The 72089-nt window shown below is 39.7% G+C and overlaps 1 protein-coding gene and 2 pseudogenes across 2 annotated transcripts in view; all 3 read right to left on the bottom strand.

Annotated features, from left to right (window-relative positions):
* Smarca5-ps (SWI/SNF related, matrix associated, actin depenent ragulator of chromatin, subfamily a, member 5, pseudogene) overlaps positions 1–1297 on the bottom strand; it is a 3752-nt pseudogene extending 2455 nt beyond the window's left edge. The window contains exon 1 of the transcript NR_002888.2: positions 1–1297. This exon is cut by the window's left edge and continues 2455 nt beyond it. The product of NR_002888.2 is annotated as an SWI/SNF related, matrix associated, actin depenent ragulator of chromatin, subfamily a, member 5, pseudogene (transcript).
* A 7782-nt stretch (positions 1298–9079) lies between these two features.
* Gm13223 (predicted gene 13223) lies at positions 9080–9876 on the bottom strand (annotated as a pseudogene).
* Positions 14258–53275, bottom strand: Gm42346 (predicted gene, 42346). Its single transcript, XM_030253952.1, has 3 exons — positions 53227–53275; positions 31693–31761; positions 14258–16040 (listed from the first exon to the last, which is right to left on the bottom strand). Exon 3 carries the CDS (start codon positions 16018–16020, stop codon positions 15361–15363), a length of 660 nt encoding a protein of 219 aa, XP_030109812.1. The 5' UTR covers positions 16021–16040; positions 31693–31761; positions 53227–53275; the 3' UTR covers positions 14258–15360.
* Positions 53276–72089: the final 18814 nt, after the last annotated feature.

Raw genomic sequence — 72089 nt, 5'->3', positions numbered from 1 at the left:
GATTTTTACTTCTTTTTTTGGAGGCAAACTCTTTTCAACATCAGCTTTAATTCGACGAAGGAGGAATGGACACAAAACCATATGAAGCCTCTCAACTAGCTTTTGATCCCCAAGGCAATTATTTGTATCAAACCAGGAATCAAAGTCATCAGCTGAATCAAAGTCATACATCTGGTAACAAAAAGTTTAGAAGTGACCAGAGCTCATGCAGGTTGTTCTGAAGAGGCGTCCCTGTTAGCAACAGCCGATTTGTAGTCTTGAATTCTCTATTTCTGACAACTTAGATTTTTTCATTTTTTATCCTGTGAGCTTCATCTATAACTAAGTATCTCCAGTTGAATTTTTTGAACACAGACTTTCTCTTTAATAAGCATTTCATAAGATGTGACACACACATCCCACTCTCCTGGTAATAAAACATCCCTGACAAATGCAGCTCTTTGCTCTTTATCTCCTATCAAGCAAACAGACCTAAGTGTTGGTATCCATCTCTTGAATTCACTCATCCAGTTGTGCAATGTAGACTTGGGAACCAAAACCATATGAGGACCAGGAATATTTCTATAGTGTTTCCTGTATCCAAGAAGAGAAATTGTTTGAAGTGTCTTTCCCAAACCCATTTCATCTGCAAGGATCCCATTGATGCCATTCTCATACAGAGAGATGAGCCAATTCAATCCTCACACCTGATAATCTCTCAGTTTACCCCATTTTACATATGATGGAGAATCTTCAAATTTAGTACAAACATTAGTTGCTTTGGAACTTTCTGTTAATAGCTCTTCATCCTCCTCTTGCTCTGTTCTATGGTGTCGGTAATCTCCAACTGAAAGCAAATTCTGTTTTTCATCCTTTTTTACCCGTGGGCGCCCTGGTTTCATCTTCAAGGGTGAGGTTGGAGTCTTCTGAGCAGCAGGCTGAATGAAATGAGCGAACAGCTCTGTCGGCTTTAATAAATACTCAAATCTATTTCCTTGGTCAGTTTGCATTTTTTCTTCATATATAGGATCTGGTTCTTGGATTTCTTTTTGCTTTCCAGGTGATCCATTATCAAATACTTCCTCCATCTCGGTGTCCGCGGGGCCGGGGCACGAGTCCGCAGCCCTCGGGGCCGCCTTTGTTGCCGCTGCTGCTCCCGCCGGGCGCCGAGGGCTTGGAAGGCGCGCTCTTGGGAGGCGGGAGCGGCGGAGGCTCCACCGCGGACGACATGTTCCGGCTGCGTCACCCGCCGCGGCCATGGGCAGGCGCGGCGCCGAGAGAAGCGGCTTGGGCCTGCGGGACACTGGCGTCCGGGCCGCCAGAGGAGCGAGACGCGCCCGGAAGCTCTCACGCGCGAGGGCTCCGCCACCGACCCGAGCCGGCCCAGCCGCGCCGCTCGCCTCCCTATCCTCTTCCGCGGAACTCTACTCCACTGGCGTTTACCTCACGGCGGGAGTCACGTCGACGGGAGTGGGCGGGGCCAGTGGGGTCACGGAGGTCAGGGAAGGCGGGCTGACTCTGAGGAGGCGGAGGGCCGAGGGAAAGGGAAAGGAAAATGGAAGGTTCTCAGAGGCCTCCCGGCGCCTTCTCATCTCCCGGAGTGGATTCTTTTCTCCAGCCAATCAGGACAGCTACCTACGCCACCCGCTCTCAACTATCGCGAGATCGCTCGTTCCCCCTTAGAAGGCCAGCTCGCGAGGGCGCGTGCGCATGCTCCTCCTTGGCCCCGCCTCCTCCAGGCCTCTAGCGGGCTGTGGAGCCGAGTGGGCGGGGCCTCGAGGAAGCTCATCAGCGGTGCTTTGTGCCTCCTCTCCTCCGTGTAAAGCGAGCTGGGTCTTCAGCGCTCCCTTAACGGCTGGGCTCGCTGTCTCCCGCTGCGCTAGGGGTCCCTCTTGGGAACAGCACGACTATTAGGCAAGGAGCAAAGGCCTGGGCTGGCCTTCGTCGTCCTGCCGCCTTCGCTCACGGGCGTGACATTAAGTGACGTTGGACTTCTGAGAGGAAAAATCACCTCAGAATTAAAAAGTCTGCGTGTTCGCTCCTTCAGTTGGCTTCGTTTAGAGAGTTCAGCGTTTGTCAAGTTCAAGTTAAGGCAGAAGACGCGCTGCCCTGTTAGAATGGCAGCAGATGAAGGCAGATAAATGATGGCAAGTTTTCGCATGAAACAGCAACTTCTCAAATTCTTGAGGGAAAAGGTCCTACCAAAACAAAGTTGTTGAACTTGGGGATTTTTCAATTATATTGTCTTGGTATTGATCTTTCAATTTTGTTACCTTTATGCATCTCTGATCTGATCTCTTAATTGTTTCTATCCCTAATGTTTCCCAGTCATGAGAAATTTCATTCCTTTGATCAGCTACTTTCATACATGTGTCTGTTTAGAGCAACATCTCCTGTAGCTCAGCCTTTCATCAAGCTCTATAATTAAGAATTGCTGTCATAGGTTTTACTGTTGTGAACAGAAAGGTGACCAAGGCAACTCTTATAAGGACAAAAGAGCATTTCAATAGGGATGGCTAACAGGTTCAGAGGTTCAGTCCATTATCATCAATATGGGGACATGGCAGGATCTAGGAAGCCTCTCACACCCCAGGTCTATAAGACTTTCTAGAGGTTTCTCTCCAATCTCCAAATTCTACTGCTCCATATTTCCATTCATTCTTCTGGCCCTCTGGGCTCTCTCTTGTCTCCCACCCATAACTCATCCTGCTCCCCTTTTTCCCTCCCTCTCACTTTTCTCACCTAAGTCCCTCCCTCCCTCTACCTCCATTGATAACTTAGGCAGAGAAGAAATAAAAGAACTAGTTCATTTTTTTAAAAAATAACTTTTGAGATTACAATTAAATCATTTCAATCTCTTCAGCCATCCCTAATGTTGAATATTAAACCCTGGAACAAAAGACAACGTGCCTATTTAACAAATCAAGTCAGTCCTTGGTTCCAGGTTCTCCAAACAGTCCTCTATCCCTACCTGCTACAGTGCAATGCCGTCCTTTCCAGACCCCTAGCACAGAGGTTGGGCAAATGTCCTCCCAGCTGCTTTTCTTCATGTAATGCATCCATTTTGCTCCCTGGTCTTTTTTACTGATCATTTACCCTCCTGGCCTCTGGGTCTGGCTTTCCTGCTCCCTCTCCTCATGAGGCTCATGGTTCTGTCCATTGTAGACTGTTCCTGTGTCCGGCTATTCTCTTTCTTTTGATGATAAGACACATTCTACTTCACCATATTTAGGAGAAGCCATATCCTTTCCTTTTTATGTCATTTCTTTTTTTCATAGGTTTACTGTTTATTTAAAGTTAAATGTTACAGAGTTCTTACACTGTCGGAACCATGCCTGAGAACCCAAAGATAGAAATTGTGCAATGGCAGCCTATCCACCCAGTGTATTAAAACTTGATTCATATGCATTTTTATAATTTCACAATCTTAAAAAATAACAAAAGCTGGGTGTTGTGGTGCACACCTTTAATCCTAGCACTCGGGAGGCAGAGGCAAGGGGATTTCTGAGTTCGAGGCCAGCCTGGTCTACAAAGTGAGTTCCAGGACAGCCAGGGCTACACAGAGAAACCCTGTCTCAAAAACCCGAAAAAAACAAAAACAAAAACAAACAAACAACAACAACAAAAAAACAACAAGACTTGGAATTTACATCTGCTGCAGGTCTTCAGCGTTCCAGTACAGTATGCCATTAAACAAACCTCATCATATTTCTGTTCACAACTTAAACCATAACCCCAAACAGAATGTGTGTTTGTGTGTCATGCTTGGGTAAAGCATACTTTAAGGGACGTTTGTGGCTCAAGGTGTGAGATTATTTGTTAAGGTTTCTGGTGTCCAAATGAAGTCTTCAGTTTAACTAAGAATCTCAAGTCTCTAGTCACCCCACCTCCTCCTGGCTAGTTCAGATCATGCCAACATTATTGCCCAGAAGTGGCATACAGTCTGGTAGGAGATACAGGCCTCCACCTCCTGCTTCCTACACTGCTGCCCTAAATCCAATAAACAGGCTCCTAAGCTGGGAAAACATTCATTTCCTGTTCCACTCCTGTCAGTAGTGAGCAAGTCTGAACTGTGTTTGGCAAAGGGATTCATTTACATAGAGAAACCCAGGCACTACTATTGTATCACATAGTCATATGCCAACATAGTGTATGTGTACTGAACTATATGTAGTGACAGAGTAGGTAACCGACAGGCTAGTTCATTAGGTAGAAAGAAATTTAGCAGTAACATCTTCTAAGAGCCAAGTACTACTAGATAGTTACATTGAAATTACAAACAACAGAAATGCTACACTTCTGGCTATTCCCCTGCATCTCCAAGTTATTACCAAAAATATTCCAAAGGTGAATGTCAAGAGCTGGCTAAACAATGAATGAACCTACAGAATACCCCATAACCTTCACATTTGGGGCACAAACAAGGATTTATCAGACACCATGCCATATTCATGCGCAACTTGGGTGTTTTGCTCCTGTTGCTTTGAACTGTTAAAAGCCAGGTCAGTGAAAACCTCTCCTCCTGAGCAGACACAACACTCTGTCCACAGCAGTGAGCAGTGGCCACACTCAGTCCACAGCAGTGAGCAGACACCATACTCTGTCCACAGCAGTTCAATTAGACCTGATTAGGAGGCTTGAGCAGCAACTGGAGTGCAGCAGATTTGCTGTCCTTCATATGTATCAAAAGCTATCTGGTTCTACCTAAGGATTGGCAAATTCATAGGGCATTTCACAATTCCAATGATTCTTTCAGACTATTTCTCTACACAATATGCCCTTAAAGAACTTACTCCAAGTCAAAGCAAGGCCTCAAAGTGGAATCGAACAAGCACTATCTGAATGAAAAATTATTCAAAGAAATAAGACTATCCCCCATTTGGTGGAACCGAGTTTGGCTGAATTAAATCCACAGTTACCTCATACAACTAAAAACTTAAATTATAAATCATAAGCCCCACACAGATGATTCAAACATATCCTGAACTTTTGTCCCCGCTGGCAAGAACACACTCAGGACAACCTGAGTCTTCTGCGGCAAAGCTTTTATTGCTTACTTATCAGGAGGGAAGACCCCGAACCGGGAAAATGGCGCTGCTTATATAGCCTGCAGCGTGATGTTTCAGCACCTGATGTGGTTTGACAGCTCCTGATTCATTGCTCGCCCATCATCCCATTACTATGCCGCGAGATGGGCAGTGACTAGGCGTGAGTTTACTCTTGCACTTGCGCATAAGGCTTATTTACTAGTTAGGCGCAGTGGAAGCCAGCGCCATCTTATAATGGCGATTGCTCATGGCATGCACTCGATTGCTCGCGGCATGGCTCTCCACATCTCCCTCTTTTTATTTTATTAAAATTTGAGGCTGGTCTAGGCCTCTGCAGTCATGTCCATCTGCTGTGGCTCCTGTCTTAGGTCATTCCTCCAATGTCACAGCCTTTCCTGTCATAGGGTAACCCTATCACCACTGGGTCCCGTGTCTTAGGTTGGTCTGTGCATGAGGAAAGTTGCCCGTCTCTACATACTGCAGTACTGTGTGACAGTAACTGCTAAATTACCTAGGGCGAACTCTATAAAAGAGGCCAGCCAAAAAATGAATTAGTAAACCTCAGCGAGGTGTAAGTGCTGATCAATGAGTCTCTTACATCCCAGTGCAATGTATCCACAAATCCGTGGGACGCAATAGCAGAGAATTCAGATGCCATTTAGGTCTGAAGCATGGACAGCCAAATTTCAGGGGAGGCCCCTTGTTCAATGGCTGCAAGTGCTTGAGCGATAACGCCCTTGTCACGGTTTTGTTACGTTCTGAGCTTACAAACCAACCAGAGCATAAACACAAGTCCACAGCAATTGGCAGCAGCAAATAAAACCACCCCCACCCATTCCTTAAAATAAGAAAAAGCAGATGAAATCCAGGAGGAGAGACCCTCTGTCAATGACAGGTCCACTCGTGTCGAGTTGATCCTGAGAACAGCCGCTCTCAGGGCCTCAAGGGTCTCATCGAATCTTTCAGACCAATTTCCTGCAAGATACAAAGAAATCTGCCTAGACAGATTAGCAAACATGTAAATATTGATTTTTCCCAAAGGAGGAAATATGCGTGACATCCATTTGCCAGCTCAAAGAACGGGATCTAATAGTGGAGCAGGACTGATAACCTAGCTCTTGTAAAGAGTGTGATGACTGAGTTACGGGCCAGGTTTTTGGCCACCAGTGAGAAGAAATAATACTTTTGTCTGCTCCTATATCTAAAATTCCCTTAAATTGTTTCCCTTCTATAACTAACTCCAAGGATGGCCTGGAATCTAAAGGCATTATTAAGTAAGCAGAATCATTTCCAGTAGAACCAATCCCTCTGGCAGCTCGAGGAATACCAGAGGAAGGAAAACAGGCATGTAGGCTTGGCAAAATTATTAGTTGAGTTATTCTGTCCCCTTGTGATATAGAAAAGACACCTTGAGGACAAGAACAGAGAACCTGAAGTTCCCCTTTATAATCCTGATCTACAACTCCAGGGTGGACAATAAGACCTTGTAGGTTGCAAGAGCCTGCCTCGTATATCTCTAATTGAACGACAGTCCTTAGCCCAATGATATCCGTTTCCACATTTAGTACACAGTCCTGGTGCTGTCTTTTTTATAGGGGCTCTGCAGTCCTTTTTTAAATGTCCTGGTTTGCCACAATTAAAGCAAAGTTTGAGCTCAGTTGAATCTGAGCGCCTCTTCCCCTGCAGAATGGCTGCTGCCAATCCAGCATTAGTAAGTGGCCCTCCAAGCTCACGGCAAACCTTTAACCAGTCCTGTAACCCCTTGCTCTTTCTAGGTGTAATAGCTGATCTGCATTCCTGCGTAGCTTGTTCATAAATCAATTGTTCAATTACAGGCATAGCTGCTTCTGGATCACCAAATATCCTCCCTGCTGCCTCCGTCATTCTGGCAACAAAGTCTGAGAAGGACTCCTGTACACCTTGAGTAATCTTGGTCAAATGCCCACTTGCCTCTCCCTTCTTAGAGAGTGCCTTCCATGCCTTAACAGCGGCAGCTGAGATCTGGACGTACGCTCCCCAATGATAATCTGTTTGGTTAGCAGCATGCTGTCCCTGACCTGTAAGCAATTCAAACGTCCACGTTCTTTGGTCCCCTTCCATGGTGGCATTGGCCCTTGCCTGTGTCTGGCAGGAGTCCTGCCACAAGGCTTTCCACTCAAGATACATTCCCATACTGGGGGCTGCAGCTTTTGCTACAGTCTGCCAATCACCAGGAGTCATAGCGTGATTCGCAAGCCTTTCGACTTGTGCTATAGTTAAATTAGCGCTGACTCGATAATTGCGAACTGCTTCTGCGAGCTCCTGAATCTGTATATACTCTACCGGAGCATGAACATGCCCTCCCTCAGCTCCTTCAAAAACTGGGAACGCTTGCTGCACTATTCTCTGTTCATCTTTTGGAATGAATGAATCTGATTGATGTCTCTGCACATAAGGCTCTGAATGATACCTGTGCACATAAGATTCTGAATGGTACCTCTGCACATAGGGCTGAGGTGCACTAGGACCCTGAAGCTGACAGTCCGGAGGCCGAGCAGCAAGCTGGCTTTCGCCAGCCGCTTTTTGCCTTTTTCTGGACTGAGTAGCTCGCTTTTTATCTTGCTGGTACCTTTCTCCCTTATAACGAACTGCTTCCTCCTCCAAGTCCATTTCTTCAGAGGAGCTAAGTCCTTCATCTGATTCTGAGCTACTAAGAGCTAGCTGCTTAAACTCATCTAGTGGCAGGTATAAGTTTTTTCTCCTAGAAACCTCCGCTGATTGATCTTTTTTCTTTTCTTTTTCCTTCTCCTTCCTTCCAATCTCTCTCCAGGTATTCTTCCCTGACATTAACTTTTCCTCGGGTTCCAGACCCGTGGAAAGGCCTGTATGCTTAATTGGTGCACCATGTTTCCTCTTTGCTCCTACTCTCTCTCCCCGCTTTACCTCTGATAGACTGTCTTGAATTTCGTCCAGAATTCTCTGCCCTGCCTTAACCACTTGTTGACATGTGAAAAGGAACAAAAAGGCTTCTAACACTGCAGAAAGTTTAAGGCCAGACATACCTCGTAAGCTGTAATTTGTCCCGCAGTTCTGGTTCCGCCTCGTGAACGAGGGATCTCCCTTGCGCCGGTGTGATGGTAGTTCCTGGGTTTCTCGGCGCCACTCATCCCGAGCTTTTGTCCCCGCTGGCAAGAACACACTCAGGACAACCGCAATCTTCTGCGGCAAAGCTTTTATTGCTTACTTATCAGGAGGGAAGACCCCGAACCGGGAAAATGGCGCTGCTTATATAGCCTGCAGCGTGATATTTCAGCACCTGATGTGGCTTGACAGCTCCTGATTCATTGCTTGCCCATCATCCCATTACTATGCCGCGAGATGGGCAGTGACTAGGCGTGAGTTTACTCTTGCACTTGCGCATAAGGCTTATTTACTAGTTAGGCACAGTGGAAGCCAGCGCCATCTTATAATGGCGATTGCTCACAGCACACACTCGATTGATCGCTGCACGGCTCTGCACACAAACACATCATTTCAGACAGCAGCTTGATCCAGGGAGTCTAACATAGCCACAGCCTACAGAGTATGCCTTAGGATGGGGCACAGAACAGGTTAATTAAGGTCACTTACCACTTCATCTTTTACAGCAGATCAGAACCCAGATGGCTGACTTCTGAAGGCTTTCTGACAGGAATCCTGTAGAGTTGGTTTCAAGGTTCACACAGATACTAGTAGCTGTAACCTTATATAGAAGATGTGATCCACATGAAATTCACAACTAAGGACAGCAATTCTGAGGTTGTCAACCTTGTGAAGGCTCAGTATCTGAACGTAAAGATGTTTGAATGACCACTGGCTGCAGGTTTGGCTTTATACGCAGAGCAACTATGGAAACACTGTTGAATCTAATTCACAAATACTTAAGACAATGAAACACCCCTAAATCCAACACACATCAAGATCAGTCGTGACTCTTGAACTTCCATAGTGCAACAGGGACAGTCACTGTACTTGAGGTCTTCAGTCAGTCACTGTAGATCCATAAATCAAAACGATGAATGGCTGTTCTTGGTGGTTAGCTGTGGTCTAGTTACCTTGGAAGGCTTAGCAAAGAACATTCCTTATCTGTACTGTGTGTGGCTGTACTTCTGATTTTCAAGCACAGCATACTGGTTGTCTAGCTGAAGTTTAAGGGCCAGGTTTTTGAAATGTCCTCCCTATCTCTATTTTTGTGTCTTACTACTTCAAAGCTCTTCTCCATTTCTTTATCCTTCCGGCTCTCTACATGCTTGGCAGTGGACTGCAGGGATGGGACCTGTGTGTCACTGTGTATTTCCGGTGGTCCTTGTGGTGCTTTCCTTCTTGTGGTTAGCCTTGCCCCAGGAGGCCTAAATACACCACTGGGCATTGCTGGCTCCGGGGTTTCTGTAACTGTCACTGGAGCAAGAAAGCGCCTGTACCAGAAGGGTTTTATTCCAGGGACCTGAAGATTTTTCTGCTCCATTGCCACCTCCACCTTCTTCCCAATTATCTCCTGGATCTTCTCTCTTCTCATTATCATCTTCCTCCTTTTCACTTATTTGCATTGCCTGAACTCTTAATCCGCTGTAATTAACCTCTCTTTGCTCAAATTCTTTCCACTCATTTTCATCCTTTTTTATAGCCTTGCCGGCAGGGCCCATTCTCCTACTGTCTCCTGACCTAGCACCAGAGCCCGAGCTCCCGCCATTGCCCGGCTTGGAGCCCGCCGACGTGCTGCTCCCGTCCATGTTGCTCACCGAATTGGCCGCCCGACTGCTTCGTTCCTTCTTCTTCTTGTCCCTCTTGGCGAAGAAGTTTTCCAGGCTCCGATCCTCGGTCTCAGCCATGGTCAATATTTAGTACAACAACATTAGAGATGATTCACAATTTCCCCAATCCATTATCTGTCATTATATAGATGACATTCTATTTGCTAATTCAGATTTAAATATCATGGAAATAATGTTTGATGAAAAAAAAACCCAAAAACCAAAAAACAACAACAACAACAACAAAGCAACTTGCCTTGCTGAAGATTGCAAATCACCCCTGAAAAAGCTATAACGAGTGGCTTCTATTAATTGTTTATTACCTAAAATAAGTCTGCAACAGGATAGGTCACAAAAGGTGCAAATCAGGAAAGACCATTTGAGGACTCTCAATGATTTTCAGAAATTATTGGGAGATACTACCTGGCTGTGGCCTACAATTGGCTTGGCCAATCAAGTGCTAAGCAATTTATTTCAAACCTTACAAGGTGATAAAATATAAATAGCCTAGGAAATTACCAGCCAAGACTGAGAAGGACTTAGCTCTGGAAGAAAGGTAAATGCAGGATACACAACTAGTTCATATTGTTCCAAAATGGCCTACATCTTAGTTATCTTACCTTGTACTCTCCCATACAGGAATTCTCATGCAGATGGAAGATTAGATATTAGAATGGATATTTTTAGCCCATAAACAGGGTAAGAAATTAAAAGCCTACATGGAGATGGTCTCTGAATTGTTATTAAAAAAAGAGAGACTTCAAAAATTAGTTGGAATGGATCCAGCTGAAATCGTGGTACCATTTATTAATGCAGAGATTGACTCACTATAGATACAACATGAACTTTGGTAAAAAGCACGCAGTAATTTCTTGGAGTTATTAACAACAGATACCCTAAAATCAAGTGGCTTCAGTTCATAAAATGGACTACTTGGATTTTCCCTCATACACTAAAGGGAATTCCAATATCTGGAGCCACTACATTTTACACTGAGGCTAAAATTCAGGAAAGGCAGAAGATTTAAGTAAGGTGGCTGACAGTCCCTAGAAATCAGTTCAAAAATCTTAATTATGTGCAATATAGTCATGGTGTTCTCAGATTTTCAAGTGTCTTAACATAGTAACTGACTCTCAATATACAGAAACGTTTGTTTTACACATAGAGCCTGTTGATCTTATTTAGGATGATTCTGAACTGACTTCACTATTTATTCAACTACAACAAATAAGAGTAATTGACTACATATAACACATATAAGATCCCATACAGATTTGCCAGGCTCTCTGGCACAGAGTAATAAAGAAATTGACCATTAATTGATAGGAAGTGTACTAAAGGCTTTGGAATTACATAAAAAAAATTCCATATTAATACCAAAGGTTTAAAGAAAGAATTCTCTAACACAAAAAAAGTCTGTCAATTGTCCCCATGTCTCTTTGATATAGTATTAGAAGTTCTAGCTCAAGCAATAAGGCAACTAAGAGAATCTAAGGGAATACCATTTGGAAAGAAAAAAATAGTGATTTACCTATTTTCATATGATATGATAGTATATATATGTGAGCCAAAAAAATTTTACTAAATTTTTACTAATCTAAAGACAGCTAAAATTTTTTTAAATTGATAAATATTGCTTAAAATTCAATGAAAACTCCAGTGATCCTTATGGGACTAATTTTTAAACCTCCCAGTGGATGCATAATCTCCAATGGCAAAGATCTTGACTAGCACAGTGATTAAATAGCAGCGTTAAAAAACATGGATGAATGCGAATTGTATGAGCTTTGAACCTGCCACCAGAGAAATATAACCATGTTTCCAACAAACAATCCCATTCTCTCAAAAATTATTATGTAAGTATTCTGGCAACAATAAGATGAATTAAAAAAATCAGGATAAGTCACATTTACATAGTCAGCAATTTAATTACACAGTTATGAAATGCACAATAGAATTTGAAGATCAGTGTTCTTATGAGCAGCAGAGTAAGGGGTTTCAATCATGGTCCACTGCCTGTCCATCCACTAGCCTTGTAGTTACTGTGACCTTGGAGTTTCCAAGTCTTCTTGTTTGCAGTTCCTGCCACTGCTCTGGTGACTGAAAATTTCCACAAGGCTTAACTTGGGGACAATACTGTGAGTCCCCAGGCAGTGTTCTCTAGTCCTAGTTCCAAACCATGCAGCTCCAGACTCCTACTGGCAAGGATGGGCTGTTGATCCCACTCTCTTCCTTCAGGCCCTCAGTTCCTCTTCAGAGTTCTCCTGTAACAAAACCAATTACAACCAAGGAATAACACTTTCCACCTACTCCATGTGTATCCAATCCCCACGCTGTCCCATCAGTTGCCCTGCAGCTGAGAATTGTCCTTTCCCTGCAAGGTACTGACATAGACCTAGTGGGTTCCTTAAAATCTAGCCACTTGAAGTTCTTCTAGAAATGCCCATCAGGCTCCTATAGTGTGGCTCTTATTATTTATCTTACGATGCTCTTCCACAAACAGTTAATGTTCCAAATCCAGTGAGCTTCAGTCTCCATGTTCTTCAAACATGGTATGGTTAATTATCCTGAGCCAAGGACTTGCATCTTTATCAATATACACATGCTGTCTTCCACATAACTCAAACAGTGATTTTACCTGGACATATTTTGTCAACCATCACCATATGCTTGTTGTACCATAGACAAGAAGTGTGTGTATAAATAGTTATAGAATGAAGACAATCATTGTGTGAGGGGTACAAGGTAAGATGTGTCTTCATTGTGTACTTCTAGAAATTTTTCCATGAACCTGGAAGTCACTTCAGATTTGGGTAATGACCTCTAAGTCATTAAGCACTGAGTCCTAAATCTACTGAACATGTGCAATGAGAATCAAGAGGGACTGTCCAGCTGATTGCAATTTCCAGACTGGTAAGAGCTACTCAAGCCACCTAATTTTCATTTGCCTGGTGTGTGAGTTTCAACATCCCTGTTGAAGCAATCTGCAGAAAATACCTATGATCATTTGAAATCAAGGGCCAATATTGCTTCCACTCCTACTTAGATTCTACCAATGAGGAGGTCCTGTTTCATCAAATTCCAATATTGAGACCAGTGAAATGTTATCATTCATTAATTTCACACAAGTTGAACAATTTCCTTGTTTTTTTTTTTGAAACTCAAGGAAAATATATGGAGTGATATGGATTTGTTCATTGTACCATTCAATTTTTTTCTTAGATCCTAATTTACTGAAACTTCCTGAATTTAAGATAAATTCCTAAATTCTGCTCCTCAGCATTTTGGCTAAGATTAAGTGAAGAAAAGAATGGAAATCCAATTCATTCCTTACGGTAGAGTGTAGTATTAAGGCACAACAGGACCAGTCACCACAATGTTTTGTAATATATCTAAATGGGCAGCATTTTTGAGACTTATAGGACTTTTGTTCAATACATGGGTATTAATGACTTCAGAACCATGAAGAGACACAGCAAAGTCTAGATAGCTATCCCTGAAATCTATGAAGCCATACTTTCATGTATTTTTCTATCTTTTTCTCTCATACTTCTTGAATTCAAGAGAGAGCAGACTTATTGCTGATGCTCTGAAAGTGTCTACATATTTCCTTTTTTGAGCCTTTTTATCTTAACCTAGTAATACTAGCCTGGAACACTGAATTGAATCTTCCCTATTTTAGTTAACACAAATCAACATATCTAATACAGTGTTTCTAATTTTTTAATGCTAAACACTGACATAGAATTCAAATTATTCTTTGGTGGGCAGACTACCCAACAGTTCAATGAATGATTTCTCAGTTCTAAAACAATAAGAAATATGTGCTTTCCTACGCTTTTAAGCAACCACTGTGAAAAGGTCTTTACACCACAAAGGGATTGTTATCAATCAGTTGAAAAATAACTACTATTAACTTTATGATACAGCCTTGCAAAAATATTCCTGACTTCCACGTATGTTTTCTGTGAGGCATATCCTGGGAAGATGCAACATATATTCATCTGAGTATCCCAAGTGCAAGTTGAAAACAACCAAAGCAAACTTGTAGAAATTTCAGCTTTATTGGAGTTAGTTACAGGACAATAGGAAAGGACTTGTTGACCAGATCACAAGAGACTCATAGTCATTTGTTATCCTATAATGTGAAACAAGCATTTGAGAAGAATTATGATTACTGGATACTCGAAGCATACTTCACATCTGTAAGCATACTTATAGGATAAAGAATATGCTGACTGGGTGGCTCAGTTTGCCAGATACTCTTTTAAGTATAATTTTTCTGAATTGGGTCATTTGAATTAAATATACAGAGTGTTACCAGTTTTATTAGATATTTTGAGGGTTTTATTAAAGACCTTAAATAGTTCCCTTTTGAAATGGATTACTTCTGTCTCAATGAAAGTGTTACACAATACTCTCTTCTGACTTCCCAACTTGTCTTCATCTTGTAATATTTGAGGGTGAACAAGTAAAAGGGTATCATGAAAAGCTTTCTACATTTCCACATGTTCAGAGTTTCTCACAGCATAAATAGTTGACATTACCTAAGATTTGAACATTGCATGAAAATTTTCACAAGATTTTCATAATCATACTAATTCTCTAGTGTGGAGCCTCAAGTGTTGCCAGGACACTGTGAATAAAACATATGCCACATTTTCCCCAACAGAAATACTTTCCCTTAAAAAGTTCTTAGATGTTTTCTCTGACCTGAAATGAAGTCAAGAATATTTCTTCATATAATGCATGTGTTAAGTTTCTAGCCTGTAAGTATTAACTGTTACATTCTAGGATTCATACCTTCAATATATTTGAAAAGTTTCTTCTTTCACTTTATAAAGATCCTCTACTGTATGAAATAACTGATGATTTCTCAGCCTCACATTGTATTGTATTTGTAAGGTTTGTAACTATTTGTAAGGTTTCTTTCTCTACTGTATGAATTCTCTGATGAATTCTTAGATTGTCTTTGTTAGTAAACCATTTCTCACATTCACTGCATTTGTAAGGTTTCTCTCCTGAATGAAATTTCTGATGAATACTAAGATGGGATTTTCGGGTAAAGAATTTGTCACATTCACTACATTTGTAAGGTTTCTCTCCTGTATGAATTCTCTGATGCATACTAAGATTGGATTGTCTGGTACAGCATTTGTCACATTCACTACATTTGTAAGGTTTCTCTCCTTTATGAATTCCCTGATGAATACTAAGATGGGATTTTTGGGGAGAGCACTTGTCACATTCATGACATTTGTAAGGTTTCTCTTCTGTGTGAAGTCTCTGATGAATTCTCAGATTGCTTTTGTTAGTAAAGCATTTCTCATATTCACTGCATTTGTAAGGCTTCTCTCCTGTATGAATTTTCTGATGAATACTAAGCTTGGCTTGGTAGGTAAAGCATTTGTCACACTGACTATATTTGTAAGATTTTTCTCCTGTATGAACTTTCTGATGAATACTAAGATTGGATTTTTCGGGTAAAGCATTTGTCACATTGACTACATTTGTAAGGTTTCTATCCATTATTAATTCTCTGATGAATTCTCAGATTGTCTTTGTTAGTATTTCTCACATTCACTGCATTTGTAAGGTTTCTCTCCTGTATGAAATTTCTGATGAATACTAAGATGGGATTTTCGGGTAAAGAATTTGTCACATTCACTACATTTGTAAGGTTTCTCTCCTGTATGAATTCTCTGATGCCTTCTCAGATTGCCTTTTTCAGTAAAGCAATTGTCACATTCACTGCATTTGTAAGGTTTCTCTCCTGTATGAATTCTCTGATGAGATCTCAAATTAAATTTTTGGGTAAAGCATTTGTCACATTCACTGCATTTGTAAGGTTTCTCTCCTGTATGAATTCTCTGATGAATTCTCAGAGTGCCTTTTCTAGTAAAGCATTTGTCACATTCACTGCATTTGTAAGGTTTCTCTCCTGTATGAATTCTCTGATGCCTTCTCAGACTGCCTTTTTCAGTAAAGCATTTGTCACATCCACTGCATTTGTAAGGTTTCTCTCCTGCATGAATTTTCTGATGAATATTAAGATGAGATTTTTGGGAAAAGCATTTGTCACATTCAGTACATTTGTGAGGTGTATAATGGGGGGATTCTAGAAACACATTGCTAGGCTTGTTACATTTAGAAGACTTCTCTTGAATATTCATGTGTTCAAGAACAATGTACTGGCTGTCTTGATCCATGACCTTCCCATACATTCCATATATGCAATGATTTCCTGAAAAAAAAAAAACGGGTGGGGGGCAATTAGAGGTGACATGATTTACTTATATAAGGAGTAAGGGATTCAATAATCAGTGATCTCATGGATTTGTACTCTCAAAAGAGGTTTTTTTTCCTTTTTTTTGAATCATTACATGTATCCTCAGAAGAACCTCAAATATGATTTATATCAAATGACTGGAAATGATAAAAGCCTGCCAACTTTTATTTTCAAATTTGACATCATACCCACCTCAAATATAATGACCCAAAATTGCTCCTCTCTTAAAGAAAAAGAGGGACAAAGAATGGAAAAGAGGCTGAAGGTAAGGCCATTCAGAGACTGGACCAAAGAGATGCAGAACCTGTACCAACCATTGGACTGAGCAAGGGGACTAAAATGAAGGAGTTAAGGTAAGGACTGAAGAAGCTGAAGGGCTTTGCAACTGTGTAGGAGGAACAACAATATCAAACAACAAGACCACACAAGGCTCCCAAGGGTCAAATCACCAAATAAAGAGTTCACATAGAAGTACAAATGTCTGCAGCTTTATATATAGCAGAGGATTGCCTTATATGGCATCAACAGGAGGAGAGTCCCTTGGTACCATGAAGGCTCAATATCCCAGCATAGGAGAATCCTAGGGATATGAGGTGGGAGTAGGTGGATTGGTGGGAGGGGAGTCATCATAAAAGCTGGGGCGAGGGGTGGGATATCGAGTTTCCAGACAGGGAATGGAGAAGGGGCATAATATTTGACATGTAAATAAATAAAATGACCAATAAAACAGAAAATTGTACTCTGCATAAGTTGGGACAAATAATGATCCATCTGTAGTGAATTTTCAGAAAGTAGAATTCTAAACAATATATCTCTAATTTTATGGTTACAGTTTGATTCAGAGTGACACTGAATCAGGTATAAATTTGGTCAGGTATAAATTTATGATATAACCATTAGTGTCAGGGAAACCACTAAATAGGTTTGTTTCAACATCCAAAATGCTAGGATAAAGATCACGTTGTCCTAGATCTAAACACAGAGATCAAATGTCAAAAAGTTAAATAAAAAAAAAAATATTGGCCAAACCAACAGCTCTATATCCACTTGAAACCTTGTATATTTTTAGATTCATAAATAAGGGAACATTTTAAAGCAATAGTAAGATTTTAAAATTGCAACTATTGTATGTATAGAAATATAATTTCTTCTTCTGGATATTTAAATTTTTACTTGAACTTTTTTATCTTGACTGAAGCTTGATAAGTGATAAGGAGTGATCTCAGAGAATATAGCACTAGTTACTTTTCCAAAGAAAGCAGAGAAATGTAAAGGAAACACAATGAAAAAGTTATGATTTTAACTAGAATTTCCCTCATTCAAGGGTCTCTGGATATCTCAGAGCATTTACATAAACACATAGTAGGAAAACTCAGAGAGAGATACAGGAATTCAACAGTAAGTTCATTCTTACGCACAAACAACAGATTGTTGTAATTCTCCAACATCACATCCATGTACAATGTCCTCTGAGCAAAACTGAGACATTCCCATTCCTCAAGTGAGAAGTCCAAGGCCTTGAAGGTTAACAGACGCGGGAATGGAAAACTACCTACTTGATACTGGAAAAAAAAATGCTTTTTTAATTTAAAAAAGAAGTAATCAAGATATCCTTTCTTGCTGGGCGTGGTGGCGAACGCCTTTATTCCCAGCACTTGGGAGACAGAGGCAGGCGGATTTCTGAGTTCAAGGCCAGACTGGTCTACAGAGTGAGTTCCAAGACAGTCAAGGCTACACAGAGAAACACTGTCTTGAAAAAAAAAAGAAAAAAAAAAAAAAAAGAAAGGACATTCATTTATGTTTGTAAATTGATGGTTTATGTACAGCACCATAGTTATCCTCTCTAGAAAATTTTTACTAATATTGTTCATGTGATGAAATACAAAGGTTAAGAAAACAGGACTGAAACCAAAAAGAGAGGAAAATAACAATTTCTATATTGAAAATTTACCACAGGGACAGTATCTCTCTTGAGACAAATAGATTTCAGGTGTCAACAGTGATTACTGTGTGATATGAGCCATGAAAAAAGAGTTGTGAGAATACTGAAATCTATATCAGCTCACAATCACAATAATGGTAAAAGAAAGACATTTTCCTTCCATCATTTGTGACCCTAGGGAGCTAATAATATATTTACTATTAGTATTTAAGACAGTGGATTTCATGTAATTTTAGCTTCTACAAATTCTACTCTTTCATATCTTCTTTAGTGATGTGAATTTATACTTATTTCTATATCCTCATTCACAAGCTTGTGTTTTAGAAACCTGAGCATCCCTGAAATGCAATTTATATGGCAGAAGAGACCTTACTTCACACTAACATAAAAGGACAGAACTTATTCAGCATAGAAACTATCCATCAATATGTTCTTTGAGCATCATTCCAATAGATCCTTTTTGAGACATGCAGGTAGCTAGTCCAAGGGAATTATATGTCCTCACAATATAAAATCAAGTTAAAATATAAAGATGTTATATACATGAAAGACCAAAACATTAAATTTTCATTATTACAGAAGAAAATAAAGATCATAGAAAATAAGTTCTTTAGATAACATTCCATATATGGAGAATAAAACTTTTGGATGATTTGAATTAAAAGTTTTTTTTTTTTTAAAAAAAAGAAATGTGGAAAGGACACTGACCTGTGGCATGTTTAGCAGAGACACACATTCTTTTTGTTGAACTTCTCCCAGGTTTTATGTGAAGAACAAAGATTGAATTCTTCTTGAAATTTCACATCAAGAATTGACTATTCGGTCCCTTCTGTTTGGAGCCAGCACTGACTCACCTTGGGCGCGAGTCTGAGGACACCACCAAGGTCCCCACAGGACTCTCCACAGGATCGTAGGACCTCTGGTGAGTGGAACACAACTTCTGCCAGGAGGCAGGTTCGAACACCAGATATCTGGGCAACGTCCCTGGAAGAGGAGAGCTTGCCTGCAGAGAGTACTCTGACCACTGAAACTCAGGAGAAAGCTAGTCTCGCAGGTCTGCTGATAGAGGCTAACATAATCAATCACCTGAGGAACAAGCTCTAACCAGAGACAACTATAACAACTAACTCCTACAAAAAAAAAATCAAAAAACAAAAAACAAGCTGGTCGTGGTGGTGCACGCCTTTAATCCCAGCACTCGGGAGGCAGAGGCAGGTGGATTTCTGAGTTCGAGGCCAGCCTGGTCTACAAAGTGAGCTCCAGGACAGCCAGAGCTATACAGAGAAACCCTGTCTCGAAAAAACAAAACAAAACAAAACAAAACAACAACAAAAAAACCTAACTCCAGAGATTACCAGATGGCAAAAGGCAAACATAAGAATCTTACTAACAGAAACCAAGGCCACTCACCATCATCAGAACACAGCACTCCCACCCCACCCAGTCCTGGGCACCCCAACACACCTGAAAAGATAGACCTGGATTTAACTTATATGATGGTAGAGGACATCAAGAAGGACTTTAATAACTCACTTAAAGAAATAAAGGAGAACACTGCTAAACAGGTAGAAGACCTTAAAGAGAAAGCACAAAAATTCCTTAAAGAATTGCAGGAAAACACGCCCAAACAGTTGATGGAATTGAATAAAACCATCCAAGACCTAAAAAGGGAAGTAGACACAATAAGGAAAACCCAAAGTAGGGCAACACTGGAGATAGAAACCCTAGGAAAGAAATCTGGAACCATAGATGCGAGCATTAGCAAAAGAATAGAAGAGATGGAAGAGAGAATCTCAGGTGCAGAAGATTCCATAGAGAACATCGGCACAAAAATCAAAGAAAATACAAAATGCAAAAAGATCCTAACTCAAAACATCCAGGAAATCCAGGACACAATGAGAAGACCAAACCTACGGATAATAGGAGTAGATGAGAATGAAGATTTTCAACTTAAAGGGTCAGTAAATATCTTCAACAAAATTATAGAAGAAAACTTCCCAAACCTAAAGAAAGACATGCCCATGAACATACAAGAAGCCTACAGAACTCCAAATAGACTGAACCAGAAAAGAAATTCCTCCTGACATATAATAATCAGAACAACAAATGCACTAAATAAAGATAGAATATTAAAAGCAGTAAGGGGAAAAGGTCAAATAACATATAAAGGCAGGCCTATCAGAATTACACCAGACTTTTCACCAGACTATGAAAGCCAGAAGATCCTGGACAGATGTTATACAGACACTAAAAGAACACAAATGCCAGCCCAGGCTACTATAACCAGCCACACTCTCAATTACCATAGATGGAGAAACCAAAGTATTTCACGGCAAAACCAAATTCACACATTATCTTTCCACAAATCCAGCCCTTCAAAGGAAGATAATAGAAAAAAACCAATACAAGGACAGAAACCACGACCTAGAAAAAGCAAGAAAGTAATCCTTCAACAAACCGAAAAGAAGACAGCCACAATAACAGAATGCCAACTCTAACAACAAAAATAATAGGAAGCAACAATTACTTTTCCTTAATATCTCTTAATATCAATGGACTCAATTCCCCAATAAAAAGACATGGACTAACAGACTGGCTACACAAACAGGACCCAACATTTTGCTGCTTACAGGAAACCCATCTCAGGGAAAAAGACAGACACTACCTCAGAGTGAAAGGCTGGAAAACAATTTTCCAAGCAAATGGTCTGAAGAAACAAGCTGGAGTAGCCATTCTGATATCGAATAAAATCGACTTCCAAAACAAAGTTATCAAAAAAGAAAAGGAGGGACACTTCATACGCATCAAAGGTAAAATCCTCCAGGAGGAACTCTCAAATCTGAATATCTATGCTCCAAATGCAAGGGCAGCCACATTCATTAAAGAAACTTTAGGAAAGCTCAAAGCACATATTGCACCTCACACAATAATAGTGGGAGACTTCAACACACCACTTTCATCAATGGACAGGTCGTGGAAACAGAAACTAAACAAGGACACAGTGACACTAACAGAAGTTATGAAACAAATGGACTTAACAGATATCTATAGAACATTTTATCCTAAAACAAAAGGATATACCTTCTTCTCAGCACCTCATGGTACATTCTCCAAAATTGACCATATAATTTTCCACAAAACAGGCCTCAACAGATCCAAAAATATTGAAATTTTCCCATGCATCCTATCAGACCACTATGGACTAAGGATGATCTTCAATAACAACATAAAAAATGGAAAACCAACATTCATGGGGAAATTGAACAACACTCTTCTCAATGATACCTTGCTCAAGGAAGGAATAAAGAAAGAAATTAAAGACCTTTTAGAGTTTAATGAAAATGAAGACAAAACATACCCAAACGTATGGGACACAATGAAAGCATTTCTAAGAGGGAAACTCATAGCTCTGAGTGCCTCCAAAAAGAAACTAGAGAGAGCACACACTAGCAGCTTGACAACACACCTAAAAGCTCTAGAAAAAAAGGAAGGAAATTCACCCAAGAGGAGTAGACGGCAGGAAATAATCAAACTCAGGGGCGAAATCAACCAAGTGGAAACAAGAACTATTCAAAGAATCAACCAAATGAGGAGCTGGTTCTTTGAGAAAATCAACAAGATAGATAAACCCTTAGCCAGACTCACTAGAGGGCACAGGGACAGCATCCTAATTAACAAAATCAGAAATGAAAAGGGAGACATAACAACAAATCCTGAAGAAATCCAAAACACCATCAGATCCTTCTACAAAAGGCTATACTCAACAAAACTAGAAAACCTGGACGAAATGGACAAATTTCTAGACAGATACAAGGTACCAAAGTTAAGTCAGGATCAAGTTAACAATCTAAACAGTCCCATATCCCCTAAAGAAATAGAAGCAGTCATTAATAGTCTCCCAACCAAAAAAAGCCCAGGACCAGATGGGTTTAGTGCAGAGTTCTATCAGACCCTCAAAGAAGATCTAATTCTAGTTCTTCACAAACTATTCCACAAAATAGAAGTAGAAGGTACTCTACCCAACTCATTCTATGAAGCCACAATTACTCTGATACCTAAACCACAGAAAGATCCAACAAAGATAGAGAACTTCAGACCAATTTCCCTTATGAATACCGATGCAAAAAAAAAAAAAAAACTCAATAAAATTCTCGCTAACCGAATCCAAGAACACATTAAAACAATCATTCATCCTGACCAAGTAGGTTTTATTCCAGGAATGCAGGGATGGTTTAATATACGGAAATCCATCAGCATAATCCACTATATAAACAAACTCAAAGACAAAAACCACATGATCATCTGGTTTGATGTGGAGAAAGCATTTGACAAAATCCAACACCCATTCATGATAAAAGTCTTGGAAAGATCAGGAATTCAAGGCCCATACTTAAACATGATAAAAGCAATCTACAGCAAACCAGTAGCCAACATCAAAGTAAATGGTGAGGAGCTGGAAGCAATCCCACTAAAATCAGGGACTAGACAAGGCTGCCCACTCTCTCCCTACCTATTCAACATTGTACCTGAAGTCCTAGCCAGAGCAATTTGACAACAAAAGGAGATCAAGGGGATACAAATTGGAAAGGAAGAAGTCAAAATATCCCTTTTTGCAGATGATATAATAGTATATATAAGTGACCCTAAAAATTCCACCAGAGAACTCCTAAACCTGATAAACAGCTTCGGTGAAGTAGCTGGATATAAAATTAACTCAAACAAGTCAATGGCCTTTCTCTACACAAAGAATAAACAGGCTGAGAAAGAAATTAGTGAAACAACACACTTCTCAATAGTCACAAATAATATATAGTACCTTCGTGTGACTCTAACTAAGGAAGTGAAAGATCTGTATGATAAGAACTTCAAGTCTCTGAAGAAAGAACTTAAAGAAGATCTCAGAAGATGGAAAGATCTCCCATCCTCATGGATCGGCAGGATCAATATAGTAAACAGGGCTATCCTGTCGAAAGCAATCTACAAATTCAATGCAATCCCCATCAAAATTCCAACTCAATTCTTCAACGAATTAGAAAGAGCAATCTGCAAATTCATCTGGAATAACAAAAAACTTAGGATATCAAAAACTCTTCTCAAGGATAAAAGAACCTCTGGTGGAATCACCATGCCTGACCTAAAGCTGTACTACAGAGCAATTGTGATAAAAACTGCATGGTACTGGTATAGCGACAGACAAGTAAAGCAATGGAATAGAATTGAAGACCCAGAAATGTACCCACACGTCTATGGTCACTTGATCTTTGACAAGGGAGCAAAAACCATCCAGTGGAAAAAGACAGCATTTTCAACAAATGGTTCTGGCACAACTGGTGGTTATCACGTAGAAGAATGCGAATTGATCCATTCCTATCTCCTTGTAATAAGGTCAAATCTAAGTGGACCAAGGAACTCCACATAAAACCAGAGACACTGAAACTTATAGAGGAGAAAGTGGGGAAAAGCCTCGAAATATGGGCACAGGGGAGAAATGCCTGAATAGAACAGCAATGGCTTGTGCTGTAAGATAGAGAATTGACAAATGGGACCTCATAAAACTGCAAAGCTTCTGTAAGGCAAAAGACACCGTCTATAAGACAAAATGGCCACCAACAGATTGGGAAAGGATCTTTACCTATCCTAAATCAGATAGGCGACTATTATCCAATATATATAAAGAACTCAAGAAGGTGGACTCCAGAAAATCAAATAACCGTATTAAAAAATGGGGCTCAGATCTAAAGAAAGAATTCTCACCTGAGGAATACCAAATGGCTGAGAACCACCTGAAAAAATGCTCAGCATCCTTAATCATCAGGGAAATGCAAATCAAAACAACCCCGAGATTCCATCTCACACCAGTCAGAATGACTAAGATCAAAAATTCAGGTGACAGCAGATGCTGGCGACGATGTGGAGAAAGAGGAACACTCCTCCACTGTTGTTGGGATTGCAAGCTTGTACAACCACTCTGGAAATCAGTCTGGCGGTTCCTCAGAAAAGTGGACATAGTACTACCTGAGGATCCTGCAATACCTCTCCTGGGCATATATCCAGAAGATGTTCCAACTGGTAAGAAAGATACATGCTCCACTACATTCATAGCAGCCTTATTTATAATAACCAGAAGTTGGAAAGAACCCAGATGCCCCTCAAAAGAGGAATGGATACAAAAAATGTGGTACATTTACACAATGGAGTACTATTTAGCTATTAAAAAGAATGAATTTATGAAATTCCTAGGCAAATGGTTGGACCTGGAGGGCATCATCCTTAGTGAGGTAACCCAATCACAAAAGAACTCAAATGGTATGTTCTCACTGATAAGTGGATATTAGCCCAGAAACTTAGCATACTCAAGATATAAGATACAATTTGCAAAACACATGAAACTCAAGAAGAACAAAGACCAAAGTGTGGACACTTTGCCCCTTCTTAGAATTGGGAACAAAACACCCATGGAAGGAGTTACAGAGACAAAGTTTGGAGCTGAGACTAAAGGATGGGCCATCTAGAGAATGCCATATCCAGGGATCCATCCCATAATCAGCCTCCAAGCACTGACACCATTGCATGCACTAGCAAGATTTTGCTGAAAGCACCCTGATATAGCTGTCTCTTGTGAGACAATGCCTGGGCCTAGCAAACACAGAAATGGATGCTCACAGTCAGCTATTGGATGGATCACAAGGCCCCCAATGTAGGAGCTAGAGAAAGTACCCAAGGAGCTAAAGGGAACTGCAACCCTATAGGTGGAACAACAATATGAACTAACCAGTACCCAGGAGCTCTTGTCTCTAGCTACATATGTATCAAAAGATGGCCTAGTTGGCCATCACTGGAAAGAGAGTCCCATTGGTCATGCAAACTTTATATGCCCCAGTACAAGTGAACGCCAGGGCCAAAAAGTGGGAGTGGGTGGGTAGGGAAGTGGGGGGGGGAGGGTATGGGGGACTTTTGGGATAGCATTGGAAATGTAAATGAGGAAAATACCTAATAAAAATATTAAAAAAGGAAAAAAAAGAATTGAACGATTCAAAGATGAAATAAATACAACTACACTACAGACAATGCTAAAGCATATTTTAAAAAAATTAAATGCAAAATGATACCAGGAATCTAGAAAACATTTGTACAGCCACGAAAGCAAGTAATGATATATTTAGAGTGTACCTGTAACCTAGTTCCTGCCCACCAACCTAGATTCTCAAAGTTTATTCAAAACACCTCATATGGAAATCCCTGTCACCTGACCTAAATGACACACAAGAAAAGAAAATTGAGAGGCTGTAGCTAAAGCAATTTCATAATGTTAATAAAATTTCCCTACCCAAATCACTAATATAATAGCAATACTCATGACAAAATGAATTATGAAACAAACTCAAGAGACAGAAGTCAAAATAGACTCTGAACACCATTCAATGTGGTCAAATGACATAAAGAGGACCAATCACAGGAATTCAAAGAAGGCAGAAACAAACTTAATGAAAGACCAGATAACTCCTGTGAGTGGCTAAAGGAATAATTATGATAATGCAGGATGTGAACATTGTATCCAGAGGTATAAAACTCTAAGGAATGCTCAATCTGAAATGAAACACGAAATGAACCCTGTAAGCCTAATGGTAACTCAGTAGAGGGCCAATATATGAAGATACAGCATTCAATCAAAAAAATCAGCCTGTCAATGAAACTGAAGGAGCTGGCTCAGTTGAGGAAGTCATAGGTGACAGAGAGGAACAAAATACCCAAAGTAGTCTTTTTCTTCAATTAGTTTCCTTGAACATGAAAGCAATAGACAAAAATACAGACCAAATACAGTAAAACATATTCTGATTGGATTTAAGGTTCCCTTTCAGAGAGAGAATTCATGTCATATTCGGAAACCTAATCAAGAACAGGATGTATGTTAGGTCATGGGAACTATGAGGCCATTTTAAGAAATGATATCATCTAAAATCATCATAGTCTATATTGTGTTCTCTTCTCTCAGTAAAAGTACATGACATAATGGTCTCACAGCATACATTTAGATATTTTAATGTATACATTTGAGGTCTAGATGCAGGAATATATATATTTTTTTATTTTTTGGTTTTTCAAGACAGAGTTTCTCTGTGTAGCCTTGGCTGTCCTGGAACTCACTCTGTAGACCAGGCTGGCCGTGAACTCAGAAATCTATCTGCCTCTGCCTCTGCCTCCCAAGTGCTGGGATTAAAGGCATGTGCCACCACGCCCAGCAGGAATATATTTTTAAGAACAGTTTTTTGATAACAAGAATGATCCAAGTAACACATCTCAGATGGTAAAGTCATGTTTAGTAAAACTATGCTTCCAAATTCTACAGGGGTCAGTTTTGCTCAAATATGAACCCGGTATCTATATTGTCTGCAGTTGTGTGTAAACAGCCTGAATCTAATCTAAAATACTCAGTTGGGATTGTAAGGTCTATATACAATATTTCTACCATTCTAGAACAAAGAAATTGAGTACGGAAGACCAAATACAAGAATGACTCAAAGGCCAAAAGTGGTGGCACAGCCCTTTAATCCTCTAGCACTTGGGAGGCAGAGGCAGGCACATTTCTGATTTCGAGGCCAGACTGTTCTACAGAGTGAGTTTCAGCATAGCCATGGCTACACAGAGAAACCCTGTCTCTAAAAAATAAAAATCAAAAAAAAAAAGAATGACTCAAAAGAAATAGTTTTCTTTCTATTGTACCAGTTAAGAAGTGTAAAATCAGTGTCTACATCTAAAATTAAAAACAAGACATAGAATCCAATACATTGTGATGAGATTTCATAAGATATTTTCATGAAGAAGAATTAATAATACTTAATGAAGAATTAATTTGAGAATATTTAATGAAATAATGAAGGAAGTTAGCTTTAGACAGCATTAATATCATGTAACATTTTCTGCTACGTGTCAAACTACTACAGATAATTGTTTCATAAATTAGACCATGGTTTCCCTTCAGACTGCTTAGAAGCACATGTATAAGTGTCATATGAGAAAACACAGTGATAAAGTAGAATGATTTTTAATAATGGAAATGACCATATTAAGACATATGAGAATTATACTAACTCTTCATTATTTATGGATACATTATTGCTCACGAATCTATTACTGGCCCAAATGAAAATATGAAACTTTTGATTTCAGCAATATTCTTTTCTTTTTATTATTTGAGCTCAATGATCTAACATGATGAGAATCCAACTACTGCATGCCAGAGAGAAATTAATGTTCAGGACCTTATAGCACCAAAGAGCATCCTGTTAATTATGTCCTAGTGATTACATCCTCTCTTAGATCTGCTTTCTTCCTGACTCCTCTACAAGCTTCCAACAAACAGATCCATTATGAGCTAATAAATGGACTCTTAGCTGATTAGCCAAAAAAAAAAAAAGCTTCAATTCCCTATGCTTTGTGGAAAGACCTTCCCATATATATGCAGAAGCATGTCATAATATTCTTCTAAACTGTATTTAGACAATTTTAAAACTAAATTCACTCCTTTTATTTTACTTTGTTTTGATTTACTTGTGACTGTTCTTCCTGCATGTGTATGTATGTGCCTCACTTGCATGCTTAGTATCAATTGAGATCAGAAGAGGAGGTCAGATACCCACAAACTGTAAGTATAGGCGGTTATGGAACATGATGTGGTGCTAGCAATCTAATCCTGTTCCTTTGCAAGAGCAACAACTTCTCTTCATATTATCTCAGCCATCTCTGCACATGTAATCCAATTTCTTTTACTAATGAATGAGTCTTGTTTACTGACCATGAACTATTTAGAGTGGGATCATGTCCTTTCTACATCACACCTGACTGATCAGTGATGAGGATTAAGATCTAGGTCCCATGGTTACACATTACAGTAAGAAAATGGTAGAATCTGACACAATTCACTTTCCTTCTGGAGCAGATTTCTTGTTTGATGGGATCGTGGACAACAGCATTTTCCTGTATTATAAATTCCTTCACAATTAGGGTGCCTCCTCATAAAAGTTAATACCTAAATACATCATCCATAGGATAAATATTCTTTTCTCACATTACAATTAATAAATAAGAGTCTCCGGCTCTGGGCTCCATGTATACATAACATTTTATCATACATAGAGGTATTCCTAATTGTTAAAATATTGATATGAAGGGTCAGATAACCTGTAACATATTCAGGCTTCACATTCATTCTCTTTCCTGGACTGCTTCTTGTGTCCTTTCAATACTTCCAGATCATATATAATTTTAAAATAATGTTTATTAATTTTAATTTTATACGGAAAGTTACCTTTGCCTCCATGTAACTCTGTGGACTTCAGAACTGTAGAAGCTATAGTACTCAAAAAATGATAACAGATATTCTTGAAAAAGAGTCCTGGAAGGATGAAAAGTCCCCACGCAGTTACAGGAAACTGAACCTGAATACCACAAGAAAAAGTACCCTTAACTGCAGAGCCACAGCTTTGATTCTTAATTAGCTACTGTGGAGACATAAATCAATAAACATTGGGACAGAATTTATGGAGCATGAAGGATACTTTCTTAGAGTGTCAGGGTGAGTGCAAGCACAGTCATGAAAGACAGTTGCACAGAAGTGGGGTGGTAAAGATACATTGAGAAATTTGGCAGTGAGATACTTTCACATAATTACATATGTGAGGGCTTACAAGCTTGAAAATGAGTCACTTGGAAAATAGTACAGAGAAAGACATTAATAAGGTTATTTAGAAATTAATGAATAGAGACTCAAAGAGAATGCAATGGTTTAATATAATGGACTTGTTCCTGTGAAGACACTAAAGTCCTAACAAAATAATGTTCAGCTTATTTAAATTAAAAGAAGGTTTGTGTATCGATGAGAGCTAGAGCTAAAAAGGAGACACTGCCATGTATGACAATGACTGCAGTGTTCCCTTATGCAGTACTATAGAGAGGTATACACAAATCCATCACAATTGAAGAAGATGTGATGAGTCCTAGAAAAAAAGTGAAAAAAATATCACCCTTCTACATTACAGAAGTAGGACACACATCAAGAACGGGTCAGACTGAAATAGGAAGAGTTTCCTCTGACAGTATCTGAGGACTGCACAGATTAGCATGGAATTCTTCTTTCCTTAGGCAAACCTTATACTATTGCCAAAAGGATAATATTATGTAAAAGGCAAAGAAGAGAAATGCTAGAAAGACATCACACAAAGTTGGTGTACATCTACACCCCAAACAGATAAACAGAAGCAAATATATGGCCAAAGCCTTCCAGTGAAAAACAGACACCATATTCAATAAATGGTTCTGGTTCAAGTGTCAGTCCACATGTAGAAGAATGCCAATTGATTCACTCCTACCGCCTTGTACAATGCTCAAGTCAACGTGGATCAAGAACCTCCACATAAAACCAGATACACTGAATCTACTAGAAGAGAAAGGGGGGAAAAGCCTTCAACACATCTGCAAAGGGTAAAATTTCCTGAACAAAACAGAAATGGCTCAAGTTCGAAGGTCAACTATGGACAAATGGGATCTCATAAAATTAAAAAGCCTCTGTAAGGCAAAGGACACTGTCAATAGGACAAAACAGCAACCCACAAAATGGTAAAAGATCTTAACCATTCCTCTGTCTGACAGAGGGCTAATGTCCACTATATAGAAAGAACTCAAGAAGTTAGACTCTAGAGAACCAAATAACCCTATTAAAAATAGGGTACATGGGGGCTAGTGAGATGGCTCAGCGGTTAAGAGCACTGACTGCTCTTCTAAAGGTCCTGAGTTCAAATCTCAGCAACCACATGGTGGCTCACAACAATCTGTAACGAAATCTGATGCCATCTTCTTGAGTGTCTGAAGACAGCGACAGTACACTTACATATAATAAATAAATATTAAAAACAAAAAAAAATAGGGTACACAGCCATGGAAGGAGTTACAGAGACAAAGTTTGGAGCTGAGACTAAAGGAAGGGCCATCCAGAGACTGCCCTACCCAGGGATCCATCCCATAAACAACCCCCAAAACCAGACACCATTTCAACTGTCAACAAGATTTTGCTGACAGGACACTGACATACCTGTCTCCTCTGAAGCTATACCATTTCCTGGCAAATAAACTGGATGTTCAACCAGGAGGTGATGGAGCATGCCTTTAACCCCAGCACTTGGGAGGTAGACGCATTAGGATTTCTGAGTTCGAGGCCAGCCTGGTCTACAAAGTGAGTTCCAGGACAGCCAGGGTTATACCGAGAAACCCTGTCTTAAGAAAAGAAAAGAAAAGAAAAGAAAAGAAAAGAAAAGAAAAGAAAAGAAAAGAAAAGAAAAGAAAAGAAAAGAAAAGAAAAGAAAAGAAAAGAAAGGAGGGGAGGGGAGGGGAGGGGAGGGGAGGGGAGGGGAGGAGAGGAGAGGAGTAAAGAAAAAGAAAGGAAGGAAGGAAGGAAGGAAGGAAGGAAGGAAGGAAGGAAGGAAGGAAGGAAGGAAGAAAGGAAGAGAGAGAAAAAGAGAGAAAGAAAGAAAGTGGATGCTCACAGTCATCTATTGGATGGAGCACAGAGTTCCAAATGAAGGACCTACGGAAACTACCCAAGGAGATGAAGGGGTCTGCAGCCTTATAGGAGGAACAACAATATGAACAAACCAGTACAAACAGTGCTCCCTTGGACTAAACCACCAGGCAAAGAAAACACATGATTGGACTGTGTCTCTAGCTGCATATGTAACAGAGGAAGGCTTAGTGTGAGGAGAGGCCCTAGGACTTACAAAGATTCTATGCCCCAGTATAGAGGAATGCCAGGGCCAGAAAGAGGGAGTGGGTGGTTTGGGGAGCAGAGAGAGGTGGGAGAGGATAGAGGATTATCAGAGAGGAAACTAGGAACAGGGATAGCATTTGAAACATAAATGAGCCTGGCTAGGTGGCCCACCCCTTTAATCCCAGCACTCTGGAGGCAGAGGCAGGTGGATTTCTGAGTGCAAGGCCTGCCTGGACTACAAAGTGAATTCCAGTGCATATGCAAGGACCACAGTTGAAGAAAGGGCCACCAACCCATCTAAAGATTTTTAACCCAGAATGGTTCCTTTCCAAAGGAAATGCAGGGACAAAGAATGGATCAGAAACTGAAGAAACGGCCATCCAGAGACTGCCCCACCTAGGGATCCATCCCATCTTCGGACACCAAACCGAGACACTATTACAGATGCCAAGACGCACTTGCTGAAAGGAGCCTGGTAGTGCTATCCCCTGAGGCCATGCCACAGTCTGACCAATACAAATCCATTTGTGGTGCTTGCAGATAACCATCAGACTGAGCACAGGAACCCCAATGCAAATTAAGTGACACAGGAGACCTTCCTTCCACACTAATATAAAAGGTCAAAATTCGATCCAAAATAAAAATTCGCAATCGATATATTTTTTGAGCATCATTTACAATAGATTACCATTGAGATTTGCAGGTTTTCAGTCCATGGAAATTGCACGGAAAATATAATGGTGTTATATATGTGAAAAGACCAAACCGTTAAATTCTCCTCATCCCAGAAGAAAATGAAGAGATTAGAAAAAATCCTCTTAGATAATATGACCACATATAGATAACAGAACTATGCAGTGGTTTGAATGAAAAAGGATTTTTCAAAGAAATGTGGACAGCACACTGACCTGTGGAGTGTTTACCAGAGAAGAACTCATCCTTTTTCTTTTTTCCCTGTTTCAAATATTGGAACTCTTCTTGAAGTTTCACAACAGGGTTTGAAAAATACAAAAATGAAATTACTACAACTACGTAATAGACAATGATAAACCACATAAAAGAACATTAAAAGCAAAATGATACAAAGAATCTTGTCAACACTTCTACAGACATGAGAGCATGGCATGACATATTTAGTGTAGTAAGGAATATAAGTATAATCTGAGGACGCTTTCTGACCTCAGTGGGCACCTGGCATAAACACAGAGCATATGCATCCAGGCTGTAAAACACTATTATCAGGTTTGTTACTGAGAACTTATCTTCCTGGGACTAGAGTCAAGGACAAATGGCTAGTGCCTACCATGAATCATGCCCAGAGTTGAATGGTGTTTCATTCATTTCAGGTAAGCATTGAGAAGGAATAAAAAAGGGGGAGCTTATTCAGCAGCAAATTTCAGAGGCTGAAAACACACCAGGCCTTAGATAATACTGTATGGAGAGTAGAAGCTTACATGACTAGGCCTAGGTTAATAGATGTAGTCAGGAATCCTCCCAAATTACAGTGACAATAGGAGAATGAAACTTACTTATACAGTAAAAAATAGACACTGCTCAGTATAAAAGCTCTCAAGAATATAAGAGAAGAAACATACCTCAGAAATAAGGCAAGCAGACTCAAAACTAAAGCAACCAGTACAGAGAAGGTCAACAATAATTATTTCACTCTAGTGGGGACTAATGCAACACAGAGCATCAATAAGAACACAGGTCAAGGACAGGAAAACATTTAGAGTGGACAGAATAGGTGATTCAGAAAGCAAGTAGACCTTCTGGAGAAAACCACCTCATATCAGACAATTCACTCTCAACAGACATCTTAAGACACCCTCACAGTAACTTTCTTTTTTTAAAAATATTTTTATTAGGTATTTTCCTCATTTACATTTCCCTATATACATTTACATCCCTATTTAAAACTATGGAGACGGCCACAGATCTAACGGGGTTATTAAAAAAAATATTCTGGCAATCATAAAATTTATTAAAACATGACCTTGAACCCAATTCACAGGGTCTCAAACTTCCTGACAATGGTAAGATATCCACAACAAAATTGTAAGAGTGGCGGCAGAAAATGCACCACTGTTCCACATGCTGGCCTTGCTCCTGCCCATTTCCCAGCCCAGCGCTCCTCTGACCTGGAAGGTGACAGGACCAGCTGCTGAATATCCTAGGAGGCCAGCACAACAACAGCTGCTTAAGGAAGTTTTCAGGTGCCGCAAGTACTGGGCATGACTCTTCCACCAGGAGTTCCTTACCACGAGGCAGCGGAGAAACAAAGAGAATGATGAAATGGCAGAACTTCCTTTTACTTCTGCCTAGCCCCTCCTTCTGGACCCGCCCAATATTCAACAGCTTCCTGGAATTCTTCTAGGCCCACCTACTTCCGGACCTTTTAATTCATTAGCTTCCCAGTTATTCACAGCAATTTTTTTGTTTTGGATTTCTGCTTGTTTGCTTGCTTGCTTGTTTTTCCTTTGCTTTTAATTTGTCTTTTCCTTAAACTCATCAATTCATGCAGGAATCCCACAGTCCCCATCAGGAACCCCTCCCCCAACTCTGTTGCAGGCTGCCTTTCACACAACTTCCCTGGACCTACTCTGCACAGCTTCTCCACAAAGTTGCTGCCAGACTAGACCAGAGCTGGATGTAGTAGGACACTGCACCTGGGTTCTGAACCCTTCAGATACAATGGATCCTTCCTAACTTCTCATATTTTGAGTCTAGCCCTCTGGACTAAAAATGCACACAATTAAGCAATTCCTCTAAATTCTGATGCTCAGAACCCAAAACAAACAGAAACTACGATAAAATGTCCTTGTCTCAAACTTCAAACCATATATGTACCCTATAAGGAGCACAATTTACATGATATCCAAGATAAAGAATTGAAAAGCCACAGTCATGATCAAGGAGATTAAAGTTTGTAAACCATGAAAATCCACTCAGAGAGGAAGAAAATGAATGATGAACAAGAAAATAATACCAGATTCCTGAAGGAAATGTCGACAATATAAAATATTTAAATTGAGTTCAATAGGTGCTTAGAAATGTCCTCCCCAAAAGACCCTGAAAACAAAATGCAGTAAGGCAAATAAAAATAATACATAGAGAACCTGTGGGAGACAGATTATCAGACTTAAAGAAAAGGTAGAGGAGATGGATGCCTCAGTCAAAGAAGATGATGAATTAAAATGATGTTAGGGGAGGATTATCCAATATATATAAAGAACTCAAGAAGATGGACTCCAGAAAATAAAAAAAAAAATTTAAAAATGGGGCTCAGATCTAAACAAAGAATTCTCAACTGAGGAATATGGAATGGCTGAGAAGCACCTAGAAGACTGTTCAACATCGTTAATCATCAGGGAAATGCAAATCACAACAACCCTGAGAATCCACCTCACACTACTCAGAATGGCTAAAATAAAAAATTCAGGGGACAGCAGATGCTGGAGAGGATGCAGAGAAAGAGGAACACTCCTCCATTGTTGGTGGGATTACAAGCTTATACAACCACTCTGGAAATCATTCTGGCGGTTTCTCAGAAAATTGTACATAGTACTATTAGAGGATCCAGCAATACCTCTCCTGGGCATATATCCAGAATGTGTTCTAACTGGTAATAAGAACACATGCTCCACTATGTTCATAGCAGCATTATTTATAATAGCCAGAAGCTGGAAAGAACCCAGATGTCCCTCAACAGAAGAATTGCAGCCCTATCGTCCTGCCACTCCCACTGCTGCTGCCTGCCAAGAAGCTGTTCTGGAGCTATCACGTGTTCACCTGTAAGATGATTTGGCGGGAATCGGCCCCCTTCCCCTCCTTCATAACTTGGTGCACGAATTAGTAAAATTGAGCTTTGATCAGAATTTTTGTCTTAGCTTCATCTTTCTCTTGTCCACCTAGCTCCCTCTTCTCTTCCAGATTCCAAGATGCCTTCCCAGAACCGAACCCAGACATGTGAGCCGCTGGTCGGACACAACATACAAGGATATTAGAAGACTGATTATATAGGTATGAATGAATAAATCTCCTATTGGATAATATTTTTAAAGTCAAAGCCTCAGTTGGTTAAAACGTTTTGATGAATTTAGTTGTTGGAACATTACTGAATAAAGTATAACACTGGGGGTTGGCTATGAGGAAAGAGAATAGATCCAAGCCATCTTAATTCTCTCTTCCTCTTTAATGATTGGGGTTGAGGATGTGATCTTTCACCTTTCTATTTCAACAACATGGCAATGTTCTATCAGTCCTCCCTGCCATGGTTGATGGTTATCCTCTGGAAGCATTACCCAAAGTAGTCTTTTTCTTCTATTAATTTCCTTGAACATGGTGCTTAATGAAAGCAATAGACAAAAAATACAGACCAAATATAGTAAAACATATTCTGATTGGATTTAAGGTTCCCTTTCAGAGAGAGAATTCATGTCATATTCGGAAACCTAATCAAGAACAGGATGTATGTTAAGTCATGGGAACTATGAGGTCATTTTAAGAAACGATATCATCTGAAATCATCATAGTCTATATTGTGTTCTCTTCTCTCAGTAAAAGTACATGACATAATGGTCTCACAGCATACATTTAGATATTTTAATGTATACATTTAAGGTCTAGATGCAGGAATATTTTTTTTCCTTTGGTTTTTCGAGACAGGGTTTCTCTGTGTAGCCTTGGCTGTCCTGGAACTCACTCTGTAGACCAGGCTGGCCGTGAACTCAGAAATCTATCTGCCTCTGCCTCCCAAGTGCTGGGATTAAAGGCATGTGCCACCACGCCCAGCAGGAATATATTTTTAAGAACAGTTTTTTAATAACAAGAATGATCCAAGTGACACATCTCAGATAGTAAAGTCATGTTTAGTAAAACTATGCTTCCAAATTCTACAGGGGTCAGTTTTGCTCAAATATGAACCCTGTAACTATATTGTCTGCAGTTTGGTGTCAACAGCCTGACTCTAGTCTAAAATACTCAGTTGGGATCGTAATGTTTCTACCATTCTAGAACAAAAAAAAAAATAGAGTATAGAAGACCAAATACAAGAATGACTTAAATGCCAAAAGTGGTGGCACAGCCCTTTAATCTCTCTAGCACTTGGGAGGCAGAGACAGGCAGATTTCTGATTTCGAGGCCAGACTGTCCTACAGAGTGAGTTCCAGGTCAACTATGGCTACTCAGAGAAACCCTGTCTCGAAAAAACAAACAAACAAACAAAAATATAATAAAAAAAAAAAGAATGACTCAAAAGAAATAGTTTTCTTTCTTTACCAGTTAAGGCATGTAAAATCAGTGTCTACATCCAAAATTAAAAACAAGACATAGAATCAAATACATTGTGATGTGATTTCATAAGATATTTTCATAAAGAAGAATTAATAATACTTAATGAAGAATTAATTTGAGAATATTTAATGAAATAAATAAGGAAGTTAGCTTTAGATAGCATTAATATCATGTAACATTTTCTGCTACGTGACAAACTACTACAGATAATTGTTTCATAAATTAGACCATGGTTTCCCTTCAGACTGCTTAGAAGCACATGTATAAGTGTCATATGAGAAAACAGTGATAAAGTAGAATGATTTTCAATAATGGAAATGACCATATTAAGACATATGAGAATTATACTAACTCTTTATTATTTATGGATACATTATTGCTCATGAATCTATTACTGGCCCAAATGAAAATATGAAACTTTTGATTTCAGCAATATTCTTTTCTATATTATTAGAGCTCAATGATCTAACATGATTATATCTACACAGATAAGAACCATCTATGATTCACTGACTTCATCACTATTATTTTCTTTATTGTTTGAGCTCATCCATCTAAGATGGTTGGAGGCTGCACAGATAAGTACCACTTAGGAGTCTTCCCTCATCTTTTTTTTTTTTTTCAAAAAACAGAACTCAGGGCTATATTTAGGCTCTGTCATGAAAGTGCACTAGAAATGTAAACCCCTGGACTGAGGAGATGACTCAGGGGAAAAGGGCACTTGTTATTCCTGAAAGGAAACATAGTCTAATTCTGTCACCCAGCAAAAACTTTGTGTGAGATCATTTATCAATTGAAACTTACTTGAACCTATTTAAAAGGTAGAATGTTACAACTTAGATAATAAAAATCTGTTTAATACTTCATTTGAGTGCTAAACCATTATAGGCAACATTAATACATATTGATCATGTTGGAAGTATAGGAGAATCCAACTACTGCATGCCAGAGAGAAATTAATGTTCAGGACCTTTTAGCACCAAAGAGCATCCTGTTCATCATGTCCTAGTGATTATATCCTCTCTTAGATCTGCTTTCTTCCTGATTCCTCTACAAGCTTCCAACAAACAGATCCATTATGAGCTAATAAATGGACTCTTAGCTGATTAGGCAAAACAAAAACAAAAACAAAAAAAAAACAACCTTCAATTCCCTATGGTTTGTGGAAAGACCTTCCCATATATATACAGAAGCATGTCATGCTATTCTTCTAAACTGTATTTAGACAATTTTAAAATTAAATTCACTCCTTATATTTTACTTTGTTTTGCTTTATTTGTGACTGTTCTTCCTGCATGTGTATGTATGTGCCTCACTTGCATGCTTAGTATCAATTGAGATCAGAAGAGGAGGTCAGATACCCACAAACTGTAAGTATAGGTGGTTATGGAACATGATGTGGTGCTAGCAATCTAATCCTGTTCCTTTGCAAGAGCAACAACTTCTCTTCATATTATCTCAGCTATCTCTGCACATGTAATCCAATTTCTTTTTCTAATGAATGAGTCTTGTTTACTGACCATGAACTATTTAGAGTGGGATCATGTCCTTTCTACATCACACCTGATTGATCAGTGATGAGGATTAAGATCTAGGTCCCACGGATACACATTACAGTAAGAAAATGGTAGAATCTGATACAATTAACTTTCCTTCTGGAGCAGATTTCTTGGTTAATGGGATCCTGGATAACAGCATTTTCCTGTATTATAAATTCCTTCACAATTAGGGTGCCTCCTCATAAAAGTTAATACCTAAATACATCATCCATAGGATAAATCTTCTCTTCTCACATTACAACTAACAAATAAGAGTCTCCAGCTCTGGGGTCCATGTATACATAACATTTTATCATACATAGGGGTCATTCCTAATTGTTAAAATATTGATATGAAGGGTCAGATAACCTGTAACATATTCAGGCTTCACATTTCCTCTCATTCTTTTTCCTGGACTGCTTTTTGTGTCCTTTCAATACTTCCAGATCATATATAATTTTAAAATAATGTTTATTAATTTTAATTTTATATGGAAAGTTACCTTTGCCTCCATGTAACTCTGTAGACTTCAGAAATGTAGAAGCTATAGCACACAAAAATGATAACAGATATTCTGGAAAAAAGAGTCCTGGAAGGATGAAAAGTCCCCACACAGTTACAGGAAACTGAACCTGAATACCACAAGAAAAAGTACCCTTAACTGCAGAGCCACAGCTTTGATTCTTAATTAGCTACTATGGAGAAATAAATCAATAAACATTGGGACAGAATTTATGGAGCATGAAGGATACTTTCTTAGAGTGTCAGGGTCAGTGCCAGCACAGTCAGGAAGACAGTTGCACAGAAGTGGGGTGGTAAAGATACATTGAGAAATATGGCAGTGAGATACTTTCACATAATTACATATTGTGAGGGCTAACAAGCATGAAAATGAGTCACTCGGAAAATAGTACAGAGAAAGACATTAATAAGGTTATTTAGAAATTAATGAATAGAGACTCAAAGAGAATGCAATGGTTTAATATAATGGACTTGTTCCTGTGAAGACACTAAAGTCCTAACAAAATAATGTTCAGCTTATTTAAATTAAAAGAAGGTTTGTGTATGGATGAGAGCTAGAGCTAAAAAGGAGACACTGCCATGTATGACATGACTCCAGTGTTCCCTTATGCAGTACTGTAGAGAGGTATACACAAACCCATCACAATTGAAGAAGACATGATGAGTCCTAGAAAAAAATATCAACCTTCTACATTACAGAAGTAGGACACACATCAAGAACGGGTCAGAATAAAGTAGGAAGAGTTTCCTCTGACAGTATCTGAGAACTGCACAGATTAGCATGGAATTCTTCTTTCCTTAGGCAAACCTTATACTATTGCCAAAAGGATAATATTAAGTAAAAGGCAAAGAAGAAAAACACTAGAAAGACATCATACAAAGTTGGTGTACATCTACACCCCAAACAGATAAACAGAAGCAAATATATGGCCAAAGACTCCCAGTGAAAAACAGACAGCATATTCAACAAATGGTGCTGGTTCAAGTGTCAGTCCACATTTAGAAGAATGCCAATTGATTTACTCTTACCACCTTGTACAATGCTCAAGTCAACATGGATCAAGAACCTCCACATAAAATTATATTAGATTCAGATACACTGAATCTAATATAAGAGAAAGGGGGGAAACCCCTTCAACACATCGGCAAAGGATGGACAAATGGGATCTCATAAAATTAAAAATCTTCTGTAAAGCAGAGGACACTGTCAATACGACAAAACAGCAACCCACAAAATGGTAAAAGATCTTAACCATTCCTCTGTCTGATAGAGGGCTAATGTCCACTATATAGAAAGAACTCAAGAAGTTAGACTCTAGAGAACCAAATAACCCTATTAAAAATAGGGTACATGGGGGCTAGTGAGATGGCTCAGCGGTTAAGAGCACTGACTGCTCTTCCAAAGGTCCTGAGTTCAAATCCCAGCAACCACATGGTGGCTCACAACCATCCGTAACGAAATCTGATGCCATCTTCTGGAGTGTCTGAAGACAGCGACAATGCACTTACATATAATAAATAAATATTTTTTAAAAATAGGGTACTCAGCCATGGAACGAGTTACAGAGACAAAGTTTGGAGCTGAGACTGAAGGAAGGGCCATCCAGAGACTGCCCTACCCAAGGATCCATCCCATAAACAATCCCCAAACCCAGACACTACTTCAACTGTTAACAAGATTTTGCTGACAGGACCCTGATATGCCTGTCTCCTCTGAAGTTATGCCAGTTCCTGGCAAATAAAGTAGATGCTCAGCCAGGAGGTGATGGAGCATGCCTTTAAATCCCAGCACTCTAGAGGCAGAGGCAGGCAGATTTCTGAGTTCAAGGCCAGCCTGGTCTACAGAGTGAGTTCCAGGACAGCCAGGGCTACAGAGAGAAACCCTGTCTCAAAAAAACACAACAAAAAAAAAAAAAAAGAAAGAAAGAAAAAAGAAATGTAAATGAAGAAAATATTTAAATATATATATACATATATGTAAGTATACATATATGTAAACATACATATATGTAAACATACATATATGTAAGTATACATATATGTAAACATACATATATGTAAGTATACATATATGTAAACATACATATATGTAATAAAAAAAATAGAGCCAGGCGTGGTGGCAAATGCCTTTTATCCCAGCACTCGGGAGGCAGAGGCAGGTGGATTTCTGAGTTCAAGGCCTTCCTGGTATACAGAGAAAGTTCCAGGACAGCCAGGGCTATACAGACAAACCCTGTCTTAAAAAAAAACAGGTCCTGACCAGGGTTACAAGTCCCTTCCGATCTGCGCCAGCACCGTGTCACCTTGGGCATGGAGTCGGCAGACACCCCCAAGGCCCCCTAGAGGACTCTCCACACGATCTTAGGACCACCGATGAGTGGTATAAAACTTCTGTTCCAATCCAATCGTTTGGGACCTGAGACAGCATTAGAGAAGCAGGAAACCCAACCTGACCAGGGTCACAAGTCCCTTCCGGTTGGCGCCAGCACTTGGACACCTGGGCGCAGAGTCATCGGACACCCCCAAGGTCCCTAGAGGACAGCTTCTGAAACAGACCCATTTCAGGCTCCAAACATACAGGCACCTTCCCTGCCAGAGGAGAGGTATCCGCTCTGTCCAGGAGGGCTTTGCAGGTGAGAGTGTGGACTACAGAAGCTAACACAGCTTCTGGGACAGGTCCTGTTTTGGGCCTTTATCTTCTGCCAGGAGGGAGGTCTGAACACCAGGTATCTGTGCGCCTTCTCTGTAAGAGTAGAGCTTGCCTGCAGAGAGTGCTCTGACCACTGAAACACAGAGGAGAGAGTTAGTCTCCCAGGTCTGCTGATAGAGGCTAACAGAATCACAAGAGGAACAATCTCTAACCAGAGACAACTATAACAACTAACTCCAGAGATTACCAGATGGCGAAAGGCAAACGTAAGAATCTTACTAACAGAAACCAAGACTACTCACCATTATCAGAATGCAGCACTACCCCCTCACCCAGTCCTGGGTACCCCAACACAAGCTAGACCCAGATTTAAAACCATATCTCATGATGATGGTAGAGAACATCAAGAAGGACTTTAATAACTCACTTAAAGAAATACAGGAGAACTCTACTAAAGAGTTACAAGTCCGTATAAAAAAACAGAAAAACACATCCAAACAGGTGATGGAAATGAACAAAACAATACTAGACCTGAAAAGGGACGTAGACACAATAAAGAAAACCCAAAGTGAGGCAACGCTGGAGATAGAAAACCTAGGAAAGAAATCTGGAACCATAGAATACAAGAGATGGAAGAGAGAATCTCAGGTGTAAAAGATTCCATAGAGAACATCGGCACAACAATCAAAGATATGCAAAAAGATACTAACTCAAAACATCCAGGAAATCCAGGACACAATGAGAAGACCAAACCTATAGATAATAGTAGATGAGAATGAAGATTTTCAACTTAAAGGGCCAGCAAATATCTTCAACAAAATTATAGAAGAAAACTTCCCAAACCTAAAGAAAGAGATGCCCATGAACATACAAGAAGCCTACAGAACTCCACATAGATTGGACCAGTAAAGAAATTCCTCTTGACACATAATAATCAGAACACCAAATGCACTAAATAAAGAGAGAACATTAAAAGCAGTAAGGGAAAAGGGTCAAGTAACATATAAAGGCAGGCCTATCAGAATTACACCAGACTTTTCACCAGAGACAATGAAAGCCAGAAGATCCTGGACAGATGTTATACAGACCCCAGAGAACACAAATGCCAGCACAGGCTACTATACCCAGCCAAACTTTCAATTACCATAGATGGAGAAACCGAAGTATTCTACAACAAAACCAAATTTATACATATCTTTCCACGAATCTAGCCCTTCAAAGGATAATAACAGAAAAAAAAAACAATACAAGGACAGAAACCATACCCTAGAAAAAGCAAGAAAGTAATCCTTCAACAAACCTAAAAAAAAGACAGTCACAAGAACAGAATGCCAACTCTAACAACAAAATTAATAGGAAGCATCAATTACTTTTCCTTAATATCTCTTAATATCAATGGACTCAATTCCCCAATAAAAGACATAGACAAACAGACTGGCTACACAAACAGGACCCAACATTTTGCTGCTTACAGGAAACCCATCTCAGGGAAAAAGAGAGATACTACCTCAGACTGAAAGGCTGGAAAACAATTTTGCAAGCAAATGGTCTGAAGAAACATGCTGGAGTAGCCATTCTAATATCGGATAAAATTGACTTCCAAACCAAAGTTATCAAAAAAGACAAGGAGGGACACTTCATTCTTCTCAAAGGTAAAATCCTCCAAGAGGAACTCTCAATTCTGAATATCTATGCTGCAAATGCAAAGGCAGGCACATTCATTAAAGAAACTTTAGTAAAACTCAAAGCACACATTCCACTTCAAACAATAATAGTGGGAGACTTCAACATACCACTTTCATCAATAGACAGATCGTGGAAATAGAAACTAAACAGGGACACAGTGAAACTAACAGAAGTTGTGAAACAAATGGATTTAACAGATATTTACAGAACATTTTATCCTAAAACAAAAGGATATATCTTCTTCTCAGCACCTCATGGTACCTTCTCCAAATCTGACCGTATAATTGGTCACAAAACCGGCCTCAACAGATACAAAAATATTGAAATTGTCCCATGCATCCTATCAGATCACCATGGACTAAGGCTGATCTTCTATAACAACATAAATAATGGAAAGCCAACATTCACGTGGAAACTGAACAACACTCTTCTCAATGATACCTTGGTCGAGGAAGGAATAAAGAAAGAAATTAAGGACTTTTTGGAGTTAAATGAAAATGAAGCCACAATATACCCAAACTTATGGGAAACAATGAAAGCATTTCTAAGAGAAAAATTCATAGTTCTGAGTGCCTCCAAAAAGAAACTAGAGAGAGCACACCCAAGCAGCTTGACAACACACCTAAATGCTCTAGAAAAAAAGGAAGAAAATTCACCCAAGGAGTAGACTGCAGAAATAATCAAACTCAGGGGCAAAATCAACCAAGTGGAAACAAGAAGAACTATTCAAAGAATCAACCAAATGAGGAGCTGGTTCTTTGAGAAAAATCAAAAAGATAGATAAACCCTTAGCCAGACTCACTAGAGGGCACAGGGACAGCATCCTAATTAACAAAATCAGAAATGAAAAGGGAGACATAACAACAGATCCTGAAGAAATCCAAAACACCATCAGATCCTTCTACAAAAGGCTATACTCAACAAAACTGGAAAATCTGGATGAAATGAACAAATTTCTAGACAGATACCAGGTACTAAAGTTAAATCAAGATCAGGTTAATGATATAAATAGTCCCATATCCCCTAAAGAAATAGAAGCAGTCATTAATAGTCTCCCAACCAAAAAAATGCCCAGGACCAGATGGGTTTAGTGCAGAGTTCTACCAGACCTTCAAAGAAGATCTAATTCCAGTTCTGCACAAACTATTCCACAAAATAGAAGTAGAAGGTACTCTACCCAATTCATTCTATGAAGCCACAATTACTCTGATACCTAAACCACAGAAAGACCCAACAAAGATCGAGAACTTCAGACCAACTTCCCTTATGAATATCGATTCAAAAATCCTCAATAAAATTCTCACTATCCGAATCCAAGAACACATCAAAACAATTATCCATCCTGACCAAGTAGGTTTCATTCCAGGGATGCAGGGATGGTTTAATATATGGAAATCTATCAATGTAATCCACCATATAAACAAACTCAAAGACAAAAACCACATGATCATCTGGTTTGATGCGGAGAAAGCATTTGACAAAATCCAACAGCCATTCATGATAAAAGGCTTGGAAAGATCAGGAATTCAAGGCCCATACCTAAATATGATAAAAGCAATCTGCAGCAAACCGGTAGCCAACATCAAAGTAAATGGTGAGAAGCTGGAAGCATTCCCACTAAAATCAGAGACTAGACAAGGCTGCCCACTTTCTCCCTACCTATTCAACATTGTACTTGAAGTCCTAGCCAGAGCAATTCGACAACAAAAGGAGATCAAGGGAATACAAATTGGAAAGGGAGAAGTCAAAATATCCCTTTTTGAAGATGATATGATAGTATATATGTGACCCTAAAAATTCAACCCTCGAACTCCTAAACCTGATAAACAGCTTCAGTGAAGTAGCTGGATATAAAATTAACTCAAACAAGTCAATGGCCTTTCTCTACACAAAGGATAAACAGGCTGAGAAAGAAATTAGGGAAACAACACCCTTCACAATAGTCACAAATAATATAAAATACCTTGGCGTGACTCTAACTAAGGAAGTGAAATATCTGTATGATAAGAACTTCAAGTCTCTGAAGAAAGAAATCAAAGAAAAATCAGAAGATGGAAAGATCTCCCATGTTCATGGATTGGCAGGATCAATATAGTAAAAATGGCTATCTTGCCAAAAGCAATCTACAGATTCAATGCAATCCCCACCAAAATTCTAACTCAATTCTTCAACGAATTAGAAAGGGCAATCTGCAAATTCATCTGGAATAACAAAAACCTAGGATAGCAAAAACTCTTCTCAAGGATAAAAGAACCTCTGGTGGAATCTCCATGCCTGATTTAAAGCTGTACTACAGAGCAATTGTGATAAAAACTGCATAGTACTGGTATAGTGACAGACAAGTAGACCAATGGAATAGAATTGAAGAGCCATTAATGAACCCACACGCCTATGATCACTTGATCTTTGACAAGGGAGCTAAAACCATCCATTGGAAAAAAGACAGCATTTTCAACAAATGGTGCTGGCTATCATGTAGAAGAATGCGAATTGATCCATTCTTATCTCCTTGTACTAAGGTCAAATCTAAGTGGATCAAGGAACTCCACATAAAACCAGAGACAGTTAAATTTATAGAGGAGAAAGTGGGGAAAAGCCTCGAAGGCATGGGAACATGGGAAAAATTCCTGAATAGAACAGCAATGGCTTGTGCTGTAAGATTGAGAATAGATAAATGGGACCTCATAAAGTTGCAAAGCTTCTGCAAGGCAAAAGACACCATCAATAAGACAAAAAAAACACCAACAGATTGGGAAAGAATCTTTACCTATCCTAAATCAGATAGGGGATTAAAATCCAATATATATAAAGAACTCAAGAAGGTGGACTCCAGAAAATCAAATAACCCCATTAAAAAATGGGGCTCAAAGCTAAACAAAGAATTCTCACCTGAGGAATACTGAATGGTTGAGAAGCACCTGAAAAAATGTTCAGCATCCTTAATCATCCGGGAAATGCAAATCAAAACCCTGAGATTCCATCTCATACCAGTCAGAATGGCTAAGATAAAAAATTCAGGTGACAGCAGATGTTGGCGAGGATGTGGAGAAAGGGGAACACTCCTCCATTGTTGGTGGGATTGAAAGCTTGTACAACCACTCTGGAAATCAGTCTGGAGGTTCCTCAGAAAAGTGGACAAAGTACTACCAGAGGATCCCGCAATACCTCTCCGGGGTATTTATCCAGAAGATGTTCCAACTGGTAATAAGAACACATGCTCCACTAGGTTCATAGCAGAGTTATTTGTAATAGCCAGAGAAGCTGGGAAGAACCCAGATGCCCCTCAACAGAGGAATGGATACAGAAAATGTGGTAATTTACACAATGGAGTACTACTCAGCTATTAAAAAGAATGAATTTATGAAATTCCTAGGCAAATGGATGGTCCAGGAGGGCATCATCCTGAGTGAGGTAATCCAATCACAAAAGAACTCACATGATACATACTCACTGATAAGTGGATATTAGCCCAGATACTTAGAATACCCAAGATATAAGATACAATTTGTGAAAACTCATGAAACTCAAGAAGAACGAAGACCAAAGTGTGGACACTTTGCCCCTTCTTAGAATTGGAAACAAAACACCCATGGAAGGAGATACAGAGACAAAGTTTGAAGCTGAAATGAAAGAATGGACCATCTAGAGACTGCCATATCTGGGGATCCATCCCATAATCAGCCTCCAAATGCTGACACCATTGAATACACTAGCAAGATTTTGCTGAAAGGACCCAGATATAGCTGTCTCTTGTGAGACTATGCCGGAGCCTAGCAAACACAGTAGTGGATACTCACAGTTAACTATTGGATGGATCACAGGGCCCCCAATGGAGAAGCTAGAGAAAGAACCCAAGGAGCTAAAGGGATCTGCAACCCTATAGGTGGAACAACAATATGAACTAACCAGTACACCCCTGGAGCTCATGTTTCTAGCTGCATATGTATCAGAAGATGGCCTAGTCTGCCATCAGCGGAAAGAGAGGCCCATTGGACATGCAAACTTTATATGCCTCAATATAGGGAAATGCCAGGGCCAAGAAGTGGGAGTGGGTGGGTAGGGGAGTGGGGTAGGAGGGTATGGGGGACTTTTGGGATAGCACTGGAAATGTAAATAAAGAAAATAACTAATTAAAAAATGACACATGGTAAAAAACAAAAACCTACAACAAAAAAAGAATAGGATACATAGATAAAGTATTCTCAACTGAGGAATCTTGAATGGCTGAGAAGCACCTAAAGAAATGACATTCTTAGTCATCAGGGAAATGCAAATAGATCAAAAACTCAGGTAACAGCAGATGCTGGTTAGGATGTTGACAAAGGGGAAGATAATACTGCTCCATTGCTGGTGGGATTGATTGTAAGCTGGTCTGACCACTCTGGAAAACAGTCTAGTGTTTCTGCAGAAAATTGGAAATAGTCTACTTGAGGACCCAGCTATACCATTCATGAGCATATATCCAAAAGTTGCTCCAACATATGACAAGTACGCATGCTCCATTATGTTCATAGGAGACTTATTTATAATAGACAGGAGCTGGAAACAACCCAGATGTCCTTTAACACTGGAATTGATACAGATAATGTGGTACATTTACAGAAAGGAGTACCACTCAGCTAATAAAAAAATAAATTCATTAAATTTGTAGGCAAGTGGATGGACCTAGAAAATATCATCCTAAGAAGGATACACATTGTATGTAGTCACTGATAAGTGGATATTAGCCTCAAAGCTTGGAATACCCAAGATACAACTCACAGACCATATGAAACTTAACAAGAAGGACTGTGGAAGCTTCAGTCTTACTTAGGAGAAAAATTATAAAGGGAAGCAAAGGGAGGGACGGGGGGGGGTGAGGGGAGGGGAGAGAAATGGGATGGGGGGAGTATCAGGAGTGGGAGGAGACAGGCGAGAAGTACAGAGAGTCAGAAAATTGAATGGAGGTGTGTAGCACTGCGGGGTGCGGAACTGGGTGTAGCCACTAGATAGTCCCAGATGCCAGGAAGGCAAGAGGTCACCAGGACCCAACTGTGATACCATTAGCTGAAATACCCAACAAAGGGGGGACTGAACCTGTAGAGACCATATCCAGTGCATAGGCAAGGACCACAGTTGAAGAAAGGGGCCACCCACCCATCTCAAGATTTTTAACCCAGAATGGTTCCTTTCTAAAGGAAATGCAGGGACAAAGAATGGATCAGAAACTGAAGAAATGGCCATCCAGAGACTGCCCCACCTAGGGATCCATCCCATCTTCAGACACCAACCCCAGACACTATTACAGATGCCAAGAAGCACTTGCTGATAGGAGCCTGGTAGAGCTATCCCCTGAGGCTATGCCACAGTCTGACCAATACAAATGCATTCGTGGTGCTTGCAGATAACTATCAGACTGAGCACAGGAACCCCAATGCAAATTAAGTGACACATGAGACCTTCCTTCCACACTTATATAAAAGGACAAAACTCCATCCAAAGTGGAAATTCCCAATCGATATATTTTTTGAGCATCATTTACAATAGATTACCTTTGAGATTTGAGGTTTTCAGTCCATGGAAATTGCATGGAAAATATAATGGTATTATATAAGTAAAAAGACCTAACCATTAAATATTCCTCAACCCAGAAGAAAATGAAGAGCATAGAAAAAAATCCTTTTAGATAATATGACCACATATAGATTAACAGAACTATGGAATGGTTTGAATGAAAAAAGGATTTTTCAAAGAAATGTGGACAGCACACTAAACTGTGGAGTGTTTGCCAGAGAAGAACTCATCCTTTTTTTTTTTCTCCCAGTTTGAAATATTGGAACTCTTCTTGAAGTTTCACAACAGGGTTTGAAAAATACAAAAATGAAATTACTACAACTATGTAATAAACAATGATAAACCACATAAAAGGACATTAAAAGCAAAATGATACAAGGAACCCTGCCAACATTTCTACAGACATGAGAGCATGGAGTGACATATTTAGTGTAGTAAGGAATATAAGTATAATCTGAGGACTCTTTCTGACTTCAGTGGGCACCTGGCATAAACACAGAGCATATGCATCCAGGCTGTAAAACACTATTATCAGGGTTGTTACTGAGAACTTATCTTCCTGGGACTAGAGTCAAGGACAAATGGCTAGTGCCTACCATGAATGATGCCTAGAATTGAATGGTGTTTCATTAGACATCATACTAGAATATCACACCTAACCCTATGATGAGATTCCATTTCATTCTCGCAGGCAGATACAGTGTATCTATGTACTATATGTACCCTGTTGTATTGATGCCTCATTAGTTTATATTGAAACTGGGACATAGCAGATGATGGAATGCTGTAGAAAGTCATACACAATTAATGAGAACTAACAGGGGAAAAATGATATCCTAGGAAGAAGTGAACAAGACAACTTTCTATGTCCTAACACTAGGCCAGGCATTAAGCAAGTGTGGAAACCCAGGCCTGCAGAGTGTCTTCTAACACTGTCTGAGAACTACATAGATGCATCACTGTATTCACAAATTTCGTTAGAAAATCCCACAATCATCTTGCACAGAGAACATTGCAGAATACAGAAAGAAAGAGAATGTGGTGCAGTCATCACACAAAGCTGTCTATACCGGGATGCAAAGGCAAATGACCATAAAAATATGCATGAATAAAATAATTAAAAAATTCTCTCTAATGAATATAGAAAATGAACTCAACTTGATTTCATGCCATAGATGCAAGACTGTTTCAAGAAGCAAAAACCAAATAACTCAAGGCACAAAGTACATAGAATCAGTGAGAGAAGGCTCTCAACCATGTCAATATATCTAAGAAAGGCCTAGGACAAAATATCACAGTGGATCACTATGAAATCTCTGAAGAATGTGGAAGAAAAAGAACATCACTCAGAGATCCTGAGTTCAATTCCCAGCAACCACATGGTGGTTCATAACCATCTTTAATGGGATCTGATGTCCTCTTCTGGTGTGTTTGAAGACAGTGACAGTGTACTCACATACATAAAATAAATAAATCTTTAAAAAAGAGAGAAAAATAATATCACTGAGTCTAATAAACATAGTAGCCATCATCTTAAACCTATCACTACAAAAACTGAAGACATCTGTCATCATTCTATCCTACTAATTAGAGAGAGACAAGGATGTGCAAAGCCTCCACACTGATTTTGTACAAACACCATTCACCTGAAAATGCTAGTACCAGGAGATTTAGATAGCACAGATTAAAAAAACTTTAGGAGCTTTCTAATATCTGCAATAGCAAAGAAAATGGATAGTACAAATACTCTACCAGAATGTTTCCCTGTAAATATTCTAACAGTTGTAATATGCATAAATAATGAAGATAATCCCTAATTCATGTGATGGAAAATTGAGTGACAAGAAGAATTTTTGGAGCTGGTAAGATGGCTCAGCGGGTAAGAGCACTGACTGCTCTTTCTAAGGTCATGAGTTCAAATCCCAGCAACCATATGGTGGCTTACAACCATCTGTAACAAGATCTAACGCCCTTTTCTGAGTGTCTGAAGTCAGCTACAGTGTACTTACATATTAATAAATAAATAAATCAAAAAAGAAAAAGAATTTCTGTTCAACAGAAATGTAGATTTGGAGAAAATATAATGCTGTCATAAATTTATAATATGTAAATCTCTACGACCCAGGCATTTGAAGACAACATTAAGTGAGCTAGAAAAAAACTAGGCATAGGAATGCATAAATATTCAGGGAATAATCAGGACATTTTTTGCAGAGCATGTCACTTTATGAATCTTGCCTGTGACATACAGGTTGAGTATTGTCAACTTTACAGCAACAGATCCTAAATTCCTGTACCAGTGATAGATACTGGGCTTTAGTTTCAAGAATAGTAAATACATGGAATCAATGTATATCAGGGAATTATTTAGTCTATGTGTATAACAGGAAAAGTACATCTTCCATCTCATGTAGACTAAAAAAGAGCTCATTCTAGGATGGAGAGAATAACCCATGGTTTCACAGCCACCAAGAAGTCAATAGGAACACTAGGGCTTTGACTTTAAAACTTGACACTGTTATTTCCTCAAATTGACATCTGATTCTGAACAAACTTTATTCTGTCCTTATCAGCCTTCCAGTCCATTTTTTACTATCACTTGTTTCATCCCAATATTTTGAAGGTGGACAAACTATAATAGTAATGGGTAGTGTGTTCAGACACTGGGACTCTTAAGTAGAAGAAGAACATAGCATTCTAGCTTAGCATTCCCTAGGGAAGGCTATTACAGATTGGCTTTCTCTACTCCCAGATGTATCTGCCTTTTGTCACATCTAAGTGCTATAACAGTGTACATCTCTTTTCGTATTGTCTTGTCCTGTCCCTTACCATCAATGTGGCGACATTACAGTTGCATGCAATACTAATAGATACACATAGATTAGAATCAGGAGTCACTGGAATAATATTTCTCAAGCCCTGAGAGACAATAACTGGCAACCCAAAGTAAGAGGCTACTAGTATTGACAGTATATAAAGTAAACTTGAATGTAGTAATTCATTAGGACATGTTTTTGAGTCAAAAACCTACTTAGATCCAGGCAGTGGTGGGGCAGGCCTTTAATCCCAGCACTTGGGAGGCAGAGGCAGAGGCAGGGGCATATCTGAGTTCAAGACCAGCCTTGTCTTCAAAGTGAGTTCCAGGGCTATACAGAGAAACCCTGTCTCGAAAAAAAAAAAAAATAAGGCAGACATTTTTCATGAGGTCATAGGAAATAAGAAATTTCTTGCTAAGAATGAATAAATACAGGAGAACTAGTAAATACTCCTCATATACAACACAGTAAAGCTCTATTGCGCACAAGGAATTGAGAATAAAGTGAACCATACTTTGCCACCTACACTGCCAGCAAAATCTTCCAGATTAAAAATCCTAAGGAACATAATCTCATAAAGAACAGAATATCATCGACTGATCTTCAAAGAACATATAATAAAATCCCTAGTAGAAGTCAGAAAAAATGAAACAGATATCAACATACTGAAGTGTAGTATATGTGAATCTTGGTTTTCATTTCAGGAAGAAGAGATTGTACAGAACTAAACTGACATCACATTGGGTAGGGATACTTGAACCTGTTGTGACTTAGGGTGTGGTTCAGCCCAAGGCACACAACATTAATCACTCTGGTTTTAGTACAGGCAAGGCCTTAGTACTCACTTTAATCCAAAATATCAAAACTACAGTTTATATGTAGAAGGACACACTCGTGTTTGGAAGTGGTGTCTAATTGAATGACAGAAAATATGGAATATTAGAGAAAGATCTGACAGAATAGGATATGCCCAACTTTGCTGTAATGAGAGGACAGGGAAGCTACTTAAGGGAGAGAAAGACAGTACAGGAAGAAGAGAATGGTAAAGGAATACAGTAGAGTGCATGGGCTGCAGTACAGTACAGTTGAGAGAGTAGAGCCACAGAGAGGGAGAAGGACACAGTTTTACTGGGAGAGTTTTACAGACTCAGGCTGAAGAGAGAACATGCTAGGCACAGGTAAAGACAGAATGAACAGGAGAAAGAGTAGGAGCCAGAAGATTAATAAAGATTTCTACAGTAAATTTAAGGCCAAGTGGAGTAATTCAGTGTCTGAGAGAAGAACTCAGCTGGGAGAGGAGTTAGAGCTGGAAAAACTGAGTTGAATCAGCCAGGTAAGCATTGAGAAGGAATAAGAGAGGGGGAGCTTATTCAGCAGCAAATTTCAGAGGCTGAAAACACACCAGGCCTAGATAATACTGTATGGAGACTAGAAGCTTACATGACTAGGCCTAGGTTAATAGATGTAGGCAGGAATACTCCCAAATTACACTGACAGTAGGAGAATGAAACTTACTTATATAGCCCTGTGGTAAAAAGTAGACACTGCTCAGTATAAAAGTTCTCAAGAATATAAGAGAAGAAGCATACCACAGAAATAAGGCAAGCAGACTCAAAACTAAAGCAAACAGGACAGAGAAGGTAAAAAATAATTACTCCACTCTAATGGGGACTAATGCAACACAGAGCATCAATAAGAACACAGGTCAAGGACAGGAAAACATTTAGAGTGGACAGAATAGGTGATTCAGAAAGCAAGTAGACCTTCTGGAGAAAACCACCTCATATCAGGCCATTCACTCTCAACATACATCTTAGACACCCTGGTGGGAACTTTCATAGTGACAAAAACTGCTAGGCAAATTGGGGCAGGAAGCAGAGTTATCAATGTCTTACTCAGGTTTGCAACCTGCTTGCTGCAATCTGAATCTGCCAGACAAGGCATGGAAGTTTTTACTATCTGTGGGTAACAGAAGGTTTTCTGGTTCAAGCAACACAAGAAAAAAAAATACGTTGGTTATAATGAAAATCTGCCTCAAAATTCATAAGGAAGGTCATGGGCCCTAGGAGGGAATCTACTGCTGACATTTGCTTTATGTATAAATTGCTCTTGTCACACCCATACCCTGATGCTGCTTTCAATCTGAGTAAAAGAAACTTTGATTTCAATGGGTAACAACAATTTTCCAGCATCAAAATTAATTAAATATTGACATCAAGTGAACGCTGACAGCACTGCCTACCATGGGAAATCCATATCATCACATCTAATATTACTCTTTTCCAGAATCATTAAGGAAATAGAATCTGGCAAAATCAAATTCATGTCCTCTTTCTCCTAACAGGTGAGCCCCACTCCACCCCTCCAATACCTCTAACATACCTGGATCCTTTGTGAGACTCTCCTTTACCTTTAACCTTCCACTGCTCTTAGTGTTGATTTACAGTTATGCAGATTTGGCTGAGCATATGAATATCTGAAAATGGAAAAATATTGTTCAGAATGAACCTGAACTTTTCATGGAACACAAATGAGAGATGTCAATACCTGATAAAAGGATAAACATGAGGGAAAGGGAAGAAATTATGAAAATGTCTCTTTTTTCTCTGAGTATTTCAGTTTACCCTAGAGATGTGCAAGTCAGTCACACAGTTAACACACATAGAGTCCTTTTCCAAGCAACAAGGAAGAAGACCAGGGAAGACTGGAAGTAAACTATTCTGATCCACACTATCCAGACAGTTGGACTTCTCCAGCAAGAGGTGTGTAAAAAAAAAAAAAAAAAAAAAAAGCCCTGAATGCAGGGTCCAAGCATTCCCACACCTGCAAGTCCACAGTGCAGAACAAACCATGAATGTATATGGGCTTTTCATGAAGCAAGGAGTCATTTTTCTTATGTAAGTGAGCAATCATAATTACTCAAAAGGTGCTGTCTAATTTTGTTTTAATCCATAGTAAGTTTTCCACTTACTAAAATATCTTGCCTGCCGGGTGTTGTGGCGCACGCCTTTAATCCCAGCACTTGGGAGGAAGAGGCAGGCACATTTCTGAGTTCGAGGCCAGCCTGTTCTACAGAGTGATCTCCTGGACAGTCAGGGCCATACAGAAAAACCCTGTCTCCAACCCCCCCCCCCCCAAAATATCTTGGCCTGAAATCATTCTCTCTCAGCATGCTGGTCTGAACCTTGGAAGGATTCAAAGAAATTCAAGAGGAATGGCTAACTGGGATGCCTGTTAACATATCAATTAAGTCATAGTTAGGTAGATGTTTTCTTGGCTCCTGGTTATCTTTTGACCTGGCCCTCTATGCTCCATCTCATCCTCAATTCCCCTCCCCACACCTGATGGCCTGGTTCAGTCTGGACCCAACCAGATTTCTCTGAATGCTTTCTCCCTGGGACTGAAATGCCAAAAATTAACCCCACTCAAGAATCACATATCTTCTTGTAATGCTGCAGGTTTCATGTCTTAAGAAAATAATGAAACCTCATAGGAAACTATAATGGCCAATACAAACGCCTGTAGCATGTGACCAAATCCATCACTTGCCCAGATGGTACAATGAGTTTTTCTCTGGCGACACTCAGGGTTAAGAGAACCTACAATATATTTTCTCCTCAGTCGTACCTTACTGCAATCCTGTCTTATTGTTTCATTCAAACCTAATGAGTAACTAAGCCTATGAAGACACATTTCTCAATGCTGTATTTACATCAAAGACTACATATACCTCAGTGCTAAACTAACGGAGACTATAATTTTGCTAGGTTAATGTTAATATTTACAGTAATATGATGGTACTTTATAACGAATATTTTGTAAGTCAATCAAATCTGCACTGGTCCCCATATGACAATTATCTACAAAGCTCTCTCGGGATGCCTATTTAGTTCCCTGGAGAAAGGGAAATGAAATGGCAAATGGAGGAACAGGGGAGTTAAGAAAGCATGAATGAATTTGAATTCGAGGAGCTTTATTAAGGCTTTTGCAAAGACAACCACCCTTATATACAAACTACAGAGACGGCCAAGGATCTACGGGGTTATTAAAAAAAATATTCTGGCAATCATAAAATTAATTAAAACATCACCATGAACCCAATTCACAGGGTCTCAAACTTCCTGACAATGGCAAGATATCCACAACAAAATTGTAAGAGTGGCTGCAGAAAATGCACCCCTGCTCCACATGCTGGTCTTGTTCCTGCCCATTTCCCAGCCCAACAGCTCCTCTGACCTGGAAGGTGACAGGACCAGCTGCTGAATATCCTAGGAGGCCAGCACAACAACTGCAGCTTAAAGAAGTTTTCAGGTTCAGCAAATACTAGGCATGAGTCTTCCTCCAGTAGTTCCTTACCACGAGGCAGCCAAGAAACAAAGAGAATGATGAAATGTCGGAACTTCCCTTCATTTCTGCCTAGCCCCTCCTTCCGGAACCGCCCAAAATTCAACAGCTTTCTGGAATTCTTCTAGGCCCACCTACTTCCGGACCTTTTAATTCATTAGCTTCCCAGTTCTTCACAGCAATTTTTCTTGTTTTGGATTTCTGCATGCTTGCTTGCTTGCTTGCTTTTCCTTTGCTTTTAATTTGTCTTTTCCTTAAACTCATCAATTCATGCAGGAATCCCACACTCCCCATCAGGAACCCCTCCCCCAACTCTGTTGCAGGCTGCCTTTCACACAACTTCCCAGGACCTACTCTACACAGCTTCCCCACAAGGTTGCTGCCAGACTAGACTAGAACTGGATGTACTAGAACACTGCACCTGGGTTCTGAACCCTTCAGATCCTGCCTAACTTCTCATATTGGGAGGCTAGCCCTCTGGACTAAAAATGCACACAATTAAGCAATTCCTCTGAATTCTGATGCTCAGAACCCAAAACAAACAGAAACTATGGTAAAATGTCCTTGTCTCAAACTGCAAACCATATATGTACCCTATAAGGAGCACAATTTAAATGATATCCAAGATAAAGAATTGAAAAGCCATAGTCATGATCAAGGAGATTAAAGTTTGTAAACCATGAAAATCCACTCAGAGAGGAACAAAATGAATGATGAACAAGAAAATAATACCAGATACCCGAAGGAAATAAGGACACTATAAAATATTAAAATTGAGTTCAATAGGTGCTTAGAAATGTCCCCCCGAAAAGACCCTGAAAAGAAAATGCAGTAAGGCAAATAAAAATAATACATAGAGAACCTGTGGGAGACAAATTATCAGACTTAAAGAAAAGGTAGAGGAGATGGATGCCTCAGTCAAAGAATATGATGAATTAAAATGATGTTAGGTCAAGGCACAATATTATTTACTGCTCGAAGGGTGAGACAATAAAGAGAAACTCCTTTGTAAAATTGTCTAGATTTTTGTCAAAATAGAAAAAAAAAGAAAAGAAAAGAAAGTAAGAAGGAAAGAAAGAAAAAAACTAGAAAAAAATTACAATACATACTGCACTGTTTGTTCGTAAATGGTTTCCTGATTTTTCACTCTCACACTGTATGTACACCCATGCATATCAGCATAAACTGGGGAAAGAAGACTCGAGATTTACCCAAGTCTCATTAGACTATTGTTAGGAAGTCAACTCTTTTCATGATTATAATGAGTTCCAGGATTTTCATGTAACCTCCAAGGTTTAAAATCTGTTGTGATGACTGTGAGAGGTTAAAATGGTTTCTAGCTAAGCATGGAGGTGAGAGCTCAGAAGCACAAGCTCAGACCTTGGTGACTGTCTTTAAAGAACAGGGTTCAAAGCCCATGAACACCTTTCAGATGGCAGGGCTACTTGTTTCCCATTATGGTGACTTTTAGTTTCTCCCATATTGTACTTATGCAAAACAAAAAATGTCACAAGTTAATTGATTCTTCATAAGTGAATAGATTAAGCATACTGGTGATTAATAATGCATTTGAGTTGAGTTAAGGAAAGAAATTAAAGCCTTTCCCTCAGAGCATTTAACTAAGTGTGAGTCCAAAGTTGAATTCTCTACTTCATGTTCCCTGTGCCTTCCAACCTGAGTGTCTGTTCAGTTAGTTTAAATCTGTAACTTCCTGAAGGCTGCCTTGAGTATCTCTCCCTTTCTGTCTGCCTTTTGTCTTCATGTTTGTGTCTATCTGTGTAATCTGTTGTCTGTTTGTATCTCTCTGGCTGACCTTAATAGAGAGCTTTGGAGTGTTACTAGAACATCAAGGGAACCATCACATGGGGAAAGAATGGGATAGTGAACAATAATCTTTATCAGAGTTTTATAAAGAATTAGGTAACTGGGTCCACATGATCAAGACAACAAACATTTATAAACATGACTTTTATCAACCATACCCATAACTGTATATGCATTTTGAAATGTGCTTTAAGCCTCTGTATTTCATGCTTTCAGCAAATGACTCACATGCAGTTTCTGAGCAGGACATGAAAAAGTACATAAATTACCATTTATCAACGCATCAAGTTAGATCTTTTATATAATACATTGTCACACTTATGGTTCTGCCAATGCATAGGGAAGCACCATGGAGCAAGACTTCATGGAGTTCTGCTCGATGTATTCTTAGTAAGATGTTTGCAAAAAAAAATTTTTTTTCAAAAGTACGACTTTATAAGTATATGAAGATGATTCAAATGAAGTCTTTGAATACTAAAGGAGATGGAGTTCCAGTTGATCTTGTATTTTTCACTGTGTTACATAAAGTGAGCTGCTAGCCAAAGTGGTTTCATAAAAATACCCAAAGATTGCAGGACACTGACAACAAAAGAAAGGGCTTGCTTTTTATAAACTGACAATAAGTGTTCATTGCTAAAGACAGGACTGACACAACTCATTGTATATGAAGAGGTCAAACTGGTGCCTCCAAGAACATTGACTCTTATATTACAGTGTCCTCGTTATGGGAAGGTGCTTTGCAAGCTACACAAAGTGAAATATATACACAGAACCAACCAAAAAGTCTTTGATCTATAATTTCTCCTTCTTCCAAAATATGCTAGGTCAAAGATATCATGAATTTATTGGGAATAACCAATCAAAGTCTAATTTGACTTAAATACCAATAGCACTCTGGTTAAATGTTATATATCTATGATAAACAAGGGTGTGTGGACATAACTACTGGGAGTGTTTATGGACACACCAGTGTTATAAATAATGAGAAGGAGGTTTCTATATAGTGTAAAGCATAAAACTTTCACGGGAGCAGTCTCCTAGCTATCGTTTAAATTTAAGACAATTCAAACCTATGACCTCATACATAGATACCTCTTAACCTCCCACTGGTTCTGTTCCCATCTATCTGTTATCTTCTCTGTCTCCCACTAAATCTCCTACATCTGCATTCTCCTCCCTATATCTCTTTTTTTTTTTTTTTTTTTTTTTTTTTTGGTTTTTCGAGACAGGGTTTCTCTGTATAGCCCTGACTGTCCTGGAACTCACTCTGTAGACCAGGCTGGCCTCGAACTCAGAAATTCGCCTGCCTCTGCCTCCCAAGTGCTGGAATTAAAGGTGTGCGCCACCACGCATGGCTCCTACATCTCTTTTTATATCTAGAAATTCCACCCTCCAGTTCTTGTCCCAGGAATTGGATGTCAGGTTTTTTTCTTACAAGCAATCAGGTGTGAGACATCACCAGAATTTCTGTGGATTGCCTTTAGGCATAGAGAGCTGCCTGCCCTTCAAGCATCTCAGCCTGTGTTGAAGGACAACTGTTTACAAATATAAGGCTGGTGATGGGCCATAGAAATTACAATATCAAGATCCTGATGGCACTTAGTTCTCTGACTATATAGCAATAAAAATTTGAAAATACACAGACACAGCTGCAGAAAAGGGTAAGAAATTCAACTCAATACATGTGGAGAATCCATGCAGGCCAGAAGAAGAAATTGGGGCTCACAGGTTGGAATGTCACTTTGATGTAGAGTCTGACCTCAAATGAAGAGGAATATTCCTGCCACGGTGTTCTGATTGCTGGGATTCTGCCAGTAGCACATGCATGTTTTATGTCTATAGAGTCAGCAATGTAGTCACACTTTGTATATCTCAACAACACAATTTATATTCTAGAAAACATCTGTTGACCATCTTTCCATTTACACTAACACGACATTAACATCCTAAGAACTAGATACATCCATAAAAAATATTTTTTCTGTAGAGGGCAAAAGGAAACTATGGTCAAAAAATGAGCTCTATGGTAACCAGGAATGTAAAACCACAGGGTTTTCTCTTCAGTGCAAGAAAAAGTACATTTTTTTTTTTTACCAGAAGTGAAGGAATGTATGTAGTAAGCAGCTTGGTGACCTGTGATAGATGTAGCACCAGACCACACCTGAAAGTCCTAGTCTATGAAATTGTCCCAGACAATCTTCCCTAGGTCATTGTTTCTCCATCAGTACAAAGTGTCCTTGGGGAATACATGACATGTACCTTACCGCTTGATGTCCTCTACACTGTATGCTGGATCCTCCTCTAGGCCCTTTAACAATATAATAATGATTGCCATTTTCCCTAAATCTGAGGGACTAAATGTTTCAAGCCTTTCCTTTTTTATTATATATTATTACAAAAGATAATAAATAATTGAGAGATTTTAATGTACCAAACTTTGATAGAATTTTCACAGATATCATTACATAAGACAACCACTTAATTACACATTTTAAGGCACACCATCAGGTTTTAACTGCTTCTTAATACTATTAATTAAATAACCTGATGATTACTGAAAATTATTCTAAACATTCTATATAAAAAGCAGAATATGCATGATCATAGAGATAATTAAAATAAGCATGGCATTGGTAACAATAATCTTGACATAATATAAATATTTTGAGGCACAAATTTTCATTAGACACTGTTATTGGACAAGTTTAAACTATTCCAGTTAAGGGGTTAAAAATAAGGCTACTAGCAGGCCAAAAGCCTAGCTGCCCAATTGAGCCAACATTCCCTTCTCTTCTACCCTCCCAATCCTGTCCAGTCCAGAATGAATTGCATGCCCTACTGGACAGGCCCAAAAAAGGTCACAGGAGAATGCAGACACTTTTGTAAGAGAACAGAAATAACTGAGCAGCTTAGTTAGGATGGCCGCTTTTAATCAGTATGTTCAAAATGCTTTAATTAGCACTCTGTCTACACAAGGAAAGAAAGCATTTCTCTGTGCCTGGGAAGGGTATGCATGTGAGTGCTCAGTGTTCCCTCTTATCAGAATCACAACCCAAGACTAGCACCTCAGACCGTCTGCCAGGACACACACACACACACACACAGAGGAAGTTATACAAATAAATAATAGTAATAATCACCTCTTGGTGAGTGAAACTGGGCCTGATTGTAGTTACCCCTTCTCAAAATCATCAAGACATCCTAAGCCCAGACATGATGATACACACCTCTACTCCCAACACTGGGGAGGTAGAAGCAGGATGTCTCTGTGAGTTCAAAGCCACCCTGGTTTACATAGCAAGTTTCAGATCATCCAGAGCTACACAGTGTCAGTCTTGCCTGACTCCCCTCTCTCCTTTTCATTCTCCCTCTCTCTGTGTCTACACACACACACACACACACACAGACACACACAAAACATACAGACACACACAGAGACAGACAGACAGACCCACAGACAGACAGACAGACAGACAGACACACACACACACACACACACACACACACACACATAAAATATTCAACTAAATCCCCAACCTGGTAAAAAGTCAAATCTCAATTACACAGAGGCTGACCATCTAGCTGCAGAGCCTCATGCTTCTCTCCACAGACCTAAGTAGCTTTTCCCCATCTTACTCCTATTACCTTCACAGAATGTGAGTTGAGGAAATAATACCCAAACCAGTCATGGTCACTAGTGTTAACAGTTTTTGGAACTGAAAAAAAAAGGGGGTCATTAAAACATGATAGTACAATGCCATGAAAATACTTTCGATGAAATTATACCTCAGAGATTTTCTCATACTAGGGACTACTCAAACTATAGAACTGGCTCCTCAGTTAGATGTTTTCTATTTTACTTCTGTCATTACTGGAGAAACTGAAAACAAGCTGAACTAAACAAGCTGCCCTTGTCAAGTGCCTTCCCTCTACATCTTTATTAGACAGCCAAACCTGGTAGGAGGGAAAAAACAAGAACCCACATGGTAAGAAGCTAACACAGGTCAAAAGAGAATTCAAGGATCCACTCCTGCGGTTCCCGAGGCCAGACAGTGAATGAGCATTTGTAGTAACGTCTGTCGAGGTTGCTTACACTAGAGATTGTCAGAGGTATGTTGAAATCCTTGTCACCTTGGAGCCGGAAACCCCAAGGAGCTGGGCCGACCAATGACACATTGTAGTTGCTCATGGTTCCCAGGGTTCAAAATGCAGTTCTAGAAAATGAAAGAAACTGCAAAACAAAATTAGATAGTTAATAAAAATGATTATTAAAAACCCCAATTTCATATATCAATGCATTTTCTAAAAAGCCAACAAAACTGTTCAGGTTTTTGGAGTGGGGTAAAAAGACATTCAAGTCATATCTATCAAACTCTTTATTCATTTTAGTGGAGGAAAAAGGAATCAATGAGCCAATTAACACTCACTAAATTTCAAACACCAATTCCCTATCAGGATGGATGTTTAGATTATCTGCCTAGCTTTCATATGGCAAAATCAAATTTGGTGGATTCTCACATAAAAACTTTTTTATTGGAGGAAATACATACCAGATCAGAATAAGATTTGAATTGTAATGAAGGCGATTTTCCTATTCCCCCCATTTCATGCTTCCTACAGCCAACAAGATCCCTTCCATCTCACTTCCTTCAATCTTGTCAACATACGAAAGGGACTGCAGATCTGCTGGCTCTGTTCATGAATTCTAAATAATAAATTATTTTAAACTGAGATTAATTATTCTAATTCTAATTTAGAACCCTAACTCCTAGCCTCCTCTATAGGAATATGGTATTTTCCACAGTTAAGGGAACTTCATACTCAGCACATTATCCCTGAAATCACTTTTCTTTAGGAACTAGATTTCCTAAACTAGCATTGCTTCATCCTCAGTGGATCAGGTGTCTACATACGCTGCTAAATCTGGTGTGGTGGAACAGAAGTTTAGGTGGAGTTTAAAGGTGGAAAAGTATGTCAAGGAAGGAAAGATAAGGTTGCTGACATAACAGTTCAGAATTTCTAAGTATGAAGTATGTCTAAAACTGGGTTTTTGTTTGTCTAGTTGTTTGTTTATGGGGCTGGGAAGTGAACCTAAAGCCTTATATTTCTTTCATATAGGCAATGATGGGTTAAATTCTAGAACAGGTGGTATTTTAGCCTAAATTCGTGTTTTCTTTTATACTCATACATAATCGAGCAAAGCAAAGGCTAAGTCTTCCCAAGGCAGTAAATGAGGCTCTACTAACCATAACTGAAATACAAGGTAAACCTTTGTGAAACTAAATTGGAGGGTTAGAAAATTACCATGATACATTGTTTTTTTTCCTGTCTTGCTGTACTTAGCTCATAATGACTTCAAGGTAGTTTTTTGGGTTTTTTGTTTGTTTGTTTGTTTGTTTGTTTGTTTTGCCTTGTCTTTAATGTAATGTCTTTCTTTTTAAAATTTATTTATTAATTTATTTTTACACTCCAGATTTTATAGCCAACCCCCTCCCCCCTCTGTCATCCACCCTCCAATTCTTTTTTTTTTTTTTAATATTTGTTATTAGGTATTTTCCTCATTTACATTTCCAATGCTATCCCAAAAGACCCCATACCCTCCCCCCAACTCCCCTACCCACCCACTCCCACTTTTTGGCCCTGGCGTTCCCCTGTACTGGGGCATATAAAGTTTGCATGTCCAATGGGCCTCTCTTTACAGTGATGGCCGACTAGGCCATCTTTTGATACATATGCAGCTAGAGTCAAGAGCTCCGGGGTACTGGTTAGTTCATAATGCTGTTCCACCTATAGGGTTGCAGATCCCTTTAGCTCCTTGGCTACTTTCTCTAGCTCCTCCACTGGGGGGCCCTGTGATCCATCCAATAGCTGACTGTGAGCATCCACTTCTGTGTTTGCTAGGCCCCAGTATAGTCTCACAAGAGACAGATATATCAGGGTCCTTTCAGCAAAATCTTGCTAGTGTATGCAATGGTGTCAGCGTTTGGAGGCTGATTATGGGATGGATCCCTGGATATGGCAGTCTCTAGATGGTCCATCCTTTTGTCTCAGCTCCAAACTTTGTCTCTGTAACTCCTTCCATGGGTGTTTTGTTCCCAATTCTAAGAAGGGGCAAAGTGGCCACACTGTGGTCTTTGTTCTTCTTGAGTTTCATAAATTGTATCTTATATCTTAGGTATTCTAAGTATCTGGGCTAATATCCACTTATCAGTGAGTACATATCATGTGAGTTCTTTTGTGATTGGGTTACCTCACTCAGGATGATGCCCTCCAGATTCAACCATTTGCCTAGGAATTTCATAAATTCATTCTTTTTAATAGCTGAGTAGTACTCCATTGTGTAAATGTACCACATTTTCTGTATCGATTCCTCTGTTGAGGGACATCTGGGTTCTTTCCAGCTTCTGGCTACTATAAATAAGGCTGCTATGAACATAGTGGAGCATGTGTCCTTCTTACCAGTTGGAACATCTTCTGGATATATGCCCAGGAGAGGTATTGCAGGATCCTCTGGTAGTACTATGTCCAATTTTCTGAGGAACCGCCAGACTGATTTCCAGAGTGGTTGTACAAGCTTTCAATCCCACCAACAATGGAGGAGTGTTCCTCTTTCTCCACATCCTCAACAGCATCTGCTGTCACCTGAATTTTTGATCTTAGCCATTCTGACTGGTCTGAGATGGAATCTCAGGGTTGTTTTGACTTGCATTTCCCTGATTATTAAGGATGCTGAACATTTTTTAGGTGCTTCTCAGCCATTCGGTATTCCTCAGGTGAGAATTCTTTCTTTAGCTCTGAGCCCCATTTTTAAGGGGGTTATTTGATTTTCTGGAGTCTACTTTCTTGAGTTCTTTATATATATTGGATATTAGTCCCCTATCAGATTTAGGATAGGTAAAGATCCTTTCCCAATCTGTTGGTGTCCTTTTTGTCTTATTGACGGTGTCTTTTGCCTTACAGAAAGAAGCTTTGCAGTTTTATGAAGTCCCATTTGTCAATTCTCGATCTTACAGCACAAGCCATTGCTGTTCTATTCAGGAATTTTTCCCCTATGCACATATCTTCGAGGCTTTTCCCCACTTTCTCCTCTATAAGTTTCACTGTCTCTGGTTTTATGTGGAGTTCCTTGATCTACTTAGATTTGACCTTAGTACAAGGAGATAGGAATGAATCAATTCACATTCTTCTACATGATAACCACCAGTTGTGCCAGCACCATTTGTTGAAAATGCTGTCTTTTTTCCACTGGATAGTTTTAGCTCCCTTGTCAAAGATCAAGTGACCATAGGTGTTTGGGTTCATTTCTGGGTCTTCAATTCTATTCCATCGGTCTACTTGCCTGTCTCTATACCAGTACCATGCAGTTTTTTTTTTTTAATTCACCATTCTTACCCGCGTTCACGACCGGCCAGGAAGAACACAGCAAACCAGAATCTTCTGCGGCAAAACTTTATTGCTTACATCTTCAGGAGCAAGAGTGCAAGAGAGCAAGAGCTCTATTGCTTACATCTTTAGGAGCCAGAGCGCCAGAGTGCAAGAGAGCGAGAGAGCGAGAGAGAGCATGGCGAAACCCCGTCCCCTTTAAGGAGAATTATCCTCCGCCTAGGACGTGTCACTCCCTGATTGGCTGCAGCCCATCGGCCGAGTTGTCATCACGGGGAAGGCAGAGCACATGGAGTGGAGAACTACCCTTGGCACATGCGCAGATTATTTGTTTACCACTTAGAACACAGGATGTCAGCGCCATCTTGCAACAGCGAATGTGAGGGCGGCTTCCCACAGATCCCCCTTTTCTTTTAATAAGAGCAATAGGCCACCCATATTAATGAGAGTGGAGATAGAGGTCAAATCCCCAGTGTGCAGGTAAAGGAGCCGTACACATAACCTCCTCCCAGGCTCATCACCCAGAGGGGTCCTGGTCTGGTCCCGTGTCGTTTTTCCTGGGGAGAAGGACACTTGGACACTCAACCTTCTTGAAAAATGACATGTCTCACTAGAATAGGCTCATATATGCCGCAGAGCCCTTCTACTGCAGTGCTTAGCCGTGCAACTCTCTCGGGCTGCTGAAGCACACTCACTCTATCCCGTGCAATGAGACTAGCCTCGTGGGGTGCAAGAGCTGAATGGCCAGCGACCTATTACTTAAGCATAGATATATCAGGGGAAGCACCATGTTCTAAAGCTGCAAGTGCCTGGGCAATAACCACCTTGTCTCTCCTAGTTTGGGCCTTAAGCTTACAGACCAACCAAAGAAGCAACTCTAATCCACAGCAAAGTGTATCTCCAAATAATATCAATCCCACCCATTCTTTAAAGAAGGAAAATGCTGAGGAGATCCAATTGGGTAATCCTTTGGTCAGGGACAGGTCCAAGCGCGTGGAGTTGACCTGAATGATGGCAAGTCTCAATTCCCGAAGGGTCTGTTCAAATTCAGCCGTCCAATTCTGTAACATATACTGAGAAAGACTTTTTGACAAATTAGCTGCCCTAGTAAAATTCTCATACTGAATGGAAGTAACGGACAATCCCAGAAACTTTTGTTCACATCCCAGCTGAGCTATTTGCCATAATGCATCTAGTTGTTCCTGGACAAGATCTATGCATTGATTCATTTCTGCCCATGGAGCATTTTTGAGATTGGAGGATGGCGGCCGCTAAGCCTGCATTGGTGAGAGGTCCCCCTAGCTCCCAACAAACCCTGAGCCAGTCTTGTAAACCTTTGTTCTTTCTTGGGGCTATGGCCGCTCGGCACTCCTGTGTGGCTTGCTCATAAATGAGCTGTTCTACTAGAGGTGCGGCTTGCTCCAAATCTGCAAAAATACGCTCTACTGCCTCTGTCATTCTGGCCACAAAATCTGAGAATGACTCCTGAGGTCTCTGGACGATCTTTGTTAGTTGTCCAGTGGCCTCACCTGCTCGGGAGAGCGCCTTCCAGGCCCTAATAGCCTTTTCATCTGATTCAGAACTACTAAGAACTGGCTCCTTGAGCTCATCTAGTGATGAGTATAGGCTCCTTCTCCTAGAAACCTCCACTGATAGATCTTTTTTCTTTTCTTTTTTCTTTTCCTTCCTTCTAATCTCTCCCCAGGTATTCTTACCTGACCTTAACTTTTCCTCAGGTTCAAGACCCGTGAAAAGGCCTGTATACTTATTTTGTGTACCATATTTCCTCTTTGCTCCTACTCTCTCTCCCCGCTTTACTTCTGATAGATTGTCTTGAATTTCATCCAGAATCTTCAGCCCTGCCTTAACCGCTTGATAACACGTGAAAAGGAACAAAAAGGCTCCTAACACTAGAAAAAGTTCAAGGCCAAACATACCTTGTAATGCTATTTCCCACTTTACCTCTGATAGACTGTCTTGAATTTCGTTAGAAAGTTCAAGGCCAGACGTACCTTGTAAAGCTATTTCCCACTTTACTTCTGATAGACGGTCTTGAATTTCGTTAGAAAGTTCAAGACCAGACTTACCTTGTAAAGCTATTTCCCACTTTACTTCTGATAGACTGTCTTGAATTTCGTTAGAAAGTTCAAGGCCAGACTTACCTTGTAAAGCTATACTTACGGTTACCCCTGTTCCCCAGCTGAAGAGTTCTGAATTCACGCAGTTGAATCCTTCTCAACAGTCTGTTTTACGGGAACACTTCATTACCACCATTCCCCAGCTGAAGAGTTCTGAATCCACGCTGGATCCTTCTCAACAGTCTGTTTTACGGGAACCTTTATGACTGTGACCCGCAGTTCTGGTTCCGGAATGAGGGATCTTCCTTGCGCCGGTGATGGTAACCGTCCTGAGTTTTCTCGTCCCGGGTTTTCTCGTCCCAGGTCTTCTCGTCCCGGGTCTCAGCACCAACTCTTACTCGCGTTCACGACCGGCCAGGAAGAACACAGCAAACCAGAATCTTCTGCGGCAAAACTTTATTGCTTACATCTTCAGGAGCAAGAGTGCAAGAGAGCAAGAGCTCTATTGCTTACATCTTTAGGAGCCAGAGCGCCAGAGCGCAAGAGAGCGAGAGAGCGAGAGAGAGCATGGCGAAACCCCGTCCCCTTTAAGGAGAATTATCCTCCGCCTAGGACGTGTCACTCCCTGATTGGCTGCAGCCCATCGGCCGAGTTGTCGCCACGGGGAAGGCAGAGCACATGGAGTGGAGAACTACCCTTGGCACATGCGCAGATTATTTGTTTACCACTTAGAACACAGGATGTCAGCGCCATCTTGCAACAGCGAATGTGAGGGCGGCTTCCCACACACCATAGCTCTGTAGTACAGCTTTAGGTCAGGCATGGTGATTCCACCAGAGGTTCTTTTATCCTTGGGAAGAGTTTTTGCTATCCTAGGTTTTTGGTTATTCCAGATGAATTTGTAGATTGCCCTTTCTAATTCCTTGAAGAATTGAGTTGGAATTTTGATGGGGATTGCATTGAATTTGTAGATTGCTTTTGACAAGATACCCATTTTTACAATGTTGATCCTGCCAATCCATGAGCATGGGAGATCTTTCCATCCTCTGAGATCTTCTTTAATTTCTTTCTTCAGAGACTTGAAGATCTTATCATACGGATCTTTCGCTTCCTTAGTTAGAGTCACACCAAGTTATTTTATATTACTTGTGACTCTTGAGAAGGGTGTTGTTTCCCTGATTTCTTTCTCAGAATGTTTATTTTTTGTGTAGAGAAAGGCCATTGACTTGTTTGAGTTAATTTTATATCCAGCTACGTCACTGAAGCTGTTTATCAGGTTTAGGAGTTCGCTGGTGGAATTTTTAGGGTCACTTATATATACTATCATATCATCTGTAAAAAGTGATATTTTGACTTCTTCCTTTCTAATGTGTATTCTCTTGATCTCCTTTTCTTGTTGAATTGCTCTGGCTAGGACTTAAAGTACAATGTTGAATAGGTAGGGAGAAAGTGGGCAGCCTGTCTAGTCCCTGATTTTAGTGGGATTGCTTCCAGCTGCTTGCCATTTACTTTGATGTTGGCTACTGGTTTGCTGTAGATTGCTTTTATCTTGTTTAGGTATGGGCCTTGAATTCCTGATCTTTCCAAGCCTTTTATCATGAATGGGTGTTGGATTTTGTCAAATGTTTTCTCCCCATCTAACGAGATGATCATGTGGTTTTTGTCTTTGAGTTTGTTTATATAGTGGATTACATTGATGGATTTCCGTATATTAAACCATCCCTGCATCCCTGGAATGAAACCAACTTGGTCAGGATAGATGATTGTTTTGATGTGTTCTTGGATTCGGTTAGCGAGAATTTTATTGAGGATTTTTGAATCGATATTCATAAGGGAAATTGGTCTGAAGTTCACTATCTTTGTTGGGTCTTTTTGTGGTTTAGGTATCAGAGTAATTGTGGCTTCATAGAATGAATTGGGTAGAGTACCTTCTGCTTCTATTTTGTGGAATAGTTTGTGAAGAACTGGAATTAGATCTTCTTTGATGGTCTGATAGAACTCTGCACTAAACCCATCTGGACCTGGTCTTTTTTTGGTTGGGAGACTATTAATGACTGCTTCTATTTCTTTAGGGGATATAAGACTGCTTAGATCATTAACCTGATCCTGATTTAACTTTAGTACCTGGTACCTGTCTAGAAATTTGTCCATTTCATCCAGGTTTTCCAGTTTTGTTGAGTATAGCCTTTTGTAGAAGGATCTGATGGTGTTTTGGATTTCTTCAGGATCTGCTGTTATGTCTCCCTTTTCATTTCTGATTTTTTTTAATTAGGATGCTGTCCCTGTGCCCTCTAGTGAGTCTAGCTAAGGGTTTATCTATCTTGTTGATTTTCTCAAAGAACCAGCTCCTGGTTTGATTGATTCTTTGAATAGTTCTTCTTGTTTACACTTGGTTGATTTCGCCCCTGAGTTTGATTATTTCCTGCCGTCTACTCCTCTTTGGTGAATTTTCTTCCTTTTTTTTTAAGAGCTTTTAGGTGTGTTGTCAAGCTGCTAGTGTGTGCTCTCTCTAGTTTCTTTTGGGAGGCACTCAGAGCTAGGAGTTTCTCTCTTAGAAATGCTTTCATTGTGTCCCAAAGGTTTGGGTACGTTGTGGCTTCATTTTCATTAAACTCTAAAAAGTCTTTAATTTCTTTCTTTATTCCTTCCTTGACCAAGGTATCATTGAGAAGAGTGTTGTTCAGTTTCCACGTGAATGTTGACTTTCCATTATTTATGTTGTTATTGAAGATCAGTCCTAGTCCATGGTGGTCTGATAGGATGCATGGGACAATTTCAATATTTTTGTATCTGTTGAGGCCTGTTTTGTGACCAATTATATGGTCAATTTTGGAGAAGGTCCTGTGAGGTGCTGAGAAGAAGGTATATCCTTTTGTTTTAGGATAAAATGTTCTGTAGATATCTGTTAAGTCCATTTGTTTCATAACTTCTGTTAGTTTCACTGTGTCCCTATTTAGTTTCTGTTTCCACGATCTGTCTATTGATGAAAGTGGTGTGTTAATGTCTCCCACTATTATTGTGTGAGGTGCAATATGTGCTTTGATCTTTACTAAAGTGTCTTTAATGAATGTGGCTGCCCTTGCATTTGGAGCACAGATATTCAGAATTGAGAGTTCTTCTTGGAGGATTTTACCTTTGATGAGTATGAAGTGTCCCTCCTTGTCTTTTTTGATAACTTTGGGTTGGAAGTCGATTTTATTCGATATTAGAATGGCTACTCCAGCTTGTTTCTTCAGACCATTTGCTTGCAAAATTGTTTTCCAGCCTTTCAGTCTGAGGTAGTGTCTGTCTTTTTCCCTGAGATGGGTTTCCTGTAAGCAGCAGAATGTTGGGTCCTGTTTGTGTAGCCAGTCTGTTAGTCCGTGTCTTTTTATTGGGGAATTGAGTCCATTGACATTAAGAGATATTAAGGAAAAGTAATTGTTGCTTCCTATTATTTTTGTTGTTAGAGTTGGCATTCTGTTCTTGTGGCTCTCTTCTTTTTGGTTTGTTGAGGGATTACTTTCTTGCTTTTTCTAGGGTGTGGTTTCTGTCCTTGTATTGGTTTTTTTCTGTTATTATTCTTTGAAGGGCTGGATTCGTGGAAAGGTAATGTGTGAGTTTGGTTTTGTCGTGGAATACTTTGGTTTCTCCATCTATGGTAATTGAGAGTTTGGCTGGGTATAGTAGCCTGGGCTGGCATTTGTGTTCTCTTAGTGTCTCTATAACATCTGTTCAGGATCTTCTGGCTTTCATAGTCTCTGGTGAAAAGTCTGGTGTAATTCTCTTAGGCCTGCCTTTATATGTTACTTGACCTTTTTCCCTTACTGCTTTTAATATTCTCTCTTTATTTAGTGCATTAGTTGTTCTGATTATTATGTGTCAGGAGGAATTTCTTTTCTGGTCCAGTCTATTTTGAGTTCTGTAGGCTTCTTGTATGTTCATGGGCATCTCTTTCTTTAGGTTTGGGAAGTTTTCTTCTATAATTTTGTTGAAGATATTAGCTGGCCCTTTAAGTTGAAAATCTTCATTCTCATATACTCCTATTATCTGTAGGTTTGGTCTTCTCATTGTGTCCTAGATTTCCTGGATGTTTTGAGTTAGGATCTTTCTGCATTTTGCATTTTCTTTGTTGTGCCGATGTTCTCTATGGAATCTTCTGCACCTGAGATTCTCTCTTCCATCTCTTGTATTCTGTTGCTGATGCTCACATCTATGGTTCCAGATTTCTTTCCTAGGGTTTCTATCTCCAGCGCTGCCTCACTTTGGGTTTTCTTTATTGTGTCTACTTCCCTTTTTAGGTCTTGGATGGTTTTATTCAATTCCATCACCTGTTTGGTCGTGTTTTCCTACAATTCTTTAAGGGATTTTTGTGCTTCCTCTTTAAGGTCTTCTACCTGTTTAGCAGTGTTCTCCTGTATTTCTTTAAGGGAGTTATTAAAATCCTTCTTGATGTCCTCTACCATCATCATGAGATATGGTTTGAAATCCAGGACTATCTTTTCGGGTGTGTTGGGGTGCCCAGGACTGGGTGGGGTGGGAGTGCTGTCTTCTGATGATGGTGAGTGATCTTGGTTTCTATTAGTAAGATTCTTACGTTTGCCTTTCGCCATCTGGAAATCTCTGGAGTTAATTGTTATAGTTGTCTCTGGTTAGAGCTTGTTCCTCAGGTGATTATGTTAGCCTCTATCAGCAGACCTGGGAGACTAGCTCTCTCCTGAGTTTTAGTGTTCTGAGTACTCTCTGCAGGCAAGATCTCCTTTTGCAGGGAAGGTTCCCAGATATCTGGTGGTCGAACCTGCCTCCTGGCAGAAGTTGTGATCCACTCACCAGAGGTCCTAAGATCCTGTGGAGAGTCCTGTGGGGACCTTGGGAGTGTCCTCAGACTCTGTGCCCAAAGGTGCCCCTGTGCTGGCGTAGACCGGAAGGGACTTGTGACCCTGGTCAGGCCTGGTTTTCTGCTTCCCTAATTAATGCAGTCTCAGGTCCCCCACGATTGGATTGGAGCAGAAGTTGTGTTCCACTCACCAGAGGTCTTAAGATCCCATGGAGAGTCCTGTGGGGACCTTAGGGGTATCTGCAGACTCTGAGCAAGAACTCTAATAACTCCCTCGGGCCTCCAGTCTCTTATCCAACTGATCATGATTTAGGAGATTCTTCAACTATGGATGAAAATGTTACCCCTACCACAATAGCAGGGTTTGTGGACAAAAGCTCTCTTCCAGCTAACTAGATGAAAAGATACACACTGTAGTAATCCATGTGACCCAAAATGGGCAAAAGCAAAAGACTAGCTGCCCCTCGGGAAGAAAACTTTCAGACCTATGAAAGGGACAACAATACAAATAAAAAAATGTATTTACCTAGAAGCATTCAGAATGTCAACAAAACAGCCGCAATTTGTTTTCAATTACAGAGTGGTATTCAGTTAACAGAATAACAGTTATCTTTGTATAAGCTGCAACAGAGACAACTGAACATGAAAAAGAAAAACCCAAAAATAAAACCAAAAGAAAAACAAAAACAAAAAAAACCAAACTTCTGTCCCCATATATAACTAATATATGCTGTGCACCAACAAAAACCTGCTTTAAATTTCCATGCCAATTTACAACCCCCAGACTGTACCAGGCAAGG

Source organism: Mus musculus, chromosome 4 (assembly GCF_000001635.26).
Source record: "Mus musculus strain C57BL/6J chromosome 4, GRCm38.p6 C57BL/6J".
Lineage (NCBI taxonomy): Eukaryota > Metazoa > Chordata > Mammalia > Rodentia > Muridae > Mus > Mus musculus.
The sequence above is the reverse complement of the archived record's forward strand: the minus strand, read 5'-3'. Positions and strand labels throughout refer to the sequence as shown.

Coding starts and splice junctions, on each gene's coding strand:
- Gm42346 (XM_030253952.1), bottom strand. CDS start 16,020: ATGTATGGGAAGGTCATGGATCAAGACAGCCAGTACATTGTTCTTGAA.